This window comes from Gorilla gorilla, chromosome X, assembly GCF_029281585.2.
Source record: "Gorilla gorilla gorilla isolate KB3781 chromosome X, NHGRI_mGorGor1-v2.1_pri, whole genome shotgun sequence".
Classification (NCBI taxonomy): Eukaryota; Metazoa; Chordata; class Mammalia; order Primates; family Hominidae; genus Gorilla; species Gorilla gorilla.
Genome location: NC_073247.2, coordinates 86,334,537 through 86,406,625, shown reverse-complemented (window position 1 = coordinate 86,406,625; position 72,089 = coordinate 86,334,537). Strand labels below are relative to the sequence as shown.

At 38.9% G+C, this 72,089-nt stretch overlaps 1 protein-coding gene across 2 annotated transcripts; it reads left to right on the top strand.

Moving 5' to 3' along the window:
• Window positions 1-42,360: 42,360 nt before the first annotated feature.
• On the top strand, window positions 42,361-71,818 carry RLIM (ring finger protein, LIM domain interacting). Of its 2 annotated transcripts, XM_004064410.5 has the most exons (5): window positions 42,383-42,635; window positions 44,424-44,485; window positions 61,047-61,238; window positions 62,645-62,728; window positions 63,977-71,818. In XM_004064410.5, exons 3-5 carry the CDS (start codon window positions 61,070-61,072, stop codon window positions 65,596-65,598), a joined length of 1,875 nt encoding a protein of 624 aa, XP_004064458.1. In that variant the 5' UTR covers window positions 42,383-42,635; window positions 44,424-44,485; window positions 61,047-61,069; the 3' UTR covers window positions 65,599-71,818. The 2 variants fall into 2 exon arrangements, with proteins under 2 accessions (XP_004064457.1, XP_004064458.1); XM_004064409.5 differs by lacking the exon at window positions 44,424-44,485 and having other exon boundaries at window positions 42,361-42,635.
• Window positions 71,819-72,089: the final 271 nt, after the last annotated feature.

Here is a 72,089-nt window from a genome sequence, read left to right as displayed (position 1 = left end):
CTGGCTGGTATCAGGTCGGTACCTGCCTGGGACAGAGCTCGCAGAGGAAGGAGTAGGCTGCCATCTTTGCTGTTTTGCAGCGTTTACTGGAGATACCTCCAAGTGTGAGAGGGACAGAGACAACTAGGGTCTGGAGTGGACCCCCAGCAAACCACGGCAGCCCTACAGAAGAGTGGCTTGACTATTGAAACAAACAGACAAGCGGATGAAAAGAAAGCAACAACAACAACAATAACAAAAAGACCCCACAAAAACCACATTCAAAGGTCAGCAACCTCAAAGATCAAAGGTAGATAAGCCCACAAAGATGAGAAAGAATCCACACAAAAAGAACAGCATAATTTTGATACCAACACCTGGCAGAGATATGACAAAAAAAAAGAAAACTTCAGGCCAATATCCCTGATGAACATTGATGCAAAAATCCCCAATAAAATACTGGCAAACTAAATCCAGCAGCACATCAAAAAACTTACCCACCATGATCAAGTTGCCTTCATACCAGGAAGTGGTTCAACATATGCAAATCAATAAACATAATTGATTACAGAAACAGAACTAAAGACAAAAAACACACGATTGATTATCTCAAGAGATACAGAAAAGGCCTTTGATAAAATGTAACATCCCTTTATGTTAAAAACTCTCAATAAACTAGGTATTGAAGGAACATGCCTCAAAGTAATAAGAGCCATATATGGCAAACCCACAGCCAATATCGTACTGAATCGGGAAAAGCTGGAAGCATTCCACTTAAAAACAAGCGCAAGACAAGGATGCCCTCTTTTGCCACTCCTATTCAACATTGAGTTGGAAGTTCTGGTCAGGGCAATCAGGCAAGAGAAAGAAATAAAGGGTATTCCAATAGTTAGAGAGGAAGTCAAATTATCTCTGTTTGCAGATGACATGATCCTATATCTAGAAAACCCTATCATCTCAGCCCAAAAGCTTCTTAAGCTGATAAGCAACTTCAGCAAAGTCTCAGGATACAAAATCAATGTGCAGGCCGGGCGCAGTAGCTCATGCCTGTAATTCCAACACTTTGGGAGGCCAAAGCAGGCAGATCACCTGAGGTCAGGAGTTCGAGATCAGCCTGACTAACATGGTGAAACCTTGTCTCTACTAAAAATGCAAAAATTAGCCAGGCATGGTGGCCTGCGCCTGTAATCCCAGCTACTCGGGAGGCTCAGGCAGGAGAATTGCTTGAGCCCGGGAGGCAGAGGTTGGAGTGAGCTGAGATCACACCACTGCACTCCAGCCTGGGCAATGGAGCGAGCCTCCATCTCAAAAAAAAAAAAAAAGTATAAAAATTGCTAGCATTCCTATACACCAACAACAGGCAAATAGACAGCCAAATTATGAATGAACTCCCGTTCACAATTGCTACAAAAAGAATAAAATACCTAGGAATACAGTTAACAAGGGAAGTAAAGGACCTCTTCAAGGAGAACTACAAACCACTGCTCAGAGAAATCAGAAAGACACAAACAGATGGAAAAATATTCTATGCTCATGGATAGGAAAAATCAATATCATAGGCTGAGTGCAGTGGTTCACACCTGTAATCCCAGCACTTTGGGAGGCCGAGGTGGGTGGATCACCTGAGGTCAGGAGTTCTAGATCAGCCTGGCCAACATGGTGAAACCCCATCTCTACTAAAAATACAAAAAATTAGCCAAGCATGCTGGCAGGTGCCTGTAATCCCAGCTACTTGGGAGGCTGAGGCAGGAGAATAGCTTGAACCCAGGAGGTAGAGGTTGCAGTGAGCTGAGATTGTGCTATTGCACTCTGATCTGCACTCCAACCTGGGCAGCAAGAGTGAAACTCCATCACAAAAAAAAAAATAAAAAAGAATCAATGTCATAAAAATGGCTATACTGCCCAGAGTAATTTGTAGATTTCAATGCTATTCCCATTAAACTACCATTGACATTCTTCACAGAACTAGAAGAAACTATTTTGAAATTCATATGGGATCAAGAAGGAACCCATATAGCCAAGACAATCCTAAGCAAAAAAACAAAGCTGGAGGTATCACGCTACCTGACTTCAAACTACACTATAAGGCCACAGCAACTAAAACAGCATGTTACTGATACAAAAACAGACACATAGACCAATGGAACAGAATAGATAACTTAGAAATAAGACCACACACCTACAACCATATGATCTTCAACAAACCTGACAAAAACAAGCAATGAGGAAAGGATTTCCTATTTAATAAATGGTGCTGGGAGAACTGGCTAGCCATGTGCAGAAAATTGAAACTGGACCCCTTCCTTACACCTTATACAAAAATTAACTCAAGATGGATTAAAGACTTAAATGTAAAACCCAAAACTATGAAAACCCTAGAAGAAAATTTATGCAATACCATTCAGGACAGAGGAATAGGCAAAGATTTCATGACAAATACACCAAGAAGCAATCACAACAAAAGCAAAAATTGACCAGTGGGATGTAATTAAACTTAAGAACTTCTCAACTGCAAAAGAAACTATCATCAGAGTGAACAGACAACCTACAGAACGGGAGAAAACTTTTGCAATCTATCTATCTGCAAAAAGGTCTAATATCCAGAGCCTACAAGGAACTTAAATAAATTTAGAAGAAAACAAACAAACAACCCCATTAAAAAGTGGGCAAAGTGGGGGGATGGGCACAGTGATTCATGCCTGTAATCCCAGCACTTTGGGAGGCCGAGGCAGGCGGATCACCTGAGGTCAGGGGTTCAAGACCAGCCTGGCCAACATGGTGAAACCCCCTCTCTACTAAAAATACAAAAAATTAGCTGGGAGTGGTGGTGGGCACCTGTAATCCCAGCTATTCAGGAGGCTGAGGCAGGAGAATTGTTTGAACCTGAGAGGTGGAGGTTGCAGTGAGCCAAGATCATGCCATTGCACTCCAGCCTGGGTGACAAAAGCAAAACTCCATCTCAAAAAAAAAAAAAAGTGGGCAAAGGACATGAACAGACACTTCTCAAAAGAAGACATTCATGTGGCAAACAAACATATGTAAAAAAGCTCAGCATCACTGAACATTAGAGAAATGCAAATTGAAACCACAATGAGATACCATCTCATTCCAGTCAGAATGACGATTATTAAAAAGTCAAGAAGCAACAAATGCTGGCAAAGTTGTGGAGAAAAAGGAATGCATTTACACTGTTGGTGGGAGTGTAAATTAGTTCAATCATTGTGGAAGACAGTGTGGCAATTCCTCAAAGACCTGGAGGCAGAAATATAATACCATTTGACCCAGCATTCCCATTACTGGGTATGTACCCAAAGGAATGCAAATCATTATATTATAAAGATACATGCATTGTAGCACTGTTCACAATAGCAAAGACAGAGAACCAATCCAGTCAATGGTAGGCTGGATAAAGAAAATGCGGTACATATACACAATGGAATACTATGCAGCCATAAAAAGGAATGAGATCATATCCTTTGCAGCGACATGGATGGAACTGGAAGCCATTATCCTTAGCAAACTAATGCAGGAACAGAAAACCAAACACTGCATGTTCTCATTTATAACTGGGAGCTGAATGATGAGAACACATGGGCACATGAGAGGGAACAACACACACTGGAGCCAGTCGGGGGAGGAGGGGCAGGGAGAGCATCAGGAAGAATAGCTAATGGATGCTGGACTTCATACCTGGGTTATGAGTTGATTTGTGTGCAGCAAACCACCATGGCACACATTTACCTATGTAACCAACCTGCACATCCTGCACATGTACCCCAGAGCTTAAAATAAAAGAATAAAGAAGAATAAAAAAGAAAAATGCCATTTGCATACTGAAGAATCCATAAGAGTCTCTCAACAGAAGAATTGATCAAACAGAAGAAAGAATGAGTGAACTTGAAGGCAAGCTATTTGAAAATACACATCAGAGGAGATAAAACTAAAAAAAAAAAAAGAAACGAGGCATGCCTACAAGATTCCGAAAACAGCCATAAAAGGGCAAATCTAAGAGTTATTGGCCTTAAAGAAAAAGTAGAGAAAGAGATAGAAGTAGAAAGTTTATTCAAAGGGATAAAGCAGAAAACTTTCCAAACATAGAGGAAGATGTCAATACCCATGCACAAGAATATTATGGAACACGAAGCAGATTTAACCAAAAGAACATTACCTCAAGGCATTGAATAATCAAATTCCCAAAAGTCAAGGATAAAGAAAAGATCCTGAGAGTAGCAAGAGAGAAGAAACAAATAACATACAGGGGAACCAAAAAACATCTGGCAGCAGACTTTTCAGTGAGAAGCTTACAGGCCAGGAGAAAGTGGCGTGACGTATTTAAAGTCCTGAAGGAAAGACACTTTTACCGTAAAATCATATATCCAGTGAAAATGTCCTTCAAACATGAAGAATAAAGGTTTTCCCAGACAAGCAGAAGTTGAGGGATTTTGTCAAACCAGACCTGCCCTACAAGAAATGCTAAAGGGAGTAAATCAGAAAGAAAAAACATTAAGAAAAAATGAATAATCATCTGAAGGTAAAAAAAACTCACTGGTAGTAGTAAGTACACAGAAAAACAGAGACTATTATAACATTCTAACTGCGATGTATAAATTACTCTTATCCTAAGTAAAGATAAATGAAGAACCAGTCAAAAATTATAACTACGACAACTTTTCAAGACACAGAGAGTACAATAAGATATAAATAGAAACAACAAAAAGTTAAAAAGTGGGAGGATGAAGTCAAACCGTAGAGTTTTTATTAGTTTTCTGTTTGTTTATGCAAACAGCATTAAGTTGTTATCAGCTTAAAATAATGGATTATAAGAGAATATTTGCAAGCCTTATGGTAACCTCAAACAAAATATATATAAAGGATACCCAAAAAATTAAAAGCAAACAATTAAAACATACCATCAAAGAAAATCACCTTCACTAAAAGGAAAAGAGAAAGGAGAGAAAGAAGGAAGAGTAGACCATTAAACAACCAGAAAACAAATAACAAAATGGTAAGAGTAAGTCCTTAGTTATCAATAGTAACATTGAATATAAATGGACTAAACTCTCCAATCAAAATACATAGAGTGGCTGAATGGATATTTTAAAAAAATACAATCGATCTGTTGCCTATAAGAAACACACTTCACCTATAAAGGCACTCATAGATTGAAAATAAAGGGTTGGAAAGAGATATTCCATGCCAATGAAAACCAAAAAAGAGCAGGAGTCACTATGCTTATACGAGACAAAACAGATTTCAAGACAAAAGTATAAAGAGACAAAGAAGATCACTATATAATGGTAAAGGGGTCAATTCAGCAAGAAGATATAAGAATTATAAATATATATGCACCCAACAATGGAGTACCCAGATATATATAGGAAGTATCATTAGAGCTAAAGAGACAGATGGGCTCCAATACAATAATAGCTGAAGGTTTCAGCATTCCACTTTCAGCATTGGACAGATCTGTTAGGCAGAATATCAACAAAGAATCATCAGATGTAATCTGCACTACAGACCAAATGAATCTATAGATATTTACAGAACATTTCATCCAAAAGCTGTAGAATATACATTCTTCTCAGCACATGGCTCATTCTCAAGAATAGACCATATGTTAAGTCACAAAACAAGTCTTAAAACATTAAAAAAAATTGAAATAATATCAAGCATCTTCTCTAACTACAATGGAATACAACTAGAAATTAATAACAAAAGGAATTTTGGAAACCATATAATTATATAGAAATTAAATATGCTCCTGAAAGACCAGTGGGTCAGTGAAGAAATTAAGAAGGAAACTGAAAATTTCTTGAAACAAATGATAATGAAACACACATATCAAAACTGATGAGATACAGCAAAAGCAGTACTAAGAGGGAAATTTATACCTATAAGTACCTACATCAAAAAAGAGGAAAAACTTCAAATAAACAATTGAATGATGCATCTTAAAGAGCTAGAAAGGCAAGAGCAAACCAAACCTGCTATTAGTAGAAGGAAAAGTAATAATAAAGATCAGAGCAGAAATAGAAGACACTGAAATGAAGAAAATAACACAAAAGATCAATGAAACAAAAAGTTGGTTTTTTTGAAAAGGTAAACTGAGTGGGGGGCGAGGAGAGGGAGAGCATCAAGACAAATAACTAATGCATGCGGGGCTTAAAACCTAGGTGATAGATTGATAGGTGCACCAAATCACCATGGCACATGTATACCTGTGTAACAAACCTGCATGTTCTGCACATGTATCTCACAACTTAAAGTAAAATATATATATACATATATATATATGAAGGCATATTATGGAGAGAAAAAAAGGTAAACTAAATTGACAAACATTTAGCCAGACTAACTAACCAAGAGAGAAGACCCAAATAAATAAAATCAGAGATGAAAAAGGAGACATGACAACTGATACTGCAGAAATTCAAAGAATCATTGGTGGCTACTATGAGCAACTGTATGCCAATAAATTAGAAAATCTAGAAGAAATGGACAAAGCCCTAGACACATAAAGACTACCAAGATTGAACCATGAAGAAATCCAAAATCTGAAAGGACCAATAACAAATAACGAGATCAAAGCTATAATAAAGGCTGGCCCAGTGGCTCATGCCTGTAATCCCAGCACTTTGGGAGGCTGAGGTGGGCAGATCACTTGAGGTCAGGAGGTCAAGACCAGCCTGGCAAACATGGTGAAACCTCATCTCTACTAAAAATACAAAAATTAGCTGGGCATAGCGGCACATGCCTGTAATCTCAGCTACTAGGGAGGCTGAGGTGAGAGAATCACTTGAGCCCAGGGGGCAGAGGTTGCAGTGAGCTGAGATAACACCACTGCACTCCAGCCTGGGTGATAGAGCAAGACTCTGTCACAAAAAAATAAAAAATAAAAAATAAAAATAAAATAAAATAAAGCTGGGTGCAGTGGCTCACGCCTGTAACCCCAGCACTTTGGGAGGCCGAGGCGGGTGGATCACCTGAGGTCAGGAGCTTAAGACCAGCCTGGCCAACGTGGTGAAACCCCGTCTCTACTAAAAATACAAAAATTAGCTGGGCATGGTGGTGGGCGCCTGTAATCCCAGCTACTCGGGTGACTGAGGGAGGGGAATCATTTGAACCCGGGAGGCAAAGGATGCAGTGAGCCGAGATTGTGCCATTGCACTCCAGCCTGGGCAACAGGGCAAGACTCCATCTCAAAAAAAAAAAAAAAAGCTGTAACAAAAACTTTCCCAGTAAAGAAAAGCCCAGGCGCCAATAGCTTTACTGATGAATTTTACCAAACATTTAAAGAACTAATGCCAGTCCTACTCAAACTATTCCAAAAAATATAAAGGGGAATACCTCCAAACTTATTCTATGAGGCCAGTATTACCCTGATACCAAAACCAAACAGACACATTTAAAATAAAAAACTATAGGCCAATACATATTCTGATTAATATTGATGCAAAAATCCTCAACCAAATACTAGCAGACCAAATTCAACAAAGCATTAAAAAGATCATTCATCATGATCAAGAAGGATTTATTGCTGGGATGCAAGGATGCTTCAATATATACAAATCAAACACTGTGATACATCATATCAACAGAATGAAGGACAAAAACTATATGATTATTTCAATTGATACTGAAAAAACATTTGATAGAATTCAACATCCCTTTAGAAAAAAAATAACCTCAAAAATCAGGGTATAGGAGGAACATGCCTCAACGTAATAAAAGCCACATATGCCAGATGCATAGATAGTATCATATTGAATGGGGGGAAATTGAAAGCCTTTCCTCTAAGATCTGGAACACAACAAGGATGCCCACGTTGACCACTGTTATTCAACATACTACTGGAATTCCTAGCTAGAGCAATTAGACAAGAGAAAAATTTAAAGAGCATCCAAATTGGAGAGCAAGAAGTCAAAGTATCCTTGTTTGCTGATGATATGATCTTATATTTGGAAAAGCCTAAAGACTTCACCAGAACACTGTTAGAACTGTTTTAAAAATTTAGTAAAGTTGCAGGACACAAAATCAAGATACAAAAATCAGTAGCATTTCTATATGACAACAGCGAACAATCTGAAAAAGAAATAAAAAAAAAAGTAATCCCGGCCAGGCACAGTGGCTCAGGCCTGTAATCCCAGCACTTTGGGAGGCCGAGACGGTTGGATCACCTGAGGTCAGTAGTTTGAGACCAGCCTGACCAACATGGTGAAATCCCGTCTCTACTAAAAATACAAAAATTAGCCGGGCATAGTGGCACGTGCCTGTAGTCCCCGCTACTCAGGAGGCTGAGGCAGGAGAATCGCTTGAACCCGGGAGGCAGAAGTTGCAGTGAGCCAAGATCATGCCACTGTGCTCGAGCCTGGGTGACCCAGAGAGACTCCATTTCAAAAAAAAAAAAAGAAAGTAATCCCCAGCCCGGCACAGTGGTTCAAGCCTGTAATCCCAGCACTTTGGGAGACTGAGGCGGGCGGATCACAAGGTCAGGAGATCGAGACCGTCCTGGCTAACATGGTGAAACCCCGTCTCTACTAAAAATTCAAAAACTTAGCCATGCATGGTGGCAGGCGCCTGTAGTCCCAGCTACTCAGGAGGCTGAGGCAGGAGAATGGCATGAACCCGGGAGGTGGAGCTTGCAGTGAGCACAGATCATGCCACTGCACTCCAGCCTGGGTGACAGAGCAAGACTCCATCTCAAATAAAAAAAAAGTAATCCCCTTTACAGTAGCCATACATAAAATTAAATACCTAGAAATTAACTGAAGCAAAAAAATGAAAGATCTCTATAATAAAATCTATAAAACACTCATGAAAGAAATTGACAAGGACATAAAAAATGAAAAAATATCCCATGTTCCTGGATTGGAAGAATCAATATTGCTAAAATGTTCATACTATCCAAAGCAATTTACAAATTCAATGCAATCCCTATCAAAATACCAATGACATTCTTCACAGAAATAGAGAAAACAATTCTAAAATTTATATGGGACCACAAAAGACCCTGAATAGCCAAAGCTATCCTAAGCAAAAGAACAAAACTGCAGGAATCACATTACCTGATTTCAAATTATAGTTCAGAGCTATAGTCACCAAAACAACATGGGACTGGCATAAAAACAGGCACATAGACCAATGGAACAGAATAGAGAACCCAGAGACGTATCCACATACCTATAGTAAATTCATTTTTGACAAAGGTGTCAAGAACATACACTGGGGAACATACAGTCTCTTCAATAAATAGTGCTGGGAAAACTGGACATCCATGTGCAAAAGAATGAAACTAGACCACTATCTATCATCATATACAAAAATCAAATCAAAACTGATTGGGTGGTTAAATCTAAGACCTCAAACTATGAAACTACTACAAGAAAACATTGGGGAAATCTCCAGGACATTTGTCTGGGCAAAGATTTCTTGAGCAATACCCCACAAGCATAGACAACTAAAGCAAAAATGGACACATGGAATCGCATCAAGTTAAAAAGTTTCTAAACAGCAAAGGATACAATCAACAAAGGGAAGAGACAACCCACAGAAGGGGAGAAAATATTGCAGACTGCCCATCTGACAAAGGATTAACAACCAGAAAATATAAGGTGCTCAATCAACTCTATAGGAAAAAGTCCAATAATCTGACCAAAAAAATGGGCAAAAGATTTAAATAGACATGTCTCAAAAGAAAACATACAAATGGCAAACGATCATATGAAAAGGTGTGCGACATCACTGATCATCAGAGAAATGCAAATTAAAACTACAATGAGCTATCATCTCACCTCAGTTAAAATGAATTATATCTAAAAGACAGGCAATAACAAATGCTGGTGAGGATGTGGAGAAAAGGAAAGCCTCATATAGTGTTGATGAGAATGTAAATCAACACAACCACTATGGAGAACAGTTTAGAGGTTCTTCAAAAAAACTAAAAATAGAGCTGCCATATGGTCCAGCAATCCCACTGCTGGGTGTATACCCAAAAGAAAAGAAATCAGTGCATTGAAGAGACACCTGCTCTCCTATGTTTGTTGCACATTGTTTACAATAACTAAGATTTGGAAGCAACCTAAATGTCCATCAACAGATGAGTGAATAAAGAACATGTGGTACAAGTACATATACACAATGGAGTACCATTCAGCCATAAAAAAGAATGAGACCCTGTCTTTTGCAACAACATGGATGGAACTGGAGATCATTATGTTAAGTTAAATAAGCCAGGCACAGAAAGACAAACATTTCATGTTCTCACTTATTTGTGGGACTAAAAATCAAAACAATTTGCCTCATGGACATAAAGAGTAGAAGGCTAGTTATCAGAGTCTGGGAAGGATAGTAGGGGGCTGTGGGGGAGGAGTGGATGGTTAACAGCTACCAAAAAAAGTTAGAAAGAATAAATAAAACCTACTATTTGATAATACAATAGGGTGACTATAGTCAATAATAACTTAATTGTACATTTTTAAATAAATTGAATTGTTTGTAACTCAAATGATAAATGCCTACAGGGATGGATGTCTCATTCCCCATAATGTGCTTATTTCACATTGCATACTTGTATCAAAACATCTCATGTATCCCATAAATATATACACATACTATATACCTATAAAAAATAAAAATAAAATATAAAGACAGAGGTAAAAGTGAAGCATGGAAGAAGGAACTGATGCTTAGAACTCCATGAAGTCCCTGAGGTTAGAGACTGAATTTGTAAGCACAACAACCTGCCTACTTAAAGGGCTTGCTTAGCAGAGATCCACAACCCAGGAGTAGGAGCAGAGAATTTAATGAGTGGATAAAATGAGGATGGGCATTTTCATAAGAGAGCTGTAACACAGGACAGAGTGCAAGAGAACTGAGTCATTCCTATCTCCATGCACCCTTGAATACCTAGAGCTATGAAGCCCTGTCCACCACAGACAAATACTGCCATAATCTGTTTGCTGATTTGCAAGGCAATCTAAACTATGTTGCATTTATTCCATTTTAAGGAGTGAATAATCTTGCCAAAATTCATACGTACTATATTTAAGCAATTCAATGATAATCTTATAAAAATAGCATAATATCATCAAGGCCTTATAAGTTTACATTCTTCTATTTTCTCAAATATAAGATGATGTATTACTAAAAAAAAAAATAAAACTAACTACAAAGCTATCAAGACGGTGTGTTACTAGCGTAAGAATAAGCATGTAGGCCAGGTGCAGTGGCTCACACCTGTAATCCCAGCATTTTGGGATGCCAAGGCAGGAGGATTACTTGAGCCCAGGAGGTCAAGACCAGCCTGGGTCTTGCAGTGGCACATGTCTGTGGTCCCAGGTACTCGGGAGGCTGAGAAGGGAGGACTGCTTATGCTGAGAGGTCAAGGCTGCAGTGAGCTGACATCGTGCCACTTTGTGACCTTGAGTTTGACAATGGTTTCTTAGACATGACACCAAAGCACAAGCAACAATGCAAAATGAATAAACTGGACTTTATCAAAATTAAAAACTTTTCTGTTTTAAAGGACATCATTAAGACAATGAAAAAAACAACCCAGATAATGGGAGAAAATATTTGCAAATTACATATCTGATAAGGGACTATGTCCAGAATATACAAAGGACCTCTAATAACCCCACAATAAATAGGCAGGTAATCCAATTTAAAAACAGGCAAGTAATCTGAATAAATGATTCTCCAAAGAAGTATACAAATGACCAATAAGCACATGAAAGGGTGCTCAAGATCTTTAGTCACAGGGAACTGCTAATCAAAACCACAAAGAGATACTACTTCCCACCCACTAGGATTGCTATAATCAAAAAGACAAACAATAACAATTGTTATTGTTATTGTGAGGATGTGTATAAATTGGAAAACTAGAACCTTCATAAATTTCTGGTGGGAATATAAAATGATGCAGTCACTTTGAAAACAATTTGGCAGTTCCTCAAAAAGTTAAACATAGAAGTATATGAACTGGCAATTCCAGGAGAAATTAAAACATATCTCCACACAAAAATTTGTATACAACATTCATAGCAGCACTGTTCATAATAGTCAAAAAAGTGAAAACAACTCAATTGTCCATCAGCTGATGAGTGGATACATAATGGTATATATCTATGCAATGGAATATTGTTCAGCCATAAAAATGAATGAAGGGCTGTTACATGCTACAGTGGATGAACCTTGAACACATTGTGTTGAGTGAAAGAAGCCAGACACAAAAAAATACATATTGTAAGATTCCATTTATATTAAATGAGTAAGCAAATCCATGAAAACAGAAAGCAGATTAATGATTGCCTAGGACTGGGGAAAGAGATGGGAACAGGTAGTGATTGCTGGTGAGTATGGGGTTTCTTATTGGGGTGATGAAAGTGTTCTGGAATTAGTGGTGGTGGTTGCACATACTATGAATATAGTAAAAACCACTGAATGCTTTAAAATGGTAAATTTTATAGTATGTGGATTATATCTTAAGTTTTTAAAAACACACAATGAAATATCAATTGTGATAGGTTGAATAATGCTCCCCCTTCAAGATGTGTACATCCTAATCTCTGGAACCTGTGAATATGTTACCTTACATTGTAAAGGGGGTTTTCCAGGTGTGATTACATTTAAGGCTCTTGAGCTGGGGAGGTTATCCTGGATTTTCTGGATAGGCCCAATATATTCACCGGGGTCCTTTAAGAGGGAAGCAAGAGTACCAGAATCAAAAGGGGATGTGACAACAGAAACCATAGGTTGCAGTGATGTTATTTGAAGATGGAGGAAGAGGCTATGCATGAACCAGGGAATGTACGTGGCTTCTACAAGATGGAATAGTCAGCAAACAGTCTCCACTAAAGCCTTCAGAAGGAATGCAGTCCTGCCAACACCTTGATTTTAGCCCCCTAGGGGCTAAACGGAGTCCTAGCCAGACGGAGTCTGGCTCTGTCGCCCAGGCTGGAGTGCAGTGGCGCAATCTCAGCTCACTGCAACCTCCACCTCTCAAGTTCAAGCGATTCTCCTGCCTCAGCCTCCCTAGGAGCTGGGACTACCGGCGCGTGCCACTACACTTGGCTAATTTTTTGTATTTTTAGTAGAGACGGGTTTTCACCATGTTAGCCAGGATGATCTCAATCTCCTGACCTCGTGAACCACCCGTCTCGGCCTCCCAAAGTGCTGGGATTACAAGCGTGAGTGACCGCACCCGGCCTGATGTTTGGTTTTCTATTCCTGAGTTATTTCACTTAGAATAATAGTCTCCAATCTCATCCAGGTTGCTGTGAATGCTGCTAATTCATTTCTTTTTAAGGCTAAGTAGTATTCCATCATATATATATATATATACCACAGTTTCTTTATCCACTCGTTGATTGATGGGTATTTGGGTTGGTTCTTCGATTTTGCAATTTCAAATTGTACTACCATAAACGTGTGTGTGCAAGTATCTTTTTCGTATAATGACTTCTTTTCCTCTGGGTAGATACCCAGTAGTGGGATTGCTGGGTCAAATGGTAGTTCTACTTTTAGTTCTTTAAGGAATCTGCCCACTGTTTTCCATAGTGGCCGTACTAGTTTACATTCCCACCAGCAGTGTAGAAGTGTTCCCTGATCACCGCATCCATGCCAACATCTACTGTTTTTTTAATATTTTTATTATGGCCATTCTTGCAGGAGTAAGGTGGTATCACATTGTGGTTTTGATTTGCATTTCCCTGGTCATTAGTGATGTTGAGAATTTTTTCATATGTTTGTTGACCATTCATATATTTTCTTTTGAGAATTGTCTATTCATGTCCTTAGCCCACTTTTTGATGGGATTGTTTGTTTTTTCCTTACTGATTTGTTTGAGTTTGTTGTAGATTCTGGATATTAGTCCTTTGTCAGATGTATAGATTGTGAAGATTTTCTCCCACTCTGTGGGTTTTCTGTTTACTCTGATAACTGTTCCTTTTGCTGTGGAGGATCTCTTTAGTTTAATTAATATTTGTTTTTATTGCATTTGCTTTTGGGTTCTTGGTCATGAAATCCTTGCCTGAGCCAATGTCTAGAAGGGGTTTTCCAATGTTATCTTCTAGAATGTTTATAGTTTCAGGTCTTAAGTTTAAGTCCTTAATACATCTTGAGTTGATTTTTGTCTAAGGTGAGAGACGAGGATCCAGTTTCATTCTCTACATGTGACTGGCCAATTCTCCCAACACCATTTGTTGAAAAGGATGTCCTTTCTCCATTTGATATTTTTGTTCGCTTTGTCGAAGATCAGTTGGCTGCATTTGGGTTTATTTCTCATTTTTTAAATTCTGTTCCATTGGTATATGTGCCTATTTTTATACCAGTACCATGCTGTTTCAGTGACTATAGCCTTATAGTATACTTTGAAATCAGATAGTGTGATGCCTCCAGATTTGTTCTTTTTGCTTAGTCTTGCTTTGATCACGCAGGCTCTTTTTTCATTCCACATGAATTTTAGAATTGTTTTTTCTAATTCTGTGAAGAATGATGGTGGTATTTAATGGGGATTGCATTGAATTTGTAGATCACTTTTGGCAGTATGGTCATTTTCACAATATTGATTCTACCCATCCATGAGCATGGGATGTGTTTCCATTTGTTTGTGTCATCTATAATTTATTTCAGCAATGTTTTATAGTTTTCCTTGTGGAGGTCATTCGCCTCCTTGGTTAGGTATATTTCTAAGAATTTTTTTTTTTTGCGGCTATTCTAAAAGGGGCTGGGTTCTTGATTTGATTCTCTGCTTGGTTGCTGTTGATGTATAGAAGAGCTACCGATTTGTATACATTAGTCTTGTATCCGGAAACTTTGCTGAATTATTTTATCAGTTCCAGGAGCTTTCTGGAGGAGTCTTTAGGGTTTTCAAAGTAAACAATCATATCGTAAGCAAACAGTGACAGTCTGACTTCCTCTTTACCGATTTGGATGCCCTTTCTTTCTTTCTCTTGTCTGATTGCTCTGGCTAGGACTTCCAGTACTATGTTGAAGAGGAGTGGTGAGAGTAGGCATCCTAGTCTTGTTCCAGTTTTCAGAGGGAATGCTTTCTACTTTTCCCCATTCAGTATTACTTTGGGCCATGGGTTTGTCATAGATGGCTTTTATTACATTGAGGTATGTCCCTTGTATGCCAATTTTGCTGAGAGTTTTAATTATAAAGGATGCTGGATTTTGTCAAATGCTTTTTCTGCATCTGTTGAGATGATCGTGTGATTTTTGTTTTTAATTCTGCTTATATGGTGTATCACATTTATTGATTTGCCTATGTTGAACCATCCCTGCATAGCTGGTATGAAACCCATTTGATCATGGTGGATTATCCTTTTGATATATTGTTGGATTTGGTTAGCTAGTATTTTGTTAAGGATTTTAGCGTCTATGTTCATCAGGGATATCAGTCTGTACTTTTCTTTTTTGGCTATATCCTTTCCTGGTTTTGGAATTAAAGTGATGCTGGCTTCATAGAATAAATTAGCAAGGGTACCCTGTTTCTCTATCTTGTGGAATTGTGTCAAAATGATTGGTATCAATTCTTCTTTGAATGTCTCGTAGAATTCTGCTGTGAATCTGTCTGGTCCTGGAATTTTATTGTTGTTGGTAATTTTTAAATTACCATTTCAATCTCAGTGCTTGTTATTGGTCTGTTCAGGGTGTCTAATTCTTCCTGGTTTAAGCTAGGAGGGTTGTATTTCTTCCAGGAATTTATCCATCTCTTCTAGGTTTTCTAGTTTATGTGCATAAAGGTATTCATAGTAGCCTTGAATGATCTTTTGTGTTTCAGTGGTGTCAGTTGTAATATCTCCCATTTCATTTCTTAATGAGGTTATTTGGATTTTCTCTCTTCTTGGTTAATCTTGCTAATGGTCTATCAATTTTATTTATCTTTTCAGAGAACCAGCTTTTTGTTTCATTTATCTTCTGAATTGTTTTTTTTTGTTTGTTTGCTTGTTTGTTTGTTTCAATTTTATTTAGTTCTACTCTGATCTTGGTTTTTCCTTTCTTCTGCTGGGCTTGGGTTTGGTTTGTTCTTGTTTCTCTAGTTCCTTGAAGTGTGACCTTAGAATGTCAGTTTGTCCTCTTCCAGTCTTTTTGCTGTAGGCATTTAGGGCTATGAACTTTCCTCCTAGCACCACCTTAGCTGTATCCCAGAGGTTTTGATAGGTTGTGTCATAATTGTTATTCAGTTTGAATAATTTTTTAACTTCCATCTTGATTTTGTTTTTGACCCAATGATCATTCAGGAGCAGGTTATTTAATTTTCACGTATTTGCATGGTTTTGAAGGTTTGTTTTTTTTTTTTTTTTTAGTGGATTTCCAGTTTTATTCCACAGTGGTCTGAGAGAGTGCTTGATATAATTTCAATTTCCTTAAATTTATTGAGGCTCATTTTGTGGCCTATCATGTGGTCCATCTTGGAGAAAGTTGCATGTGCTGTTGAATAGAATGTGTATTCCACAGTGGTTGGATGAAATGTTCTGTATATACCTGTTAAGTCCATTTGTTCCAAGGTATAGTTTAAATTCATTGTTTCTTTGTTGACTTTCTCTCTTGATGACCTGTCTAGTGCTGCCAGCGGAGTATTGAAGTCCCCCACTATTATTGTGTCGCTGTCTGTCTCATTTCTTGGGCCTATTAGTAATTGTTTTATAAATTTGGGAGCTTCAGTGTTAGGTGCATATATGTTCAGGATTGTGATATTTTCTTGTTTGGCAAGGCCTTTTACCATTATATAATGTCCCTCTGTCTCTTTTCACTGCTGTTGTTTTAAAGTTTGTTTTGTCTGATATTGAAATACCTACGCCTGCTCACTTTTGGTGTCCATTTGCATGAAATGCCTTTTTCCATCCCTTTACTTTAAGTTTATGTGAGTCTTTATGTGTTGGGTGAGTCTTCTGAAGGCAGAAGATAGTTGGTTGGTGAGATTTTATCCATTCTGCAGTTCTGTATCTTTTAAATGGAGTATTTAGGCTACTTACATTCAATGTTAGTATTGAGATGTGAGGTACCATTCCATTCATCATGCTATCTGTTGCCTGTGTACCTTGGTTTTTTGGGGTTTTGTTTTTGCTTTTTAAATTGTATTTTTGTCTTATAGGTCCTGTGCGATTTATCCTTTAAAGAGGTTCTGTTTTGATGTGCTTCCAGGATTTCTTTCAAGATTTAGAGCTCCTTTTAGCAGTTCTTGTAGTGGTGGCTTGGTAGTGGCAAATTCTCTCAGCCATTGTTTGTCTGAAAAAGACTCTATGTTTCCTTCATATATGATGCTCAGTTTCACTGGATACAAAATTCTTGGCTGATAATTGTTTTGTTTGAGGAGGCTGAAGATAGGGTCCCTATTCCTTCTAGCTTGCAGGGTCTCTGCTGAGAAATCTGCTGTTAATCTGATAGGTTTTCCTTTATAGGCTACCTGGTGCTTTTGTCTCACAGCTCTTAAGATTCTGCCCTTTGTCTTGCCTTTAGATAACCTGATGACAATGTGCCTAGAGGTGTTCTTTGTGCTTCGTGTATTTGGATGTCTAGGTCTTTAGCAAGGCTAGGGAAGTTTTCCTCAATTATTCCCCCAAATATGTTTCCAAACTTTTAAATTTCTCTTCTTCCTCAGGAACACCGATTATTCTTAGGTTTGGTCGTTTAACACAATCCCAGACTTCTTGGAGGCTTTGTTCGTATTTTCTTATTCTTTTTTCTTTGTTTTTATTGGATTGGGTTAATTCAAAGACCTTGTCTTCGAGTTCTGAATTTCTTTCTTCTACTTGTTCACTTCTATTGCTGAGATTTTCCAGAGCATTTTGCATTTCTATAAGTGTGTCCAATGTTTCCTGAAGTTTTTATTGTTTTTTTCTTTATGCTTTCTATTTCCTTGAATATTTCTCCCTTCACTTCTTGTATTGTTTTTTGGATTTCCTTGCATTGGGCTTTGCCTTTCTTTGGTGCCTCCCTGATTAGCTTAATAACTAACCTCTTGAATTCTTTTTCAGGTAAATCAGGGATTTCTTCTTGGTTTGGATCCATTGCTGGTGAGCTAGTGTGATTTTGGGGGTTTGTTAAAGAGCCTTGCCTTGTCATATTACCAGAGTTGATTTTCTGGTTCTTTCTCATTTGGGTAGGCTCTGTCAGAGGGAAGGTCTGGGGCTGAAGGCTGTTGTTCAGATTCTTTTCTCCCATGGGCTGTTCCCTTGATGTAGTACTCTCCTCCTTTGCCTATGGATGTGACTTCCTGAGAGCCACGCTGAGGTGATTGTTACCTCTCTTCTGGGTCTAGCCACCCAGCAGGTCTACCAGACTCCAGGCTGGTACTGGGGGTTGTCTGCACAGAGTCCTGTGATGGGAACTGTCTATGGGTCTCTCAGCCATGGGTACCAGCGGCTGTTCCAGTGGAGGTGGCAATGGGGTGAAATGAGCTCTGTGAGGGTTCTTAGCTTTGATGGTTTAATGTTCTATTTTTGTGCTGGTTGACCTCCGGCTGGGGGGTGTCGCTTTCCAGAGAGCATCAGCTATGGCAGTATGGAGTGGAACCAGTGTTGAGTGGAGCCCTAGAACTCCCAAGAGTATATGCCCTTTGTCTTCAGCTACCAGGGTAGGTAGGGAAGGACCATCAGGTGAGTCCAGGGCTAGGCGTTTCTGAGCGCTGACTCTCCTTGGGCGTGTCTTGCTGCAGCTGCTGTTGGGGATGGGGGTGAGGTTCCCAGGTCAATGGCATTGTGTAGCTAGGAGGATTATGTGTACCTCTTCTGAGTCATACAGGTTGTCAGGGAAGTGGGGGAAAGCCAGCAGTCACAGGCCTCACCCAGCTCCCACGCAATCTGAAGGGCCTGTCTCACTCCCATCGTGCCCCCCCAACAGCACCGAGTCTGTTTCCAGGCAGTGGGTGAGCAGGGCTTAAGGACTTGCCCCAGGATACCCACCTACCAGCTGTGAAAGAAAGGGGCTTTGGTTCTTCCCCTGCCTGTGGAGTCTGCACACGGGATTCACTCCCTCCCGCGAGTTCTGGCCAGGAGGCTTCTCGCTCAGTTCAAATTGTTGCAAATTTCAGCTGGAGACTTCCTTCTCCCTGTGGCGTTTCTCCGCTCCTCTGGCCACCCTCCCGAAGGATCCCTGTGATTCCAGGCAGGAATGGTCTGCTTGGAGACCCGCAAGCTTTCAGGGCCTTTCCCACTGCTTCCTCTACCCTCACATTTCACTTGGCTCTCAAAATTGACTCAGCTCCAGGTAAGGTCAGAAACTTCTCCCACAAACTAGACCTTCAGTTTCTCCAGTAGGGTTGTATGTTCTGGAGCAGAGGATCTCCCATTCCCATTTCTGCAGTTTGGGCACTCACAGTATTTAGGGTGTCTCCCAGGTCCTGCAGGAGCAGTCTGCTTCTTTCATAGGGTCTGTGGGTCCTCTTGGGGTTCCTGGTTTGTTCTTGGAGTCATTCTAGAGCTAAAATTCATGATGCAAGCCTCTGCACACTGCTCTGTCCATCCAAGTTGGAGCTGCAATCTAGTCCTGCCTCCTGTCTGCCATGATGATCCCTGATTCTCTCATTTTGTACTTCTGATTTCCAGAAGTGTAAGATAATTTTTTTTTTTTTTTTGAGATGGAGTCTCGCTCTGTCGCCCAGGCTGGAGTGCAGTGGCGCAATCTCGGCTCACTGCAAGCTCCGCCTCCTGGGTTCACGCCATACTCCTGCCTCAGCCTCCTGATTAGCTAGGACTACAGGCGCCCGCCACAACGCCCAGCTAATTTTTTGTATTTTTTTTTAGTAGAGACAGGGTCTCACCGTATTAGCCAGGATGGTCTCGATCTCCTGACCTCATGATCCGCCCGCCTAGGCCTCCCAAAGTGCTGGGATTACAGGCGTGAGCTACCGCGCCCGGCCCCGATAAATTTTTGTTTTAAGTCACTAATCCCTATACAACAGTGGAAAACTAACACACCATTTTATATCCAATACATAAATAAATAGCTAAAACAAAAAATGATCATATTAAGTGCTGGTAAGGATGTGGAGCATCTAAAACTCTTACATGCTGCTAGTGGAAATGTGAACTGGTATAATCATTTTGGAAAACAGTTTGGTAGTTTCTTAGAAAGGTAAAACATATATCTACCATATGATCCAACCATTTCACTCCTAGATTTTTACCTAAGGGAACAAGAAGCATATGTTTATATAAAGACATATACATAAAGATTTATAGCAGCATTATTAATAATAGCCAGAAAGTAAAAACAATCCAAATGTCTGTTAACAGATTCATGGATTAACAAAATGTGATATATGTATATAATGGAATACTACTTACGAATAAAAAGGAACAGACTATTTTTACACACTGAAACAAAGATGAATCTCAAAGTAATTATGCTGAGCAAAACAAGCCAGGAAAACAGTACATAATGTTTGATTCCATTTATATAAAATTCTCAAAAATGTAAAATAATCTAAAATTTTGACAGTAGTTGCCTATGGACAGGGGATGTGGAGATGGGGGTTGGAAATTAAAGAGGGTTGTGAGGCAGGAATTAAACAACAGTATGAGGAAACTTTGGAGTGATGGATATATTCCTTATCTTGATTTAGAGATTTTATGGAAGTATACATATGTCAAAACTTTTTTTTCCAAAAAGCTCAACCTCAAGCATATGTCAAAACTTATCAAACTTTATATATATGTGTGTACATATGTATAAAATATGTATTATTTATACCCTCTCATGGGTATATAGCAGCTTAATTAATGCATATAAAATTGATTTGTACAATATGAAGAAAACAAAATTGACAAGGGATTAATAACTGGAATATACAAGAAGCTCAAACAACTCTATAGCCAAAAATAATAATAATAATACAATCTGAAATGCTCAAAGGATCTGAATAGCCATTTCTCAAAAGAAAACGTGCAAATGGCCAACAGATATATGAAAAAATGCTTAATGTCTCTAATAATCAGGGAAATACAAGTCAAAACCACAGTGAGATATCATCTCACCACGGTTAAAAATGGCTTTTATCAAAAAGACATGCGGTAGCAGATGCAGGTAAGGATGTGGAGGAAGGAAAACACTGGTACACTGTTGCTGGGAATATAAATTAGTACAGCTACTATGAAGAACAGTATGGGTGTTCCTCAAAAAAACTAAAAATAGAACTGCCATATTATCCAGCAATTCCACTACTGGTATATATCCAAAAGAAAGGAAATCAAATATATTGAAGAGACATCTGCACTCCCCTCTTTATTGCAGCACTATTCACAAGAGCTAAAATATGGAATCAAACTAAGTGTGCATAAACAGATGAATGGATAAAGAAAATGCGGTATATGTACACAATGGAATATCGTTTAGCCATAAAAAGATGAAATCCTGTCACTTGCAGCAACATAGATGGAACTGGAAGTCATTATGTTAAGTGAAATAAGCCAAGCACAGAAAGACAAATATTGCATGCTCTTATTCATATGTGGGGGGTAAAAAAGTGGATCTCGTGAAGATAGAGAGTAGATTGGTGGTTACCAGAAGTGGTTCCAGGTTTCTGGTTAACCTGGTGGTTCCTGGTTCCTCTGGTAACCACAGAGGTGAAGAGAAGTTGATTAATGGGTACAAATATACAGTTAGATAGAAGGAATAAGATCTAGTGTTCAATAGATCAGTAGAGTGACTATAGTTTACAATAATCTATTGTACATTTCAAAATAGCTAGAAGAGAATAATTCAGATGTTTTTAACATAAAGGAAAGACAAATATTTAAGGTGATGGCTCTCCCAAGTACACTGATTTTATGTTTACAAATTATATGAATATATTAAATTATCAAGTGTACCCTGTACTATTACAATGAATAAAAAATATTTTAAAATAAAAGCTAAGTTCCTAAGAAAAAATTACATACAAACATGGACAACACATGGATTAGAAAACTGAAAGTGAAAAGTAACTGCTTTGTGCTGCTGTAACAGAATACCTAAAACTGGGTAATTTATAAAGCACAGAGAATTCTTTCTTACAGTTCTGGATGCTATGAAGTCCAAGGTCAATGGGCCCCCATCTGGTGAGGGCCTTCTTGCTGCATCATCCCATGGCAGAAGGTGGAAGAGAAAGAGAGCATGCTTATGCAAGAGAGAAGAGAGAGAACAAGCAGAAGAGGAGGACAAACTTGCTTTTTTAACAAACTCACTCTTGCAATATGAGCTCACTCTCACGATAACATGAATCCATTCACAAGGATAGAGCCTTCATGTCCTAATCACTTCTAAACAGTCCCACCTACCAACACTGCTGCACTGGGAATTAAGTTTCCAACACATGAACTTTGGGGACACATTTAAACCATAACAGTAATACTATAACTTTAATAAGAGATGGAGAAAAAAAAAATTTGTGAGCTGGGAGTGCAGAGTGAATTGGGGGAAGAACTTTTTAAACAAGATCGCAAAAGTGAAATCATAAGGCAAATCTTTGATTCATTTGAATATGTTAAAATTAAGGATTTCTGTCCAACAGAGAACATTACTAGGAAGATGATAAAATTGAAGAAAATGGGCGCAGTGGCTCATGCCTGTAATCCCAGCACTTTGGGAGGCCGAGGCAGGCTGATCATGAGATCAGAAATTTGAGACTAGCCTGGCAAACATGGTGAAACTCCATCTCTACTAAAGATACAAAAAAAAAAAAAAAAGAAAGAAAGAAAAATTAGCCGGGTACAGTAGCATGTGCCTGTAATCCCAGCTACTTGGGAGGCTGAGGCAGGAGAACCGTGTGAACCCAGGAGGTAGAGGTTGCAGTGAGCTGAGATTGTGCCATTGCACTCCAGGCTGGGCGACAGGGCAAAACACTGTCTCAAAAAAAAAAATTGAAGAAAATATTTTCAATGTCTAAAACTGACAAAGAATTGATACCTAAAATATATAAGAACTCTGGCAAATTAACAATAGCAAAAACTCAGCAACTTCAGTAGGAAAAATGGGCAAATTATATCGATAGGCAATTTACATAAAAGCAAACACAAAAGACTGGTAAGCATATATAGAGATGTTCAACTCATCCCTAATCACAGAAATGTAAATTTTTAAGAAACAATGAAATATAACTTTGTATCTATTAAGCTGACAAAATTTTTTTTTTATTTTTACAGAACCAAGGTCAGAAGAGATAAATTGACAAAATTTAGAAAGCAGGGGCCAAGTGCTGGTGGAGACTGGAAATATAGGAACTCTCATGCAGGTGAAAGTGTAGATTTGTACTATTATTCCAGAGAACTAACTGAAAGCAGACAGTTAAACTTGAGTCATGCCCCATGCCCCATGCCCCAGCAATTTTGTTCCTGAGTCGGTATCCCAGAGAAATTCTCCCATGAATTCAGGTACAGGTATGTTCACTGCAGCATGGTTTGTGGTGGTGGAAAGTTGGAGATGCTGGGAGAGTGGATGCATATTGTGGAGTACCATGCAGCAGAAGAAAGCAATGAGCTAGATTGGACATATGAACACAGCAACATGGATGAAGCTTTTAAACACAGTACTGGGGAGAAATGAGAAATACAACACAATGCCATTTACATACACTGAAAAATATGCATCCAAGATACTTAGTTTGCAAGAGTACCTAAAAATTAAAAGATATACATTAAACACATTAGAATAGCTGTATATGGAGTGAGAAAAGGAAATAGCTATTGAACATGGGGATGGAAAGGAATAACTAAACAAGGGATGGGCATAGCTCAGACCAATAATAATGCAAAAATAAAATACCAGAATATAAAATAATTCATCCAGCCAGGCGCGGTGGTTCATGCCTGTAATCCCAGCACTTTGGGAGGCTGAGGCGGGTGGATCACAAGGTCAGGAGTTCAGAACTGCCTGAACCCAGGAGGCAGAGGTTGCAGTAAGCCAAGATCGTGCCACTGCACTCCAGCCTGGGCGACAGAGTGAGACTCCGTCTCAAAAAAAAAAATTCATCCAGAAGGCAATAAAAGTAGCCAATGTATAGATTTCAAGAACTACAAAAGCCAAATGTCTAACTCTTCAAAAAGGTCATAGGATAAGGAACAAAGAGTGGCTATGTTAGTGGCTTAGCCTAGAAGCTGAGCTGCTAAAGAAAATATCTAGAACTAACATCCTAGAAAGAGCTAACACTGCCAAATTTCAGAGTGAAGATTCCTTTCTTTTTCATGATTTATCTATCTTTGCCACTTCTGTGTTTAGATATAGAAACTATTTTGAATCTAGAGTCATATATTTGTGGAGCTGGGACTACAGTCCCTGCCTCTTGAGCCCATGAGTTTTGGAACTTAGATGTAAGAAAGAATTTTACACTGGGCCAAATAATTGAGGGAGTTTGCATCTCTGAAATCTTAAAAAGCAGAAAACACTGTAAGTTTTCCAGGTCAATTTAAAAGCTCTGGTCCATATGACATTTCCATGTCTCTAGCAATCCTGACCATCATTTACCTGACATCCCTTAAATGATCATTTTGTGTCTACTCCACTAAGTGCAATATGCAGAATGAGAAATAATATAATTCCTTTTACTTTGAAGTTTTATGTAGATCAGAAAATAAAAGTAAGGAAGTATTCTTCCTTCATGGGTAATTTATCATTTTTATTTAGAAGTAAGGAACAATAATAAACATGGCAAGGTGCTTGGGTAGATGCTCAGATGCTCAGTGGTCATTTCTAGACAATCCCTTATTCAAGGATCTAGTCTCTATAGTTGGCCACACGTTTTAAGATGGGCTACATTTGGAAAACTCACTTATATAGTACTCAGCTTAACACTAGCAGGCACTGAAAAAGACCATCTTTCTTGATTCAAATATTCATTCATCTAACAAATGAATATATATTTAGTGCCTAATATGCAAGGGTGAGATGGAGGATAAAGTCAATAGATTAGAGGCTCTGAGTATATTCCATAAAGGCACAGTCTTCACCAATAGCATAGGAAATTCACAGGACAAGGGTATAAGTGGAGCCACCAGCTTTTGGACCAGGAAAGTTATTTTTTAGTAACTGTATTGCTTAGAAATCCTAGAATTCTCACTTACTCTTGTGCTAGTCCGCACATTTCCTTCATAACTAGGGTAGCCCCTGCATCTCCCTAGAAAATGCAAAGTATAGGATTTTTAGCAGATAGCATTCCCAATGTAAGATCTGATGTGGTTGAGGGGCCTCAAAGTAGGTTAGGGTTTTTAAGAGTTTTAATTATTTACAAACAACACTTTCTGGTTAATTTGATAAAGGAATAAATTTGAGTCACAAAAGACCTCACTAGTGCTCTATGCCATTAAATCTTTGCTGATATTGGGGGTCCTGCTGCCAGGATTTTGGTGTGGAAGATTAACAGGGTTTGCTGATGAGCAAAGGGAATACTAAGCCAAGGTTTGCTGCACAGCGCTTTGGATTTTAATGGTGACATTTTATACCTCAACAGCTCAATAAATATGTAAGAAGATAGTGGCATTAGCGTGTCCCCAGATACAGCCTCCAATGGGTTAACATAATGAGGCAGTATAAATTCACAGTTGGTCAATCTGCCCAGATTTCTAAACTCCCCACTTTATTGTGTGGAAATTTCCTACAGGAGATTTCAGAATCAATAATTCTCTATCAGAGGCTTTAAGGAAGCAAAAGAAGCCCTACCCAGTTACCTGCTGTGTCTCTGAGGGGAGGCCAGAGTCATGATTAAGCCCCAACCCAACTCCTCAGCTCAGCTGCAGCTATAATTAAGGATAAGCCATAATCTGCCTTTAAAATATCTTCCACTTTTCATGCCTTCCTTTCACAACCATAACTATTTAAAAAAATCAAATCATCAAGGGCTCAAATTGAGTCTTTATCCTGTCCTCCTATTTCAGTTATCAAATGTGTAAATCTTTGAGCTCTGCTGTCTGATTCTGAAGAGCCTGTTCAAGTGCTTTTTAATAATTTAGTGATTAGAGGGATTTTAACATTCATTCTCCCTTGGGCACCTGCTGATATTCTGAAGTACAAACTTTGCACTCCAATCTCAGTTTTGATCAGCGTATAGAGTTCTGGAGTTGACAAATGAAATGTGACTAAAGACCTGCTAACCTGTCCTGCTTGCCAGACTCCCAAAGGAAAAAGGTTCTTGTTACTTCAGCTGATTTGACACTGACTGTGACAAGGAGCCCAGAGTAGGCAGAGACAGCACATAGCCCAGTTGCAGTGGTATGGGACTTTTTGTTTAAACATTTTCAGTAGAGTGCCCAGACAGGCTAATTAGTAGAACCACAAAAAAGGTGGACCCAATCTCACCCAAAGGAGACAATCCAAGAAAATAATTGCTTCGGCTGAAATGGACAAACTTGATTGGTATGACCCCAAATATTTAATGATTATTCTGTACCCTCAGCCTTGGCAAGTACAGAGCACTGTTCCTTTCCCAACATATGGCAAAAGGCCCATGGCACTTTTCAAAACCCTGCCTTTCATTTTTTTTCTCATTACTGATGAGAAAGCGGTTGGTATATTTAAATATGCATGCCCACATAGGTACATAGGCTTATACGTATGCATATGCACGAATGCAGTTAGTCAACATTTATTGAATGCAGAACACTATGTGGCAGGAAGTACCAGGGGAAATTAAAAAAAAACACCTAATCTCTGCCCACATGATAGTTATGGTCTGATGGACAATTTGTGATGCATAGGAAGATGAACAAAAATTGATTACTCTAGAGACAAAAGCCTCTCTGTCTTTTGTAACACTTCTTTTTTTCTCGTGAGTACAAAAGTAATGCATGTTTCTTACAAAAACTTTGGAAAATAATCACCTGCAATGCCAGTGCCCAGAAATATATACTGTATTAACGTTTAAGCATACATCCTTCAGACTTGTTTTTTCTATGTTCATAAAACGTCTTTAAAACGAAATTGGACTCATACTATTTTACAAACTGACTTTTTCATTTGACAATGTGTCATAAACATTTTCCATGTCATTAAACTTATAAAGTATTTAATGATACTATAATATTTAATCATAAAATATGTGATAATTTATCAACAAATGCTGTAATACACAACAATGTGAATATACTTAATACTACCAAACTGTTCACTTAAAAATGGTTAAGGTGGTTTTTAAAAACTTTGAAAAACAGAGCTGGGCGCATTGTGGCTCATACCTGTAATCCCAGCACTTTGGGAAGCCGAGGAGGGAGGATAGCTTGAGCCTAGGAGTTCCAGACCAGCCTGAGCAACAGAGAGAGACTCTGTCTCCACAAAAAAATTAAAAAATTAGCCTGGCATGGTTGTGGGTGACTGTTGTCCCAGCTACTTGGGAGGCTGAGGTGCGAGGATTGCTTCAGCCCGGGAGGTCGAGGCTGCAATGAGCCATGTTAGCACCACTGCACTCCAGCCTGGGCAACAGAAGAAGACTCCATCTCATACACATACACACACACACACACACACACACACACACACAAACACGTAATTATTGAAGAATGTTAGGGTGTTGCAGCTTTTTGCTATTATAAATAGCTCCACAATGAAAACTCCTTTAGTGTTATTTTTGTGCATGTGCATATCCCTGATTCTTTCTTTAGGAAAAATTCCTAAAATTGGAACTGCTAAGCTAAAGGTATGAACAAAACTAGAAATGGCTTTTTAAATTTTTATTGACCTCCGTACAAACACAAAAAATATAAATGTTTTTATTGCTTATGATTATAAAAATAATTCATGCTTGTAATTTTTTCAGAAAATGGCAAAAAATATTCAGAAAAATGAATGTTACCTTTAACCCCATGATTCAGAGATAAACAAATTTTGGTGAATATCTGTTCAGACTTTTTTCTCTTCATATGTATTATTATACATACTTAAAATAGGAGCATACTATATTTGGTAATCTATATTGTCATATTACAACATATCATAAATATCTTTCCATATCGATAAATAATCAATAAATATAGGCAGGCTTAGTCATATTTCATTTCTGTAATACATTTCACTATACAATTGTGCCATAAGTTATGTAAACAATACTGAACTTTTGAATATTTAGATTGTTTCTGGTTTTGCATTATTATTAACAACGTTTTGATGAGCAGTCTTATCTACACAGCTTTGTGCATTTATGTGATTATTTTTCAAGATAAGTTCCCAAATGTAGAATTCCTAAGTAAAAGGGCATACACATTTATTTTATTTTATTTGTATTGATATATAATATTTGTACATTTTGACATGCACATTTTTAAGGTTTTTGGAATACGATGCCAAATTTTACTTCAAAATGGGTGAACCACTGTACATTTTCAAAAATTGGAGGAGTTTTTTTTTTTGTATACTTTAAGTTCTAGGGTACATGTGCACAATGTGCAGGTTTGTTACATAGGTGTACATGTACCATGTTGGTTGGTTGCACCCATTAACTGGTCATTAACATTAGGTATTTTTCCTAATGCTATCCCTCCCCCAGCCCCCCATCCCACGACAGACCCCAGTGTGTGATGTTCCCCACCCTGTATCCAAATGTTCTCATTGTTCAATTCCCACCTATGAGTGAGAACATGCGGTGTTTAGTTTTCTGTCCTTGTGATAGTTTGCTCAGAAGGGTGGTTTCCAGCTTCATCCATGTCCCTGCGAAGGACATGAACTCATCTTTTTATGGCTGCATAGTATTCCCATGGTGTATATGTGCCACATTTTCTTAATCCAGTCTATCATTGATGGACATTTGGGTTGGTTCCAAGTCTTTGCTATTGTGAATAGTGCCACAATAAACACATGTGTGCATGTGTCTTTATAGTAGCATGATTTATAATCCTTTAGGTATATACCCAGTAATGGGACCGCTAGGTCAAAAATGGTATTTCTAGCTCTAGATCCTTGAGGAATCGCCACACTGTCTTCCACAATGGTTGAACTAGTTTACACTCCCACCAACAGTGTAAAAGCATTACTATTTCTCCACATCCTCTCCAGCATCTGTTGTTTCCTGACTTTTTAATGATCGCCATTCTAACTGGTGTGATATGGTATCTCATTGTGGTTTTGATTTACATTTCTCTGATGACCAATGATGAGCATTTTTTCATGTGTCTCTTGGCTGCATAAATGTCTTCTTTTGAGAAGTGTCTGTTCATATCCTTCACCCACTTTTTGATGGGGTTGTTTGTTTTTTTCTTGTAAATTTGTTTCAGTTCCTTGTAGATTCTGGATATTAGCCCTTTGTCAGATGAGTAGATTGCAAAAATTTTCTCCCATTCTGTAGGTTGCCTGTTCACTCTGATGGTAGTTTCTTTTGCTGTGCAGAAGCTCTTTAGTTTAATTAGATCCCACTTGTCTATTTTGGCTTTTGTTGCCATTGCTTTTGGTGTTTTAGACATGAAGTCCTTGCCCATGCCTATGTCCTGAATGGAACTGCCTAGGTTTTCTTCTAGGGTTTTTATGGTTTTAGGTCTAACATTTAAGTCTTTAATCCATCTTGAATTAATTGTTGTATAAGTCGTAAGGAAGGGATCCAGTTTTGGCTTTCTCCATATGGCTAGCCAGTTTTCCCAGCACCATTTATTAACTAGGGACTCCTTTCCCCATTTCTTGTTTTTTTTCAGGTTTGTCAAAGATCAGATGGTTGTAGATGTGTGGTGTTATTTCTGAGGTCTCTGTTCTGTCCCATTGATCTATATCTCTGTTTTGGTACCAGTACCATGCTGTTTTGGTTGCTGTAGCCTTGTATAATAGTTTGAAGTCAGGTAGTGTGACGCCTCCAGCTTTGTTCTTTTTGCTTAGGACTGACTTGGCAATGCGGGCTCTTTTTTGGTTCCATATGAACTTTAAAGTAGTTGTTTCCAATTCTGTGAAGAAAGTCATTGGTAGCTTGATGGGGATGGCATTGAATCTATAAATTACCTTGGGTGGCATGGCCATTTTCACGATATTGATTCTTCCTATCCATGAGCATGGAATTTTCTTCCATTTGTTTGTGTCAGGAGGAGGTTTTTTTAAAAGAGACATAGTCTGGCTCTGTCACTCAGGCTGGAGTGCAGTGGCACGATCATAGCTCACTGCAGCCTTGAACTCCTGGGCTCAAGCAGTCCTCCTGCCTCAGCCTCTGAAATAGCTAAGACTACAGGCATACACCATCAAGACCAACAAAGTTGTTTAAAAAAAAATTGTAGAGACAGAGAGTCTCGCCTTTTTGCCTAGGCTGGTCTGTAACTCCCAGGTTCAAGTGATCCTCCTACCTAGGCTCCCAAAGTGCTGAAATTATAGGTATCAGCCACGCACCCAGGACATTTTTTACATAACATGGCTTTATCCGTATGGATACTATTTTTGGACTTTTGTTGTTCAACGTTAATTAATTGCCTCAACATCACTGATTAAAAAGTAATCTATTATTCAGTTGATTTGAAATGCCATCTTTATCAGATATGTACTTGGAATATTTGTGTATGATTTGAGTTTCTATCCCCACCCCACTATCTATTCATTCCTGTATCTAGCACTACTTCTTTGACATTCTCTTAAAATAATAATAGTATATCATGTTTGCTCCCAATTAAGTTCTTCTCTAGGCACTCAAGTTCACAGAACTAACCTTGCCTACAATGTGTAACTGCCTAGAGTGTGATTTGTTATCAAGCACTCCCACCAAAAAATGTCTTCCCTGCCAAACTGCTATGGCTCCCAGAAGGCCTCCCTTTAGGTTATACCAAAGTTCCCAAACAGGTTGCACATTCAAATTACTATTTTTTTAAATACAGATGTCTTGACTCCACCCCAGACCTACTGAATCAGACTTGCTCTGGTACCAGTGATTTGGAGCTTTAGAGGTCATTGGTTTCAAGAACAAAAGGCAGCAAGTATCTCAAGCATGCAAGAGTTAAAACCCATATGTATTACCTGGAGTCTCCTCCAATCTTCTCTCCTAAACTGGAAATTGGTTTATCCAATCTGTGCTAATGAACACTTTTGACTAGGCCACTAAGGAGGCTTAAACCCTAAGAGGAAAAACTATAGAACTAGCTTACTTTGGAAGGGAATGAAGAAACATAATGTAGTAACTTCTGGACAGGAATGAGTTCCAGGCCAGTAAAGTCAATCCAAAAGAGTTTTCCTTGCTTGTTATTCAGCACGTCTTCGGTAATATTCAGATGAACATGCTGTAATTTTCCTCTGTTGCCCAGGCTGGAGTGCAATGGTGCGATCTCGGCTCACTGCAAGCTCCACCTCCTGGGTTCACACCATTCTCCTGTCTCCGCTTCCCGAGTAGCTGGGACTACAGGCGCCCGCCACCATGCCCGGCTAATTTTTTGTATTTTTAGTAGAGACAGGGTTTCACCATGTTAGTCAGGATGGTCTCGATCTCCTGCCGCGTGATCCATCCATCTCGGCCTCACAAAGTGCCGGGATTACAGGCGACAGCCACCGCGCTCAGGCCAAACATTCTGTATTTTAATAATTATTTATTGATTTTTTGACTATCATCCATTTATGGCAAGTGATACTGGTTTTCCATTTGTAATAGTGATATAAAATATCACTTTAATTAATATATTTACATTTTAATAGGTAAGTCCTTTTCTAAAAATCAAGAACAAGATATAACAGAAGTCTTAAACGTAGCTAAGAATAATTAAAGTTGGGTAAACACTGACAATGAGATTCCTGGGGTAGATGCTTGAAAGTCTAGTTGGGGGAGGGATGCTGAAAAGACAACCAAAATAGGTTTTGTCTATCTGACAAATTTGTTTAGGGTCAGAGCTAATATTAACTATATTGGTGTCTCTTAGGTCCCCCACCTCGTTTTGTATTGGCTTATAATGCATTTGTTCAGTGGGCAGTATGTCAAGCAGTACAATTTCAATTCCACATGAATGGAAAATGACCAATCTATCTATGCTGCTGCCTAAGTCTGATGTTCTATTTATGACTCTAGGCTTCTTGCTGAATCAAGTTCTAGACCAAAGAAAAGAGTAGGAGATTTAGTTATGTGCCTTACTATGATGATATTTTTATTACTGTGTATCTTTTTGTAGCAGATTTTGTTTAAAAAAATTGAACAGTAATCCAGGACTGTGGCATTCTGAGTCAGAGAAACTCCTCACTCTTTGCTCTTTGAAAAATAGACTGAATTCTATCTAAAAAGAAGACTTTTTAGGTGTTCAAAGTCAGGCAGATTCAAGCAATAATCCTTCCTTCAAAAGTGCAAGTGTGCCTTCCAGTATGGGAGTAACTGAGAGACCATGATGGAGAAGATAGTGCATTGAGTGAAAAGGAGCATGAAGTATTTCTTTTTCTCTGTTCAGTGATCAGACCAATGCAGGTCAGCCACTATAAATATGAAAGGGCTATAAGGGAGATAGGCACTTAACATTTGAGAAACAAATGCATCTGTTGGCCCAGTGCTCTGTGGGGAATACAAAAGCATCTAAAATAAAAATACTCAATTCCACTGTCTCTTCTGGGTCATGTGGGTGTGTCTCTTTACTAAGCCATTTGCAGTTCTTTTTCTGTCTAAGGTGTGCTATTTTCCTGAGAGGCTGGTTTGTAGAAGTAGATAAAGTACTTAAACACATGGTCTGAACTCTAAAGTCAGACAGACTCAGTTTGAATCCCTGGGTCTTCCACTTACTAGCTGTATTACATTGCTAAAGTTACTTTAAACTTTAATTTTCCCAGCTGTAATATGGGTATAATAATACTTATGCCACAGGTTTATCGCGAGCCTTAAGTAAGATACTTAGTACAGAGGCTGACACATTTTAAATGTACAATAAATACTATTTTTATTAACTACTTATTACCATTTATGTAGGTAGTAAGGTGTATTTTTAAATAGCATATTTTATCCTTGAACTAAGAGTTGTAGAAGATTGATAGCCATTTTCTCACAGCTGGATTATTTAGAGTGCTTGAAAATATGTAGTGCAGCACTGACAGTGCTTTCCTGAAGTCAGACACTGCATCCTTTTTCTAAATATTTCCAAGTGCTCTTGTTTTGCCAAAAAGAAAAAAGTAATGAACCTAGCCAAATAAATAGGTGACTTTGGCCGATTTCTGCCATAAGGAGAGAGAGAGGAAGAGGGGCAAGAGGTGGAAGGGAGAAAGGAAGAAGGAGAGAGAACTTATATTTGAAAAGACTATGCCAGCCGGGAGTGGTGGCTCATACCTGTAATCCCAGCACTTTGGGAGGCCAAGGCGGGAGGATCACCTGAAGTCAGGAGTTCGAGACCAGACTGGCCAACACAGTGAAACCCCATCTCTACTAAAAATAGAAAAATTAGCGGGGTGTGGTGGTGGGCAAGCAAGACTCTGTCTCAAAAAAAAAAAAAAACCAAAGCAATCAAACAAACAAAAAACCATGCCCATTCAAGATCATTAGTATAAGGTATACAGATAGAACTTCTGAGGAAAGAAATTGCCAGCAGAGCCACTTCATCTATTAAATAATCTTTAAGAAAACATTTTTTGGATTTATGATTCACTTGAGACCTGGTTAGGAGCTAGGAGACCTGGGTTGTTACATGCAGCATGCACTTAGAGTCCAAACCTATCTCCTTTATTTACTAGTCGTGTGATCGCAGATAAATTTTGTTTTTTCCTGTTGTTTCTCACTGCTTTAGGCTTCATTTTCCTCACCTATAAAATGTTCATAACATCTTACAAGGTTTATTGGTGAGAAGTAAATGAGATAGTGTGCCTATTTCTGGCACATAGTAGGGCCATGATAAATGGTAGCTATTATTGATTTAAGTATATCCATCTTCCAAACACTTCTCTGCAGATAGCCTGCATCTGAATTTTCTGGGGAGTTTATTTAAAATGAAGATGCCTGAATTCCACCCAAAAATGTCTAAATCAGAATCCTAGAATGGGGCCTGGAATCTATATTTTAATTAAGCACCAGATGAGTTCTTGGGGGAGAGGAAGTTTTTTGGAAGCTGGCACTTTTCAGTCAAAGTGCTGAGAAGGAGAAGCTGTCTACCAAGGGACTAAGAAAGCTGGAGAATGTATTAGTATTGAATGCACTGTTCCAGAGGGCTCAGTGGAAATTGTTGAGAGGGTAAGGAACAATGTAAGTGGAGATGAAAGTGGAAGCTGACCGCTATGAAAATGGAAGTTTAGGTGGGTGTGGGACCAGATGGACTTGAGGTTTTTATGGTGACTGAGGAGAATCAAGATAAGAAGCAGGGATGGAGTCATCTTGTCTTTGGCAAAGAGAAACTTGGTGTGCAGTTGTTTGGTGTCAGAGGCAGTGCATAATCAACCTAGTCTACTGTAAACCTTTTATTCTTCACAATTTAAATAATTAAATGGCAAGGAACCTATTTATTAAAATGGATTACAAATTGGAGATAAAGTGAGTATATATTATCTAAATCCAAGCCTTTTGTCTTCTCCCTATTATACTCCTCTTAATTTGTTCTAGAAAGCTTACTTTCTAGTTGCTTTGGCATGAGTTGGAAAACTACCCTGTGCTTTCTAAACCAGTGCATCTGAAACATTTATGTTTGGATATGTAAGGCACTTGATATTGCTTCACTGGGCAAGTTACTTTTATATTCCCAGAAAGCACAGAATGTAAAGAGAAGCCTTTCACTACCGCTTTAAGAGCTGGAGGAAAAAAAGACATGACAGTAAATCTGCTTCGAGTTCCCCAATACTAACATAATTAACCAGGTATGGCTACATATTTTATTTCTACTATATTTGAATATTTGCGATAACATTTCCTATTTCTAGAATATACTTTAATGGGAAATAACCTCAGTTAATTAAGTTACAGGGCATTTGTGGGAGGAATAATATGCATCGTAATATACCTTTTCAAAGAGATACATTGAGCTCTAGAGAAACTAGAATGTTTTCAATAACAATGCCAATATAAACAAGACATTGTGCTGCTAGAAACAAAGGCAACTGTAATCTTTTCTACTACCATAAAATGAATATATACGATGCTGTTTTAAGGCTTTGGGGTTCAAAATACCTTCTACAGATGTTAAGGAATAAAAGGGCTTTATTCTTAAGATTTTCATGCTATATTCTTTAAACATTGATTTATTTTTAAGATCTCTGACATTCAACAAGTACAAACCTCCTAAAGTGACTTCCTAAAGAGTGATACCTGGGCCCCTGCAATGAAAGCAACACATCAACTTTAGCTTTCACATACGTTTACAAAATGACTAGATGAAATTACATCCTACTAGGATGCCACTGTTCTCCTGGTTTGTGAGCATGTTCAGGGCAGGCATCACAACTCCAGAGCCTAGCACAGAGTATTGGGACAAAATAAGTACCTATTGAATGGGTGACTTAACTGAATGAATAAATTAATAAATCACTGATTATCTTTCACTTGTCTCTTTCCATCTTGCTATTCCCCTCCTCAGAGCAAACTGAAGCAAACGCTTAGAATCCATTCATATCTTGAATTTTATTGTGAACTCCTAAAGGTGCAAACTTTGGCAAAATGGAAGCACTAAGAGAAAGACATTGGTTTTCTTGTTAAATTGTTTTCCCAGTGATTCTTATTCAAAAGATTTAAAAAGCTCCCTAGCCATTAGAGGCAATACTTAAACTAAATAAATATTTTGCGGGTGTCTTTAAAAAAAGTCGAGTTGGCCGGGCGCAGTGGCTCATGCCTGTAATCCCAGAACTTTGGGAGGCCGAGGCAGGTGGATCATCTGAGGTCAGGAGTTCGAGACCAGCCTGGCCAACATGGCGAAACCCCGTCTCTACTCAAAATACAAAAATTAGCCGGGCGTAGTGGCATGCACCTGTAATCCCAGCTACTCAGGAAGCTAAAGCAGGAGAATGGCTTGAACCTGGGAGGCGGAGGTTGTGGTGAGCCGAGATCGTGCCAATGCACTCCAGCCTGGGTGATAGAGCAAGACTCCATCTAAAAAAAAAAAAAAAGTCGAGTTTCTTAAAGAAGTATTGTAATCTTAAAACAGTGACCGTATTGACTATAAAGTAAAACAGTTTCAAACACATAGCAGCCAAGAAGATCTTTTTTTATTTTAAAAAACAATCGAATCAGATCATATGGGTTTTCTTTTAAAAACCCTTCAACAACTTCTCATTGCTCTTAGGATAAGATCCAAAATGTCTAATATGAACTACAAGCTAATTCGTTGATTCACTGAAGAAATAATGATTGAGTGCCTTTTAGGTATTTTAGGCTGGGAAAATACTGCTGAGAGGGGGTGGGGCAAAGCCTCAGTTCTCACGGAGCTTACGCTGGCCAGAAGTGGGGGCGGGCCAGCAGAAACACTGATAGACTATAAACATATAAATAAAATCAACAAACAAAATCAACAAATAACAAGACAAATTCCTTTCTGATGAGTGCTATAGAGAAAATAAAATAGAATATTTGCTAGAGAAACTAAGCTATTCTTTCAGTTCCCCAGTTTCCCTTCTCTCATCCCATGGAATTTGTACAAGTTATTCCCTCTCCCAGGGTTCATCTCTCATCTTCCTCTCATCCAGAACCGTCATTCCGTCTTCAGATCTCAGCTAAAAATGGCAGCTTCTTCTGGTTAAATGTTCCTTTTATATACTTGCCATTGTACCCTTATGTCTCCTTCGTAATGTTCATTACATTTAAAAGTATCTGTTCAATGTCTTTCTTGCCATAGGGAAGGGTCTTCTAGTGTATGGTGTACGGATGGTGGTATGTCCCCAGCGACCAGAAGGTAGCAGATTATCAATACATTTTGTTAAAATGAACAGAAGGAAGATTGGGAAGATATTTTCTTTTTTTTCCTGTTAAGGGACACTTGACTAAGAATGGGTAAAAATCATTTGAAGGTCACACATACATAAAAAGAATATGGGGTTGGGTGCTGTGGCTCACGCCTGTAATCCCAACAATTTGGGAGGTCGAGGCGGGCGATCACCTGAGGTCAGGAGTTGGAGACCAGCCTGGCCAACATGGCGAAACCCCGTATCTACTAAAAACACAAAAATTATCCAGGAGTGGTGGGTGCCTGTAATCCCAGCTACTCAGGAAGCTGAGGCAGGAGAATCGCTTGAACCTGGGAAGCACAGTTGCAGTTAGCTCAGATTGCACCATTGCACCTCAGCCTGGGCGAAAGAGCGAGACTCCGTCTCAAAACAAACAAACAAACAAACCAAACAACATGGGAGGGAAATGCAATTAGGCTAAATAGAAACCAAACAAGTGTTTAGTAGTTGCTTTGGTAGGTTCTAGAGTGGCACTGAATGCTACCATGAGATAAATTGTTTTGAGAAGTACTTTCCTTGATATTGTAAGTAAAGTAGCTCCATGCTTATAAAAGAACACGAATGAATATGTGGAAAAGGAAAAGAAAGAAAATATATTTGAAGCATGGAAAGAATAAGTGGTAAGGGAGATATGTATTCTTCAAATTCAGGCAGATTTTTCTTTCAAAATAAAAAAGGTTCTACCCCTTTCCAATACCAAGTAATAATGCACATTGTAAAATGTTGAAGACAATACTGAAAGGGGTAAAGAACATAAAAATGGTCCTTGAGCGGTGGCTTATGCCTGTAATCCCAGCACTTTGGGAGGCCGAGGCAGGTGGATCACCTGAGGTCAGGAGTTCAAGACCAGCCTGGCCAACATGGTGAAACCCCCATCTCTACTAAAAATACAAAAATTAGTCGGGCATGGTGGCGGGCGCCTGTAATCCCAGCTACTCAGGAGGCTAAGGCATGAGAATCGCTTGAACCCGGGAGGCAGAGGTTGCAGTGAGTCGAGATCATGCCACTGCCCTCCAGCCTGGGTGACAGAGTGAGACTCCATCTCAAAAAAAAAAGAACATAAAAATGACTAATAATCCCATTGCACTTTATTTGCATGCATGCTCATCTAGGCTTTTTTCTAGGCATATTTATACATATCTTTTAAATAAAAATGGAGTCACACAAGCTCTATTGTAAATCGCTTTTTTCATTAAAAACATAACCTGAGGCCGGACACGGTGGCTCATGCCTGGAATCCCAGCACTTTGGGAGGCAGAGGTGGGTGGATCACTCGAGGTCAAAAGCTGGAGATCAGCCAGGCCAACATGGTGAAACCTCGTCTCTACTCAAAATACAAAAATTAGCTGGGCGTGGTGGCACGAGCCTGTAGTCCCAGCTACTCAGGAGGCTGAGGCAGGAGAATCGCTTGAAACCAGGAGGTGGAGGTTGTAGTTAGCCGAGATTGTGCCACTGCACTCCAGCCTGGGTGATACAGTGAGACTCCGTCTCAAAAAAAAAAAAAAGTAACCTGAACCTATTTCCAGCTCTAGGTACTTATTTTTAATGCTACATGGTAGTCTATTATGTGGTTATACTATAACTAATTATTGTTGGATTGTTATTTTTTCTGATTTGTCAATATTTCGATCTTATAAACCACACTGTAATTAGCATCTTTGCACATTCATTACATACATATTTGCAAATTTGTCCACTTCTTTCCTTAAAATAAATTTCTGTACCTGGACATGTTTGTCAAATACTATGAATATGAGTCTTTCGAAACACATTACCAAATTGCCTTAAGAAAACTGGGAGTGGTGGCTCATGCCTGTAATCCCAGCACTTTGGGAGGCTGAGGTGGGCGGATCACAAGGTCAAGAGATCGAGACCATCCTATCCAACATGGCGAAAATCTGTCTCTAATAAAACTACAAAAATTAGCTGGGTGTGGTGCGCACGCCTGTGATCCCAGCTACTCGGGGGCCTGAGGCAGGAGAATCGCTTGCACCCAGGAGGTGGAGGTTGCGGTGAGCCGACATTGCGCCACTGCACTCCAGCCTGGTGACAGAGTGAGACTCTGTCTCAAAAAAAAAAAAAAAGAAAAGAAAACTGATATCAATTTGTCCCACTGGCAATACAAATGTGCCCATTTCATAGGATCTTCATCAACAATTAATATTATCGATTTTTTATCCTTGACATTCTAACAGGCAAAAAAAGGAACTTTTTAAAAAAATTTTTAGTTCATAAAAGTTTTTTGTTTTGTTTTTTTGAGACAGAGTTTCACTCTTGTTGCCCAGGCTGGAGTGCAATGGCGCGATCTCGGCTCACTGCAACCTCTGCCTCCCGGGTTCAAGCGATTCTCCTGCCTCAGCCTCCCGAGTAGCTGGGATTATAGGTGCCCGCCACCACGCCCAACTGATTTTTTTCTGAAGTTTTAGTAGATACGGGGTTTCACCATGTTGGCCAGGCTGGTCTCAAACTCCTGACCTCAGGCAATCCACCCGCCTCAGCCTCCCAAAGTGCTGGGATTACAGGCGTGAGCCACCGAACCCAGCTATTGTTTTTTAATTATTATGGATACATAATAGTTGTACTTCATTGTTTTTATTTTTGATTAATTACTAGTGAGGCTGAATATATTTTCAAATACAAGGTTATTTACTAACAAGAAAAAAAGAATATATTGTCATATGCTTATCAGCCACGTGTTTTATCCTTTTATGAATTATCCATTCATGTTCCTTGCACATTTTGAAATGGAGGTATTTATCTTTTTTTTTTTTTTTTTTTTTTTTTTTGAGATGCAGTCTTGCTGTTGCCCAGGCTGGAGTGCAGTGGCATGATCTCGGCTCACTCCAACCTCTGCCTCCTGGGTTCAATCAATTCCTTTTCCTCAGCCTCCCAAGTAGCTGGGACTACAGGAGTGAGTGCGCCACCACACCCAGCTAATTTTTGTATTTTTTTTAGTAGAGACGGGGTTTCACCATATTGGCCAGGCTGGTCTTGATCTCCTGACCTTGTGATCCGCCTGCCTTGGCCTCCCAAAGTGCTGGGATTACAGGTGTGAGCCACTGCGCCTGGCCGGTATTTATCTTTTTAAAAATCAATGTTTAACAACTCTTTATAGGCTGATATTAGCCATATGTGTTTATCACATATGTAACATTTTTGCTAGTGTTTCGTCTTTTTATTAAGTAAAGATATTACCCCTTGGCTCTAATATATCATTATGAAATGATTTTTTTCAATTTATCATTTGTCTTTTAACTTTGCTAACCTTGTATTTTGACATTTAGAAGGTTTACTTTTATTTATGAAGTTGTACTTATTAGTCTTTCCCATTATGGATTTTGTGTTGTATTTCGAAAGTGCTTCTGCATCCCCAAGGCTATAGAAATATTAACCTAGGCCTGGACAGTGGCTCACGCCTGTAATCCCAACACTTTGGGAGGCCCAGGCAGGCGGATCATGAAGTCAGGAGTTGGAGACCAGGCTGCCCAACATGGTGAAACCTCGTCTCTACTAAAAATACAAAAATTAGCCAGGCGTGGTGGTGCATGCCTGTAATCCCAGCTACTGGGGAGGCTGAGGTAGGAGAATCGCTTGAACCCAGGAGACGGAGGTTGCAGTGAGCTGAGATCATGCCACTGCACTCCAGCCTGGGCAACAAAGCAAGACTCCATCAAAAAAAAAAAAAAAAAAAGAAAGAAGGAAGGAAGGAAGGAAGAAAGGACAAAAATAGTAACCTGTATTTTCTTCCACTTCTTTTGTGATTTTATATTTTACATTAAGCCACATAAGCCTCAAGAATACGTTAAGGAGTGGCTAATGTTATTGCCATAATCAGAATATCAGGCTTAATGGCAATTGCAGGCTACTGAAGAATTCCTTTTACACGTTCTAGGTAATCGTTCTAGTACATGATTATGTAAAATAAGACAAAAACCTGAGTAGAGACACAGCGCCTAAATCATGTATCCCTCTGCCAAAAATGACAATATCAATGAGTCTTCTAGGGAGTTAGGCAGGTAAGTATGAGGGATATTGTTTTAACTGCTTGGAGTGAAATACTTATATTCCAGGCTGATATAACATCCATCATGGTGAGGGGGTAATTCTCCCAAAGTATTTTGAGGGCTTACTATGTGGTCGCTGGGGACACACAGTGAACAAAACAGAGAGGTTTACTGCTCAGAAAGGGTGAAGTAAACAAACAAATAACATACTTTCAGATTAAGTGTTTTACAAGAAAAGTAAGCAGGTAAGGAGATGGGAGAAGTCGTGATTACTTTTTTCTTTTTTTTTTTTTCCTCAGACCTTTTTCCGCCTTCAGGAAGAAGTTATTTTAGGTAGGGTGGTCAGGGAAGGCTTCTCTAGGAAGTTAATAATTGTGAGGCTTGGATGATGAAAGCAAAGATATGAAAGTAAAATATTCCAGCAAAGGTAAAGTAGTTGAGGTAGGAAGAAGTTAGCTTTGTTGGAAAAACCGTAACAAAGCCAGCATAGCTGGCATGCTATTGGAAAACAGAAAAATTGGGAAAAGGAAAATAATCTAAAAACTTGGGTAAGGTTTTCCTTTAACTGTGACAATGGGAGTGGCATGCTGTGTGGCGAGTTCCCTCAATTCTTTCAGGCATTACTACCTAAGAAAGGCCTTCTTTAACTGCCCTTTTACAAATCCCAACGTTATCAGATTTTCCCACCCTTTTACAATCACCGCCCTTTTTCGAATACTTTGGAGTTAATGCCTCAAAGTTATCAGTCTTTTAAACATCACGAATCCGTTTGTTTGTCCCTACAAGGAACTCTTCTGTCCCCCTTCCTTGATTTTTCTCCTTGGCATTTATCACTAACATGATATACATTTATGTTTGATTTTTTCTAAATTATTGTCCCTGGCCCCTATAAAGACTCAAGAGAACTGGGATTTTGATCTGTTTTTTTTCTTTCTTTTTTTTTTTGAGACACAGCCTTGCTCTGTCACCCAGCCTAGAGTGCAGTGGCGAGATCCTGGCTCACTGCAATCTTCGCCTCCTGGGTTCAGCTATTCTCCTGCCTCAGCCTCCCGATTAGCAGAGATTACAGGCGCCCGCCACCACGCCCGGCTAATTTTCGTATTTTTAGTAAAGACTGGGTTTCGCCATTTTGGCCAGGCTGGTCTCGAACTCCTGACCTCAGGTGATCCGCCCACTTCGGCTTCCCAAAGTGCTGGGATTACAGGCGTGAGCCACCGAAAGCGGCCTGTTTTCTTTCTTAATTTTGGTCTATTTTAATTTCCTAAGCAGCTACAATGGCGCTTGACATGCAGTTGGCACTGTGTAAATACATGTTGAATAAAACGCAGGCTACTTTTTGAACTGGTCTGGACGGATTGTGTGAACTGATGTGATGTCAGGTTAGACTAATATCACATTTGTCTCTCTCTGAAAATGTCTTCAAGCAGTCAGACCGTGACGTCCTTCAGTTTTCAAAATGGGAAAGCGAAGGTTCCCACAATTCTCAGAACGCAAATTTCTCGCCACAATTCAAAATGGCGGAGGAGGGTGGGGCCTGTCACATGGTGGGCGTCATAACAGCTTTCCTTTTCCAAACCGCCGCCCGCCTTGCCGCGTCGTCTGCCGTCCCCCTCCTCCTCCCGCGGAGCCTTTTCGAGGAATCGACTGGGATTGGCTAATAGGCTGGGAGTGGGGCTGCGGTGCCGGGACGCGGCATCATCACTTCCTGTTGTGGGCAGTCGTTTCCTGTCGCTGCTTGGTAACAATGGGGAAGATAATGGCTGCCTGAGCAACGTCTCCGAGCAGGCGCTGGGCTAGAGGCGGGTCTCAACCAGCTACTCTTTGGAGGCGGGCTTGAGAGCGGCGGCCAGGGAGGTGCGGAGCAGCCTCGGCGGCGGCGGCCGAACCAACCGAGTCGGATCCTGACCCTAAAACCTAGTAAGTGAAGACTTGGGAATCCTGTGAGAAATGATGTAGAGCGAGAGGAAGACAGCGGAGCCGCGGCTGCCGCGTTCTCTCAAAATGGCCCGGGTGACGCGTCGTGGCAGAGGCTCAGCGCCGCCTCCGGACCCCAGGCCCGTTGCTGCGGGGGGCTCCGTGGCGTAGTCGCCGCTGCCATTTTAGTTGAGTGATATAGTCGATAGGCTCTTTGAAGGGGAAGGAGGTGGGTAGTACTTCCTCTCGGTGGCCGCGCGAGCTGCAGCCCAGGCCCTCCAGAGCCTTAGGAAATCGGGGGAGGCAGTTTTTGAGTTTTGGCCTCAGGCGTCAGAATCTTAGAACGTCTCAGGCTTTTTCTTCTCTGTTCTCTGGAGGCTTCCCTGACCTCCCCGCGTTTTCCATGGCGGGCTTGGGTTTGGGAAAAGGGAAGTAAAAAATCAAGCTGCCCCAAGAGAGATGCTGGGAACTCTTGGGCCTTTAGATTTCCCCAGATTTGCAAAACCTCATTTTGAGCCCTTCTGCAGGGTATTACCAATTAGGCGCCCCCTGGGGCCGCGATGACATCTTCCCTGAGGATCTGAGGCAAATGTGGTTTACTCCCTTGCTCGAATAACCCTGGCATATCCTTTGCCAGGTATCACTGGAAGGATCCCCCCGCAAAAGAGAGGGAAAAGCCGTTAGGTGTTTGTTGTGTTCTCCTGGGTAAGGGATGGAATTGGGCCAAATTTTCAAGTTAATTTGTGTTTAATCCACCAACAACTCAATCCCTCCCCCATTAAAAAAAAAAAAAAGCCTAGGGGGTCTCTGCTTCTGCAGACGGTACCTGCCACGCACGCCATAGCTTAGTAACTAGTATTAACCGGTTGGGCTTCTGCTTCCTGAATACTCGGTCCCTTTTTCTCTTATGCTGATTAATTTCAAGATGGAGGAGACAGCCACGTTCCTTCCCTAGACAGTTTCACCATACTTATTCCACAGGTTAGTCTGGGAATCTGAGGCCTAGCAGTCTTGTTATTGAGGTCATTTTTTTTTTCATTTTGGGGCAAGAGGAAGCAGTTGTATCAGATTGTCATCTACCATTTGCAAGACCCCACAATGATTTTTTGCCAGAAGTAAGGAGCCCGCATTTCCTGAATCAGAATTAACCGCAGTGCTTTGGACTGATTGAAAGGGGGAAGAAATAATAAACCTACTGCTACTAATCATTTCTTTCATTCTTCGTGATTATAGACAAAGTAACTACTTATCACCCCATTAAGTACATTGTATCTTCCCTGGAGGACTGGCACAATTATAACCCCTCCCCCCCCCATGACTTTTCTAAACTGTAAAAATATAGCTTAGGTAGCTAGAAAGACCAATCCACTTTTTAAAACTTGATTTTAGGACACACTCCACTTACTGAAAAATGTTACAAAGATTTTTTTAGTCCATGATGTTCTGATGAATTTTAATACTTTAGTTCCTACCTTAGGCTAGTGTAATGTGCCAAATAAGTCCTTGAAAGTGACTATCAGAATCTGAAAATAATTACTGGTCTGATAAGGAAAGGCTTATTTTAAGCAAGCTTATAGTAAAACGTAAATTGTCTCTCAGTTTTAGAAGACATCTTTTATCTAACTCCTGGTCCCCTCTGACCTTCTTGCTCTCCCCAAATGCCCTAATACTAATATTGAATTAGGTTGGGTTATGGTGTGTCTGTTTTTTTTTTTTTTTAGGTTGTGTCTAATTCAAAAAAAATGTGTATCTTTTTAAAGAGGAAGAATAATGGATTCTTTTTTTTTCTAGAGCAGAGTGAAGAAAACTAAAATCCAGTTTATTGTATATCAATACTATGTCATAACAGTCAGGTAATTTATTTTTTGTTGCGTCTCCTGATGATTTATGTGTAGAATGCATGTTTACAAATATTTATTGTTCTATTTTGCAGGCCCTGTAATTGGATGGGCTCATTGATAGATGTTAGATGGTGTTGGGTATTCTTCATGATAAGAATGGGTACTTTTCACTGGGAATTAAAAGGGTAATGTTTCTGGATACCTGGAACTCACCAGTGCTTTATCTGTGAATTTGACTCTTTAAAATAATGTCTGAAGTTTACCAATACCTGTATAGAACAACAACAAAAAAAAATGTGTTGTCTTATATCATTGTTGGAATGGCATGAGTATAAGTAAAATAACATTTAAATGTTCATTGGATAACTAAATGAAATATCAGAATAGCTTACGAGAGTATAATTTTACGTTACTTTGTGTGTGGTGGTTGATTTTTTTCCTTTAAGATTCAAAAATTCATAATTGATACATGATACTTTTAATTGATATTGACTCCTTTCATTATTATTATCATCATCATTAGGGTAACCACATAATTTATTGCCTAACCAAGACACTTTTAAGAACAAAAGGAACATTAATAATTCCTGGACAACAGGTGCAAACCTTGATTGTCCCCGACAAACTGGGATGGATACTTAGCCTAAATTCATAACCAACTTCTGCTGAAGGCCTGTGGTGCTAGGCCATGTGCTTTACATGCATTATTTTATAATCCTCACAACAGAGCCTCATGAGAATGTTAACTTTTATAGAGGAAACCAAAAACCCAAAGAGGTTAAGTATAGTTTGTCCTCAGTTAAATAGCTAAGTGGTGGAGCCCTCATTTTATCCCAGGCCTGTCTGACGTTATACTTCTGGGTTTGATTGCTGTCTAATTAGATAGGAAATGCAATGAAAATGAAAGGTTGTAGTAAAAAGTCTGTAGGTTATGTTGCATCAGAAACTTTTGTTAATACTTAAAGGTTATCCAGCAATCCCCCCTTTTCGTCTGTTACGTTCCTGTTTCAGCTATTATGCATGTTTACAAATATTTATTGTTCTATTTCACAGGCCCTGTAATTGGATGGGCTCATTGATAGATGTTAAATAGATAGCTCCTTGTATATCATTTTATAAACTTAATTTAAAATCAGAAATGATTTTAAGAAATAGCTTAATAATTAAATGATCTGGAAATACTAGGCTGGTTGGATATCTTTGAGGTTAGTGAACATGTAGTGAGCCTTAATATAGTAGTAGGTCAAATGAGGCATCTGCATTTATGGAATTATATTATATGTACATTAATTTTTCCATGGCCATGGTGGATTAGAAATAGAGCAAATCACCAGCCAGCCTCCTGTTCTCTTCATTTACCATAGAGTGGATGACAAATTAGAGAATAAAAAGTCTTCTGTCAAACCCAAACCAATGAGGTCCTAGAATTTTGTGCCACTGCCTAGAACTGGACAAGTTTTTCTTTAACACAAAGATTTCTAAAACCTATGGCCCATTGATTTCAGAAAGTATCTAGTTTACATAATAAATTGAAGTTCTGATGTCCAATATAAGAAAGTAATAACACTTCTGTATCTATTTTTCTTTCTTTTTTTTTCTCAGCCTCAAACATGAAAGTTTCCCAGATAATCCGGCAATTCATTTCTCTTTTTATCAATTGAGGTATTTTTATTTATTTATTTTTTATTTTTTTATTTTTTTGAGACGGAGTCTCACTCTGTCACCCAGGCTGGAATGCAGTGGTGCACTCTCGCTCACTGCAACCTCCACCTCCTGGTTTCAAGCAATTCTCTTACCTCAGCCTCCCAAGTAGCTGGGAGTACAGGCGCTCTCCACCACGCCCGGCTAATTTTTGTATTTTTAGTAAAGATGGGGTTTCACCATATTGGCCAGGCTGGTCTCGAATTCCTGACCTTGTGATCTGCCCGCCTTGGCCTCCCAAAGTGCTGGGATTTCAGACGTGAGCCACCGCGCCCGGCCAATTGAGGTATTTTTTAAATATACCTCAATTGGGGGAATATATTTATGAACTTGTGGTTTTTCTCCTGACATATATAGTTGGTATTTTTGCTCTAGATTTTCTTATATTTTAATGTTCCAACACAAGGGTGTTTTTTTTTTTTTTGATTTTTTTTTTTTGTTTGTTTGTTTGTTTTTGGTTAGGAGGGCAGGACTAGTTTTGCTCTGTCGCCCAGGCTGGAGTGCAGTGGCACGATCTTGGCTCACTGCAACCTCCGCCTCCTGGGTTCAAGCGGTTCTCCTGCCTCAGCCTCCCGAGTAGCTGGGATTACAGGCACGTGCCACCGCGCCTGGCTAACTTTTGTATTTTTACTAGAGATGGAGTTTCACCATGTTGGCCAAGCTGGTCTTGAACCCCTGACCTCAGGTGATCTGCCCGCCTTGGCCTCCCAAAGTGCAGGGATTGCAGGCCTGAGCCACCGCGCCCGGCCACCAACCCAAGAGTTTAATTTCATTAGTCACAGTAGCACCTACATATTTGTGAGACAAATAATCTGTAGGCAGAGAGCACTTGGTGCATTATATAGATCCGTGGATTTCTTGCAGTAATTTTGCAACTACAGGTTGGTTTGCTTTTATAACATTTGAGAGTCTAATGGCGTTTCCATGATGATGAACATGTTACTTCCTGGGAGAAAGGAAGTATTTGTGTTTGATGTTTAAAATTTTTTTCTGGAATGACAAAAGGTCCCTTCTGATCTCCCATTGACTATAGGAGGAAAAGTGTTAACTACAACTTGTTTTTTATTGACCAATGTTCCCTTTAGTGCTGATTATAACTAAGGAGACCATATGAATTATCTAAACTGGGACACTTTTGAGAGTGAAAAGGAGAGCCATATTACTGATTACTTCAGTACAAGTGTAAACCATTACTCTTCTGGACAAACCAAAGATATATTGTCACCCTCTTCATGTTATTTTTATGTAGGTATACTAGTTCAGGAAGGACAATTGTCAGCATGGTTGGTCTTAAATACAAAATTACTTCCTCAAATAACTGATTGGTATAGATAATACTTTCTTTTTTAGTTAAGTGATTTTAATTTTTTTTTTTTTTTTGAGACGGAGTCTCGCTCTGTCGCCCAGGCTGGAGTGCAGTGGCGCAATCTCGGCTCACTGCAAGCTCTGCCTCCCGGGTTCATGCCATTCTCCTGCTTCAGCCTCCCGAGTAGCTGGGACTACAGGCGCCCACCACTACGCCTGGCTAATTTTTTTCTATTTTTAGTAGAGACGGGGTTTCACTGTGTTAGCCAGGATGGTCTTGATCTCTTGACCTTGTGATCTGCCCGTCTCGGCCTCCCAAAGTGCTGGGATTACAGGCGTGAGCCACCGCACCCGGCTAAGTGATTTTAATTTTAAAAATTGGCTTCAATCTTTAAAAACCTGATTTTTGATGGAAAAATCTTAGGTCCTTAAAATAGTGCCTTAGTTACTGATGAACACCAACATTGTCAGTTATCAGTGATTTTTACCTTAGTAACTTAAACACATGCACTCCTTGGGTTTTTGAGTCATTTTCTTTTTGACTTCTTAGGAATAATGAGAGAAGCAAGTCAAAATGAGTTTATGGATAAGACCAAATTATAATTTAGTGGCATAGCTTGATAATAAAAGAACATAAAACGGGTAATTGAAGATTAAATTCACTGTCTAGATTAAAGTATTTGACTGAGATGAAATGTCATAATGGTTTCCTTTTTTAACTAACTTGATCCTGTAGATCAACCGCATTTGGCATGGTCTTCAGTCCTTTGATTTACTGAAGTTCTTAACACTCTTTCAGTTTTAACTGTTTTAGAGCGTTTTAGTAAAAGTTGTTTGAGCTGCAAGTTGGTGCGTACATGAGGAACATTCCTGAGTCCTTTTAGTTTTTCTCTGCTGTCCTTTTCAACTGGTAAAGATAGAAGAATGTAAGTGGAGGCTAAGCTAACTGCCATTCAGATATTTTATAATCTTTTATTGCTGTAGTAGCATGAGCAGTGGGGGATACCTTGGTAGCATTTTCTGATAGGCCACTCTTGGAAATTATCAACAAATTTTTTAGTTGGTGAGAGGTATCATGCAATAAGGAAAGTCAGTGAGACATTAACCCTGCCTGTTCTTTTTTTTTTTTTAAGAATGCTTTATATTTCTTTTCAAAAAGATAACTGCGTGAGTGGAGATAGAAGTACATTGAGTGAAATGGTAGTGAGAAAAGCAGAGCTTATAAGCTTATGTCCTAGTTATTTGTGCTGTTTCCTAAACTTAATATTTCTTAATATCGTAATGTGGTGTAGGTTATATCTTACCTACAGTTACAGATTCATAGAACTGGAAAGTACCTTGCAGATGGTTTAATCCAATACTCTAATATTGATGGAGACTCTCTGGCACAAGAGGTTAAATGAATTGGCCAAATCCACATAACCAAGTTACAGCCAAGACTGGATTTCAGTACCTCTTTTTTCCTTTCACAGAGCTGAGTTTCACCCTGCTACCCATGTGTAGAATAAAAAAAGATACCTGGTTGTTATCAAATATTTTTCTGTTACAAATACCATAACATTTTAATTAAACATTCTATATATGAAGAATCCCCAACACTTTTGGTGCCTACATACGTGATGATATGATGGTACTTTTTGTTTTCTGGCCTTAAATTCAGCAGTTCTTTGTGATTTAACTTTTAAAAAACTGAATAAAGTATTTTTCATTTTGGTGATGGCATTTAACATTTTCTTCATTGACACAGATCACGTCACTAGTTCTTAAAGGACTCCTTTATGAGGTTCTTGTTTGTTTTTTGTGTGTGTTTTTGGTGTGTGGTTTTTTGTTTGTTTGTTTGTTTTGAGACGGAGTCTTGCTCTGTCACCCAGGCTGGAGTGCAATGGCACGATCTCTGCTCACTGCAACCTCCACCTCCCAGGTTCAAGCAATTCTCCCACCTCAGCCTCCTGAGTAGCTGGGATTACAGGCACCTGCCATCATGCCTGGCAAATTTTTGCATTTTTGTAGAGACAGTTTCACCATGTTGGCCAGACTGCTCTTGAACTCCTGACCTCAGGTGATCCACCCACATCGGCCTCCCAAAGTGTTGGGATTACAGGCATGAGCCACTGTGCTCAGCCTCCTTTATGAGATTCTTGATGAAGCTCTGTTGCAAACAAAATGGATTGCCCTTCTCTTGTCAGTGTGACACATTTTTGTGTTCATACCCATCATTTTTTAAAAATTGGCATGTCCTGCTTTAGAACTTTATTATAGAATTTGGAGCTTGAATGAACACATATGCACAAGGTGAAATATTGAACATGATTTAGTAGTTAGTTGATGTTAGGTTACCTTAATTCCTCCCTCCCACCCACCCCACTTTTTTTTAAAAAAGAGGTAATTTCTTCCATATGACTTTTTAAATTTTGATATGGAGTCTCTGTCACCCAGACTGGAGTGCTGTGACGTGATCTGAGTTCACTGCAGCCTCTGCCCCCAAACTCAAGCAATCCTCCCACCTCAGCCACATCAGCTCCCAAGTAGCTAGGACCACAGATGCGCGTTACCATGCCCAGCTAAGTTTTTGTGTCTTTGGTAGAAACGGTTTCACCATGTTGCCCAGGCTGGTTTCGAACTCCCGGGCTCAAGCGATCCGCCGACCTCGACCTCCCAAAGTGCTAGGATTACAGATGTGGGCCACCACACTCGGCCAGCACCATGCCCAGCCAAGATGACTCACTTTTTAAAATTGGTTTTTACACAAGCATTTCACTTGGTGTTTCAGAATTTAGTTTTGTAAGGTCTGTTTTATTAACAGTATTTTTGGATGCCTTAAGTCTCCTTAATTGGGTACTATAATGTAGTGTGTCCATCAAATATAACATGCCTGTGTTTATACTTAGCACCAGGTCTCCTGACCTGTTAGTACTGAACAATATGTTTTAAATAACTTTTTGCCTTAACATTATAAAAATAAAATTTTTTAAAAGTTTGGTGTGCATGGATTAGAAGAATTAAATGAGATACTACATTTAGCAGTAATCAGAAACAGTCATTTGTATAATTTATATTAATATATAATAATGACTAGAAGAAGTTGAGATTATTAACAATACTTTAAAATTCTCAAAGTGAATAAAATCTGTTTTAAATAAATCTCAGGGTTGGTGTTCTTGCTGGCCTTTCCTCCCCAGAATTAAACTTACCGGATACAGTCCCATTCATTGACCAGATGAGTAGCTCTTTGAAACGATTGGGCAAAATTTCTCATTTGGTTTCTTGTTTCCAGGGATGGATTTGGATATATTGGCACACAGTACTCTAAAAGAAATCAGGTTAATAAAATATGCTGTTTATCTAAGGAGCAACTGTATTTTTAAAAATTACTAAAAGTTGACTTATTTAAAAATAAGTCCATCTAGGTTTGTGCTGCTTACAAAAGGTGTTTTGTCATTTTGGAATTTTTCATACAGGGAGTGAACATGCTATAAAAAGCTCATAGATTGAATAGTTTAGTCATACCTATTGGGATTGAAGGAAGGAATGTGTTTTAAAGTATAGAGTCTTGGGATATGTTGGGAGGCAGTTGTCTTAGTGAAAAGTTGACTGGATTTGGAATGCAAAGACCTGGATTTAATTACTGGCCCTTTCCCACTTACTAGTCACATGGTTTTTGGTAAATCACTTTCTTTCTCTGTGCTTCTGTTTGTCACCTGTAGAGGTGGTGATTCCTAATTCATGGGATTATTGTGAAGATTAAATGAAATACAGGTGCAAGGGCTATGTAAATACAGGGTGATGAGTATTGCTTATAGCCAGAGAGAGACCTAAGTGACTTCAAAACAGTTATACTTCATTGTTTAAATTACTGTATGTTTCACTGGTAATCTTTTCATAGAAAAACAGCTGATGCTCATCATATGCTGAAGTCAGAATTTCTGACTTATCTGAGATAACTAAAGAAATGGATTTATGACCTTCTCTTTTACGATGATATTGAAAGATCCCAGCGGTGTATAAGGATTCTCTTTTTCCTCTTGCTACTTAAGCTAGAAATGTACCACAATGTTATTCACTGCAAAGTAGAATCTGGAGACCTGTTTTGTTAATGTTATTCTTCACTAATATTTTCACACCCAAAATGGAGATAGAGCTGTATTTGATCATTTGGAGTATGGTTTTCTGGTATTTTTGGCATGCCTAAACTTTAAAATGTTTGTTTGCACTTAGTCAACAATAGTGGCAGATTATATCTACCTGGGGCAGAATTTGTGGTTTTTAGATTTATTCCATTTCTTTCTTTTATGCCGCTTAGATAGTGAAGGTCTGCTTAAAACAAGACCAGGCTCATTGGGTGTGTGAGAGTAAAATTAGTTTACAAGGCATTTGAGAGCATTGCCTTGATTTCCATTTTCTTTGCAAATGTAATTATGTCTAGTCCAGGGGACCTCTGCAGGTATTGTAGCCATAGCTTACTCTTTGAATTCCCTTATAAGGGAGGGAGTGCCTTGCCAGTGCTGAAATCTCTTGACCCCCAATTCCAGCCCAGGGGAAATGCTAAGTTAAGGCAGAAAGGATGGAGGCTTTGAAATAAGTGTGTTGCAGGAGTATCATGGGGAAAATATTTTCCTTGATTGTCTCTGGCATATATATGGAAGGGTAGGGGGCAAGGGGACAGCAGCATATTATTATTATTGAAGAGGTAGTGATTTGGATTTGTTCACATGTTGCTTTATGAGTGTGTCTCATTAAAATTTTGAATTAAGTAAAATTTAGAATTCCCTCTTTCATGAAATGGAATCCAAGCTCATCAAGCAGGAGCTGTTTAGGATTCAAAAATCTCTGAAATCAGTGTCAGGAAAATTTTGAATGGAGGTAAAATGTTTTGTCTCTAGTTTCCATGTAGGAAATGGTAGAAATTCTAAAAGGTCAAGAATGAATCTTGAAGATTCATGAGCATAGGAAAGACTTATCTATCCCATGAGTATTGAACATTGTAGAGTATTGAACCGTATTGTTTTATTTTTGGAAAACATAAAGGGGATGCAAATAGTGGGTTTGTAGAGCATGAAAAATATATTGGGGACATTTGAAACTCTCCCTATTTGGGATTTCTCTATCTTACAAAGAAATACTTTAAAGCTGTGCTGCCCAATATGGTAGCCATTAACCACTATGTGACTGTTAGACACTTGAAATAAGACTAGTGAAACTGAAATTTTAAGTTTTTTTTTATTTTAAGCTTAAAAAACTGAAGTAGTGTAAAATGTTTTTCCACTAAACACAACTGTATTGTTTTGCTGAACTACATTCCATTTTATCTGTTGAAAATTTAGCATCCAACTTGTGATAGGCTGTAAGTGTAAAACACACACCAGGTTTCAAAAACAGTATTTTTTAATGTAAAACATCTAAATTTTTTTTTATGTTGATATGTTGAAATGATTTTTTTTTTTTTTGAGACAGAGTCTACTCTGTCGCCCAGGCTGGAGTGCAGTGGCTTGATCTCAGCTTACTGCAACCTCCGCCTCCCGGGTTCAAGCAATTCTCCTGCCTCAACCTCCTGACTAGGAGTAGCTGGGACTATGGGCGCCTGCTACCACGTCCGGCTAATTTTTGTATTTTTAGTAGAGACGGGGTTTCACTATATTGGCCAGGCTGGTCTCAGAACTCCTGACCTTGTGATCCGCCCGCCTCGGCCTCCCAAAGTGCTGGGATTACAGGCGTGAGCCACCGCGGTCAGTCTGCTGAAATGATTTTTTTTGATTATGTTGAGTCAATAAGATACATTACTAAGATTAATTTCACATGTTTTTACTCTTAATGCAGCTGCTTGGCATTTTGAAAAATTACATATATGGTTCAAATTGTATCTCTTTTGGACTGTGCTGTTTCAGACAGATTACTAAGGGAAATGAACTCAGTGTTCACATTGGATTTCTTTCAGTCATTTAAATATCCGCAATGTGCAAGGCATTGTGCTAGTGGCATTTGGCAGAAGTTTTAAAGGGACTGTAATTCTGGTTCGTTCCCTAAAAGAAATCTATTTGGGAAGAGAAGACACATACACTTCAAAAATATAATACATTATGGAAGGCAGGAAGTGCCACTCTAGTAGCATAGACAAGTGCTATATGCAGAGATGGATGGAAAAATTGCTAGCTGAGATAGTAATAGCTCCTTAGGAGGGAAGATCTCGTTGGATCTTTAAGGGTAGGTGAAATAGGGAGAAGCTAAGAGGGGGCCGAGGGGAATAGCAGTACATTGTGACGGTGGTAAAGCACAAGGTATGTTGGGGGAGGGGAGTATGGGGTAGAGGCAACCTAAGTGGATTGGTGTTGCCAAGAAAATGTTGTAATTTTGTGTCACTGGAGTATGTAGCTTACTATGACCCTAAGCCCAGAATAGAAGACCAAGAGACTTCACTACCCTTAATAGCATTTTAGTCCAAATGGTCTTTTGGAATCAGTCTCTTCTGGCTCTCACCTAATAAGGAATCCTCTTTTTAATATCCAGCTTATGCTTGATTATCTCAGGAGACAGGAAGTTTGCTTGCTTCAGGAGACGGGTAGCATCTCTATTTTTTTGACAATTTTGTTAGATTGTTTTACTAAAAGGAAGAATTATTTGCTTCTGCATGTCTTTAACTATTGACCTTAATTTAACCCTATGGTTGTGCTCTCTTTCATGTTATTCCTCTCTAAATATTTGAAGATGGTAATTGTGTCCATTTTTAGTCTTTCTCCAGGCTAGCTACCTCCAGGTAATTCATCCATTTCTTTTATGATGCTCCCAGGCTTCTCACTCGTGTTTCACTTACTCTACATGTAGTCTGCTTTTGTTTTTGAGACAGGATCTCCCAGGCTGGAGTGCAGTGATGCAGTCTTGGCTCACAGCAACCTCTGCCTCCCAGGTTCAAGCGATTCTCCTGCCTCAACCTCCCGAGTAGCTGGGACTACAGGCATGTGCCACCACGCCCAGATAATTTTTTTGTATTTTTTTTAGTAGAGACAGGGTTTTGCCATGTTAGTCAGGCTAGTCTCAAACTTCTGACCTCAAATGATCCGCCCGACTCGGCATCCCAAAGTGCTGGGATTACAGGTGTGAGCCACCGTGTCCGGCCTTCTACTTGTACTCTGAACAGCAGGTTTCAGTGGGGCTGTTACCTGCTTTTATTTGAACACCATGGTCTATGAAAGCAACTTGTGATTCTCGTAGGTTTCATAGCCAGGTCAAACAGGCTTTTTATTGAGCTTGTGTTGGCCAAAAACTTGACGTATCTTTCATGTGAACTGCCAAGACAGGTTCTTCCCCGACTGTGTACTTTTACTATGGGTTATTTTAGCTTGATAGCCCTTCATAAAGTGTCCGAGGTAGGATATTTACCATTGTTTTTATTTCAGCCCATCCTGGGAATCCACTGATAATTCAGAATAATATTTATTATATACATCCTCTGTGCTAACTCACAGCTTCGAGTTGTTTATGGATTTGTTTACCATGTCTTGGGTGGATTCATCCAACTGGTTCATTTAAAAATGCTAACGTTTACAGGGCTGTTTGCAAGTTAACATTGCTTTGTAATCTTTGAGGGTGGTGTTCAACAACTGTGAATCTGTTTAACTGTATTGTCATCAAGCTCCTTACTACTCAGAGTATGATTCTAGGTTCAGCATCAACATCGCCTGGAGGCTTAATAAAAATGCAGAATCTCAGGCCCTACCCCAATCTACTGAATCAGAATCTGTATTTTAACAAGATTTCCAGATAATTCTTATTACACTGGTCTATATTTCTTCTTAATAGGAAGAAAAACCTCAGATCCTGTGCAGAAATCAAGTCAGTAAGTCAGCAGTGTTATCCTGATGTCCCTATCAAAGAGGTTCTCAACCCTGACTTTCAAAATAGAATTACCTGTGGAATTTTAAAAATATCCATGTCTGACCAACCCCAGAGAAAGCTCCCCAAGTAATTCTAATGTGCAAGCCAAGGTTTAGAACCATCCCTATGTGAAGCAAATAAGGTTAAATAAGGTTAATCTTTTTGGGGGGGTTTTGTATTTTTTTAAGTTCACCAGCAGTGAACTCCACTTCTTGTGAACATACTGTCTTCTACATGTTTGCAGTTTATCTGATAATGTATTTGCAGAATTTTCCCCTAGATGTATTGTCAGATTTTACTGCTCTGTAGTTTGTAGATCTCACTTTTTTTGAAGATTGGATCATTTAGCATCTCTCCTGTTCTCTATGACATCTCAAAAAGATTGTCATTAGAAATTACGCATTCTTGGCTTTTGATTTTCTTTGAAAAGTTGTTTTTTCCACTCTTTCCAGTTAGAAGATGATTCTCATTGTTGAATAAAATAGAAACAAAATGGAAGTTGAGTGACTCTTCCGTCTTCTGTTAATATACCTGATACACCCCCCTCCATACTCAGTACAAGACCCCTTTCTTGCTTCACATTGTTTTAAATCTTTCCCATATTTTTGTAAGTTTCTGTTCCTTCTGGGCTTTTACCTCCCTGATAACTTTTTTTTTTCCTTTGAGACGGAGTTTCATTCTTGTCGCCCAGGCTGGAGTGCAGTGGCACTATCTTGGCTCACTGCAACCCCCATCTCCCAGGTTCAAGTGATTCTCCTGCCTCAGCCTCCCTCCCAAGTAGCTGGGATTACACGCATGGGCCACCACGCCAAGCTCTTTTTTTTTTTTTTTTAAAGTAGAGATGGGGTTTCACCATGTTGACCAGGCTGGCCTCAAACTCCTGACCTTAGGTGATCCACCTGCCTCCGCCTCCCAGAGTGCTGGGATTACAGGTGTGAGCCACTGCACCCAGCCCCCGAAACTATTGTTAAAGAGTTTGTGCCACTGCTGTGAATGTCTTTGGCATGTGAGTTTTCTCTTTTCTTTGGTTCATGTCCTTCAAATGTCAGAACTTAACCAGATATCTTTGCCTTCTTTGGAAGATTTATATTTTTCAAGCCTTTTAACCCTGCAGTTGTTTTCAGAACAATTTACCTATCCTACACAAGTGAATTTTGTCTTAACTTTCATGCATTAGCGTTCAAACTACTAACTGCTTTATTAAGAACATTAGTTAAATGTTCTTAGCAAATTTGAGAAATTATGGCTGACTTTTTTTTCCTTTGTGCTTTTCTATATTTTTAAAAATCGGCTGCCTTTACCACTTCTGATACCAAGTTGTATTACTTGAGATTCATGTGGGAAAACTTGGCTTCCTTTTCAGGGTTTTGTTTTGTTTTGTTTTGTTTTGTATTTTTTTAGTGCCTGTTTTTTGTGCGTGTTTTATTTAAGCTGGTGATTTCTAGTGTCAAAGTTTCAAGTATTATAAAGTAACCATTTGTCAGAAGTTTATATAGTATAATCTTACTACAATTAAGCAATCTCAGTTATGAGATTAAGAAACTCCAAAAATATTATGATCTCCGCCCCACCACCACATTTCTTGACATACTCATCTTAATTAAACAAGATAGGATAGTTCTAAAAATAATGATCTAAGGAAAACAGTGGAGATCTAGGTATGCCTGTGTCTAGACTAAAATTTATTTAGGCTTAGCAAGCAGACAGGGTTTGACAAGATAGGCTTCTTTGTGTTTTTATATCTGGAATAAGACGTGACTTATTTTTCTCTCTAGGATTGAATTGTGAACATTCCGGCACTTCAGGTGTTGTGTGTGGGTGTATGTGGGATTAAGTCATAGTACCAATATAGACTACCCTTTTTCCATAAATTTTTTTGTATTGTCCTAGTCTGTTCAGGCTGCTGTAATAGAATATCATAAACTGGGTGGCTTATAAACAACAAAAATATATCTTTCACAGTTCTGGAGACTAGAAAATCCAAGATCAGGGTGCCAGCAGGTTTGATATATGTTGAGGGCCCAATTCCTCATAGGCAGCTGTCTTCTCACTTTAACCTCACATGGCAAAAGGATTTGCAAAGGAACTCTCTGGGGACTGTTTTATAAAAGCATTAATCTCATTCATGAGGGCCCCATCCTTATGACCAAAGGCCCTACCTCCTAATATATTCACCTTGGGATTTAGGATTTCAACATGTGAATTTGAGGGGGACAAACATTCGGTCAGTAGCACATATGTTCATGGAATTTAGTTGTGTTTGTGGGGAACATAAGGGGAATCTGGGGAAGTAAGGGAAAGAATTAGAAGATGAACATTTTTGTTTGTAGTCTCCCTGTATTTTAGATTGTTGACTACCATTGTTTTTTATTAGTGTGCAGTTCATTGATGAGTATGTGTGGAATGTCTGCCAATATTCTGGTTTCCTTAAACTCGTACAAATAGTGAATGACAAGAATTTTTGGCTAAGTTTATGTATTACCTAGAACAGGAGTTGGCATACTTTTTCTTTAAAAGGCCAGATAGTATAATATTTTAGGCTTTGCAGATCAAAAAGCAAAATTGAGCATATTGTCACACAAAAGAGAGAAACCAAATTCTCACAGTTTTTCCTGATAAAACTCAAAATGTAATAACAATAATTGAGTACAGTGTTTTGTGAGATAGGTTTACTAATGAGAAGAATGATACTCTTTTGAGGGTAACATTTTGCTTAATTGGGATTCATAGCTAGTATTCCTTATTAGTCATTTGCAAATGTCTATTGCTGACTTAAATATTTAATCTTTGAAAATATCTTTTCATACATATAGGTATTGCTATCTTAAGCAATCCACAAGTGTATGATTTTAGTGAAGCATATTCATCTTTTAGAAGAAGGTATCTATAGAATTTTGTTAGATTTTTATCTTTTTTTTTTTTTTTTTGAAACAGAGTCTCACTCTGTCGCACAGGCAGGAGTGCAGTGGCGCGATCTCTGCTCACTGCAAGCTCCGCCTCCCAGGTTCATGCCATTCTCCTGCCTCGGCCTCCCGAGTAGCTGGGACTACAGGCGCCCGCCACCACACCCAGCTAATTTTTTTGTGTTTTGAGTACAGGCGGGGTTTCACTGTGTTAGCCAGTATGGTCTCGATGTCCTGACCTCGTGATCTGCCCACCTCGGCCTCCCAAAGTGCTGGGATTACAGGCGTGAGCCACCGCACCTGGCAATTTTTTATCTTTTAATTTAATTTAATTTTTTATGAAGATGGGGTCTCACTATGTTGCCCAAGCTGGTCTTGAACTTCTGGGCTCAAGTGATCCTCCCACCTTGGCCTCCCAAAGTGCTGAGATTACAGGTGTGAGCCACCACACCCAGCCAGATGACTTTAATATTTGCCTTTTGGCATATTACCACTGCAGAGATGTCACTTCTAGTTGAGGGTTAGATGGAAGCTCCTCAGTTGCACAGTTAAATGGATTTTGAAATAAGGAAATTTATTTTGTGCTTACATTGGGGTCTGCAAAACAGTTCTGGAACTGTAGTTTGAGCTCAGAAAATGTATGTGCTACAAATTTGTGTGGGAATGGAGCTCTCATTACTTTGTCAGGACATGAAGTATATAAAACAGCTTGACATTACATGTGATACCAATGTTGTTGTTGAAATGGCTTTACCACAGTATAAGTTTCATATATAAGTATTTTTTGCTTTGTTGTTTTAGGATGGATTCATTAAGAAACATTATCAAGTCTGCAGGAAACACTAATTTTCCAAGCTATTTATTGTTTGATAATAGTAATTGAGAGCAGTTCTCGCAGAAAAAAAATCCATCTTTGCCTTGAGTACAACAAATCACAATAAAACTTTACCAATATTAGCCCATCAAATGTTGTATTGTAGAGCAAGACAAAATTTCTGACAAAAATTCATGGAACTTGAGCTTAAACCAGAGTTCATAAGAGAGAAGTTTATCATTAGTGCTACTGGTTCAGTAATATGATTGAAATTTTCTTCAGATCACTTGCTGATGAGTAATAAAATATATAACCATAAATGTTAAATACCTTACATTTTCATAAACTTTGTAAATTTGTCCAACTAGGTCTTTTTCCATTCCATATATATTTTTACCATTGCAGTAGTAACATATCTTATTATGAGATTCTGCTTCAGGTTTTGCTGAATTAGAGTTTTCTCAACTTTGAAAATATTCTCACCTATGATTATTTCATGTAGACTACACATAGGGGCTACTTCTGCAGTTCAAACTCCTTGAATAATCAACACTTGGCTCTTTGAATAAACAATAACTTAAGTAGTATCAGTTACATTTGTCAACAAATCAAGAGCCAAAGAGAAAACCACTCCATCATTTACCTTATTTTTCAGTTGATTAGTGACATTGCTTTTCAATATTCCCAACTTTTTGGACCACTATACTTACCAAAAGTCCAATATTATGTTTATTTTCTCTGGACACATTTCTTCAGCTTCTGCACTCAAACATAATTTCACTAACTCACCATCAATAAACTGCTTTCCTCGTTTAGCCAATAAATGAGCCACTGGGAAATTTACTTTGATTGAAACCTCATTTTTATTTTTGTGAAGAAATATTTTGTGATGAGATTTCACTTTAAATTTTCTAACTTTTTGAACTGTAGTTTTCCTGTGAATTGGGAATATTGTCACTAGTGTTTAATAGTGTCAGTATATATTGTATTTAGTATATAGTATTTTTTGCATAATCATGCATTCTTTGCCATCTAATCTGATTTTTGAAAAACCCATCCTCTGCTGCACCTTTAAACGTGACATTCAGAGTCCACTTTTCTCTTTGTTTGAGATGATGAGTGTGTATTCAGTTTTTTTTGATGTCCAGTGTGAAGGCACTTGAAATGCTGTCGTCATAGCTACATCACTGCAACTTAGAGTGCACAGAGCAGCAGTCCAAAGCAATGGGAGTGCCACATACAGTCTGTCACAACTGCTCAACTCTGCCATTATAGCACAGAAGCAGCCATAGATAACATGTAAATGAATGTGTATGGCTGCATTCCAATAAAACTTTATGAACACTAAAATGTGAATTTCATTGCATTTTCATATGTCACAAGATAGTCTCTAAAAACCATTCTTAGATTGCAAGGAGAATAAAAATATGCAGCACGAGGCTGGGTGCGGTGGCTCATGCCTGTAATCCCAGCACTTTGGGAGGCTGAGGAGGGCAGGTCACTTGAGCTCAGGAGGTTGAGACCAGATTGGGCCAACATGGTGAAATCCTGTCTCTACTAAAAATACAAAAATTAGCTGGGCGTGGTGGCAGGTGCCTGTCGTCCCAGCTACTTCGGGAGGCTGAGGCAGAGAATCACTTGAACCCAGGAGGTGGAGGTTGCAGTAAGCTGAGATCGCACCACTACACTCTAGCCTGGTTGAGAGAGCAAGACTCCATCTCAAAAAACAAAAAATACCACAGTATGGCTGGATTTGGCCCAAGGGCTTTAGTTCGCCAACCCTGTCTGGTTCAAGGGCTGTAGTTTGCCAACCCTTGACCTACTCTTAATATAACAGTGCTTTTCAGGAGTTTTTGTTAGGAAATTTCATTTGAGGTCTGAAAATCCATCTCTAGACCTACGTTCTGGATTTTCACATAATTAAAACTTGTATAGAATACATAGTGACCTTTATTTTCAAGATTAGTCTCTTTTCTCTTTTCAGGTATTTTCCACTTGTTCATCAATATGGAAAACTCAGATTCCAATGACAAAGGAAGTGGTGATCAGTCTGCAGCACAACGCAGAAGTCAGATGGACCGATTGGATCGGGAAGAAGCTTTCTATCAATTTGTAAATAACCTGAGTGAAGAAGATTATAGGCTTATGAGAGATAACAATTTGCTAGGCACCCCAGGTATGCTTACATATATTTAAGGATTTATAAGTGTAAATTGCTGGTTTAAAAAAAAAATGCTTGAACCTGTTTTAAAAATCCATTTCTTTAGCCCTTATGAAATATTATTTAACATAGGGGATATGGAATGACATTTATTGCCGTATTTATTACCTGATTATATTTACTGATGTTTGGAATTACACTATATCAGAGAGATTTTTAACTTATGAATTATGAATTTTTAGCGAACTGAATTGAAAAGAATGGAGCTAAATCTTTTTTTTCTTAGTTAGCTTTATCTAACTTACTAGATAAGAATCCGAGCGTGGAATAGCTAATGGGAACTTAGTTTTTAGAAAAGACTTATTCTTTTATCTCTGATTTTCTGAATATGTCCCAGTTGTAATCCTCCAGAGCTAGCCTTGGGTAACATAGCAATTAGAAGTTTGTGCTTAATTATCTTTTACCCCACTAAGTCCCATTTGATCCTAGTTAAAACTCAGTATCTGTCTTCCTCTTCATTTCTGTTTAATTCTACTTTGAGTAATTGCTTAGATTTTAAAAGGTAAGGTTTTAGCATGACTTTTAAGAGAGGGAGTGTGTTTTTAGCCAACAATACCAGGCTTGAATCAGAATGCTTTAGGTGGAGTTCTGGCCCTGCTGTTTGGTGTGGCTCCTGGCAAGCCAGTCTGTCACTCAGTCTGTTTCTTAATTTTAAAATGCAGATAATATCTTTCTCTCAAAGCTGCAATTCTTAAAAATTACTTACTTATTTATTTTTGAGACAGGGTCTCATGTTGCCCAGGCTGGACTCAAGGGATTCTTCTGCCTGAGTCTCCCAACGAGCTGGCACTGCAGATGTGGTACCACTGTGCGCCCAGCTTAGAATTGCCTTTGCCTTTTTTTTTTTTTTTTTTTAAGCAGAGTCTTGCACTTTCGCCCAGGCTGGAGTGCAGTGGTGCAGTCTCTGCTCACTGCAACCTCTGCCTCCCGGGCTCAAGCGATTCTCTTGCCTCAGTCTCCTAAGCAGCTGGGATTACAGGCACCTACCACCATGCCTGGCTAATTTTTGTATTTTTAGTAGAGATGGGGTTTCATAATGTTGGCCAGGCTGCTCGAACTCCTGACCTCCGGTGATCCACCCGCCTCGGCCTCCCAAAGTGCTGGGAGTACAGGCGTGAGCCAAAGTTAGATGTCATATGCAAAAGAACTTTGTAAATTGCTTTTAATATGTTTCCAAAGAAGTGAATTTTTCCCAGGTCCTACCTACTCCTTGGTTTTTCTTTTTGGTTTGAAAAAGTTTTCTCTTTTAAAAATATGATTTTTTTTCTAATCATCTTGTGTCAGATTACTGTGAGTCACTGATAAAGTATTTGATTGTCATACCCCTAATGTCATCTTTGCCCTGTGATGTTAAATTTCAGGTGAAAGTACTGAGGAAGAGTTGCTGAGAAGACTACAGCAAATTAAAGAAGGCCCACCACCGCAAAACTCAGATGAAAATAGAGGTATGTTTTGGTTTTGGTGGGGAGGTGGATAGACGATGGGATGATAGGAACTTTGTAATAGTAAATGTCAGCCAAAGATTATCCAGATTTGGCACAAATTAATTTGGTGCTAAGTAACTGCTCATAAAAAGAAAACTGACATTTTCTTGATACTTAGTGAGAATGTCAGCATTTTTTTTCTACCTCACCTTTGGGATGTTTATGTTAATTGGAACACAGTGAGAAATGGCCCATTTAAATGTGATTTTGTTTGTTTGTTTGTTTTTCAGCACCATTGAAATTTATTCCTACTTAATTCCTTCTTTATAAACATGTGACTTCTTCACCAGCAAAAAGAAATGTCTAAACCCAGTGGTTCCTAATGAGATATAATTTTGCCCCATGTGGGACATTAGCAACGTCTGGAGACATTTGTGTAGAGGGCAGGAATGCTGCCAAACATCCTGACATGCCATAATGCACAACACAGCCCCCATGACACAGAATTAACTGGCTTAAAATGTCAGTAGTACCACTGTTGAGAAATCCTGCTCTAACCTCAGGTCTGGTGTTTCCCTCCCAGTGTCAAGTAGGGATTTTGATTGTGCAACCTGAGAGGCTACGATAATAATTTGGTTCTTGAACATGCCATTATATGTGCTATGCAAAGTTCAGACTACTTATTTGATCTGATCTTTAACTTCATGTCCATTGAAAACCTTGGTAACATTAAGAAATATTCAAATGCTTTTAAACCTATAAATCTTGTTTGTATTTTTCTTATGGCTACAATAAATAGTCCCGTATTTTAAAACAACCTCAAATGTTATCAAAGGCACAGTATGTAGACTAATAAAAATTTGACAGAAATGTAGCTTGAACTAAATGTGACTGTTCGTTAAACACTGTTTCCTTACCTAGTTTGATTACATTAGTATTTTGGCAGAGGACTGAAAAAACGTCTTCTGACCATCCCACAGTGGTATGCTTGGCTCTGTATATGATAAAATACTGAAAATAGACTTCCTCCAGATTCCCTTTAAAAATCAAATAATTCTCTAAATTTCTCTAGTATAGCTTGCTCTTTTCAAATGGAATTAGAATTTTCTTGCCTTATAAATTTATGCAGTATAGTTTGTAAAAATCTGTAATTAAGAAATGTGTTCCGAATTTTTAAGTTATTTAATGCAGAGTTTCAGAGCACTTATATGATTGTCCTCATTTTAGTAGTTCCTTTTTCTCCCTCTCCCCCTCCTTTGTTTTGAACAGGAGGAGACTCTTCAGATGATGTGTCTAATGGTGACTCTATAATAGACTGGCTTAACTCTGTCAGACAAACTGGAAATACAACAAGAAGTGGGCAAAGAGGAAACCAATCTTGGAGAGCAGTGAGTCGGACTAATCCAAACAGTGGTGATTTCAGATTCAGTTTAGAGATAAATGTTAACCGTAATAATGGGAGCCAAAATTCAGAGAATGAAAATGAGCCATCTGCAAGACGTTCTAGTGGAGAAAATGTGGAAAACAACAGCCAAAGGCAAGTGGAAAACCCACGATCTGAGTCAACATCTGCAAGGCCATCTAGATCAGAACGAAATTCAACTGAAGCGTTAACAGAGGTCCCACCTACCAGAGGTCAGAGGAGGGCAAGAAGCAGGAGCCCAGACCATCGGAGAACCAGAGCAAGAGCTGAAAGAAGTAGGTCACCTCTGCATCCAATGAGTGAAATTCCACGAAGATCTCATCATAGTATCTCATCTCAGACTTTTGAACATCCTTTGGTAAATGAGACGGAGGGAAGTTCTAGAACCCGGCACCATGTGACATTGAGGCAGCAAATATCTGGGCCTGAGTTGCTAAGTAGAGGTCTTTTTGCAGCTTCTGGAACAAGAAATGCTTCTCAAGGAGCAGGTTCTTCAGACACAGCTGCCAGTGGTGAATCTACAGGATCAGGACAGAGACCTCCAACCATAGTCCTTGATCTTCAAGTAAGAAGAGTTCGTCCTGGAGAATATCGGCAGAGAGATAGCATAGCCAGCAGAACTCGGTCTAGGTCTCAGACACCAAACAACACTGTCACCTACGAAAGTGAACGAGGAGGTTTTAGGCGTACATTTTCACGTTCTGAGCGGGCAGGTGTGAGAACCTATGTCAGTACCATCAGAATTCCCATTCGTAGAATCTTAAATACTGGTTTAAGTGAGACTACATCTGTTGCAATTCAGACCATGTTAAGGCAGATAATGACAGGTTTTGGTGAGTTAAGCTATTTTATGTACAGTGATAGCGACTCAGAGCCTACTGGCTCAGTCTCAAATCGAAATATGGAAAGGGCAGAGTCACGGAGTGGAAGAGGAGGTTCTGGTGGTGGTAGTAGTTCTGGTTCCAGTTCGAGTTCCAGTTCCAGTTCAAGTTCCAGTTCAAGTTCAAGTTCCAGTTCCAGTCCTAGTTCCAGTTCCGGTGGTGAAAGTTCAGAAACTAGCTCAGATTTATTTGAAGGCAGTAATGAAGGAAGCTCATCATCAGGCTCATCAGGTGCCAGGCGAGAGGGTCGACATAGGGCCCCAGTCACATTTGATGAAAGTGGCTCTTTGCCCTTCCTTAGCCTGGCTCAGTTTTTCCTCTTAAATGAGGATGATGATGACCAACCTAGAGGACTCACCAAAGAACAGATTGACAACTTGGCAATGAGAAGTTTTGGTGAAAATGATGCATTAAAAACCTGTAGTGTTTGCATTACAGAATATACAGAAGGCAACAAACTTCGTAAACTACCTTGTTCCCATGAGTACCATGTCCACTGCATCGATCGCTGGTTATCTGAGAATTCTACCTGTCCTATTTGTCGCAGAGCAGTCTTAGCTTCTGGTAACAGAGAAAGTGTTGTGTAATTAAGATCTGAACTCTCAGCTATGTAGCTGATACAGTGATGGGCAAACAGGAATCACTTGCTTTTATGTCCACTTTTTGAGTGGTACTTAAATGTAAAGTAACAATCTGAATTGAGTCATTGCTTTCTGAAGGAATCATTGTCCTTTCTCCAGTTTTTGTTCCAGAATAAAAGGAAATATTTTAAAAGCCACGTTTTAGGACATAAAAATCTGATTTCCGTACCAGTTAAATTGGTAGCATCACTGTTACTGATAATTTATCATATACACTTGTCAATTTTTCCTTTGTTATCTTAAAAGATCTGCCTTAGCAATGGCTCCTTTTTCATGTTGATCTTTAAATTTTCCCACGCCATAAGAGAGAGGAGCAAAGGAAATTACCAGTTTAGACTAAGTTACAGTATGTGTTTCATAAGTGATTAAAGCTATATCATTCCCAGTTATTAGTTAACACAAATTCAGCCACATTCTGAGTATTCTTTGTTCACCTTTCAGACTTGGTGATACTGGACATGTCAGTGTAAATAACACTAAGGTTAGGATCTTCTAAGTGTATAACTGTCTCCTAAGCCCATCACTGTGGCACACTGTAGAGTGAGCTTATAGTTTAATTGAGATATTTATCTTGTGGAAATATTAAAAAGCATATGCTTGTGTAAGTGAAAAAAAATCACATTCATTTGTTTAAAAATGTAAAGCTATTTTGTAGAGGCTCAGTACTTTTCCAATGCACTGTTGTATTAATGCATTAAAAATTGTAAAGTACCATGCTTAGAACTGAGAAAACTGCTTTTTGTGAGCCAACATAGTAACAAACACACCAAACAAAGTACAAAGCTGCTTTTGTAAGTGTGTAGATGTCAAGAGCAGAACATATCTATAATATTTAATGTGTGAACAGCTACTGTGACATGCAAAGGAAAGGACAGTGCAGAATTAAACCGTGTTGAAGACCAGTGGAAATTGTATAATTTAACTTGGATTTAGGCAGGAAGTGAAATATGGGAGGAGTAAAGAAAACTGAAGAATTTAAAGTTTTCCTGAAGACAGTAATAATGCAGACACAAACTGGTTTCATATGGTGAGAGCAGCTGCAGCAGCAGCTTGACCTGGTATTCTACCTGAGTAGATGAAGCAGAAGATCAGCAAGTTTGGCAGAGTTTTGGTTTAAGAAAAACCACTACTACCTAGCACAAGTTAAATTGATGTTTCTACAAGTCTGCTCCTCAAAAATGAAAAGATGGAGGAAAGAGACTATAAAACCACTTTTAGCATATGAATTGCAGTTGGTACACATGTGTGTGTTAATAGGAAAGTCTCAAATTTGTGTTGTTTTTGAGATTTGTCATTTAAGGTACCAGTGCACACTTGATAATATTTCATTACTATCTCTAACACAGACCTAACATCTCGAATTTAAAGACCAGTTGAAGATTAAGGGATTTTTATCCTTTGTTGAAAGTCATGTTGGGTTATTTGAAATCAAATTTTAATTGTGCTGCCCATATATGAAAATGAGACTGCTGACTCGCTGTCTATGGACATGCACTTTATGTTGGTTTCTTAGTAGTAAGAGTAACTTCATGATAACCCCAGTCCTCTTGCCTAATTTCTTATTTGAGACTAGCTGGGGTTAGGATTAGAATGACTATGGAGCAGATATTTGTTGTTCTGGGAAAAGCTTTAACAGGCCAAAATAGGGATTGAACTTGTCCTTGGCCTTTATCAAAGCAAGCTAGCTACCCAGACATAGTCAAATACTCTACAAAATAAACAAGTCTGCTTTAGGAATTGTCTGGGTACCTTCACTGTTACCAACTTAGCTGTAAAGATTATTTCAAAGCTCACTCTTTCATGATTTCTTCTGGCTTTCAATCCTAAGTATCAAGGAAATTAACTTGTAAATATGGTAGTTGTTTACTAAGGATATGTACTGCTCTTGCAAGGAAATAATGTCCAAACAAAGCTTCACTTATTTTTTTTAATATAAGCAGATTTCACTGTTTATGGCGCTTATGTAATACATTTTATCTTTTTAAAAATTTGTCCGTGTAAAAGTCAGGATTCCTTTATATTTGTGAGCCTCCTTTTCTCCTTTCCTAAGGATGTAATCTACAGTTTTCAGATCTGCAGGGTAGTCTTGATTGGCTAAAAACAAATCAATTTTCTTCTTGGCATAAAGTGTTTCATTATTATAGGGGTGTTCATTTTAAATAGTTTAAAAACAATTGCAGCACATTCTAAGCATAAGAGAAAGTTATTGACAACAGGTACCTTCCTAATCTCCCAAGACGTACTTACTCATTTGTGAAGTATTAAAGTAAGAGGTAACTCAAGCAGAATGCTGGCTATGAATGTAGATATTGAAGCTATTCATAAACACTGGAAATAGAATTTTAAGCTTTTAGCCTTCAGTGGAATGCACATATTGGACATGTGCATGTGAACACCTTTTTCAGTAGCACTCACGGATTTCCATTCGATTGTATAGAATGAATACAAGTGTTTTAGTGGAATTTGCTACTTAATTTTTAATCTTGCGATGTCCGTGATTATTACATGCTTACTAGTGTTGTGGACATTGAAGACAAGGTCATTCGTAGGTGTCAGATTACAATGGAGAACAAAAATCATTTTCCCCCCACCCACATCCAAACACCATTCTCGAGGGAGCATTTCTTGCAAAACACCTTACATTTCATTTTCTGTCTTTGCACTTTTTCTTAAGTACAGAAAAGTTGTCTTTAAGACCTAGTTTGAACTTCATGCAGTAAGAGGAACAAGGATAAACAATGTTGGGAGTTCACATTGTTCAGAGCATAAGGAAAAGTACCAAAACCCAAATTTTCTTGAATATTTCAGATGTTTTTAAAAACTCACTTTCTAGTCTGAAACATTTAAATTGTTTTAACTCTGAGCAGCTGACAAAGTTGAGGTTTTTTTGTTTTGTTTTGTTTTTTGAGACAGTGTCTTACTTGGTCGCCCAGGATGAAGTGCAATGGAGCGATCTCGGCTCACTGCAACCTCTGCCTCGTGGGTTCAAGCAATTCTCCTGCCTCAGCCTCTCGAGTAGCTGGGGTTACAGGCGCATGCCACCACACCTGGCTAGTTTTTATATTTTTAGTAGAGATGGGGACTTCACCGTGTTGGCCAGGCTGGTCTTGAACTCCTGACCTCAAGTGATGTGCCTGCCTCGGCCTCCGAAAATGCTGGGATTACAGGCGTGAGCCACCATGTCCGGCCAAAGTTGAGGTTTATTAGTACTATTAGAAACAAAATTGAGCAAGTTAAGTTAAAAGTTTGCAGACTTCGTATCAACACTATAGAAGATGAGCCACCTTGTTAATTTGGAATATTTGCTCTGAAAAGAACATGTTAGTTACACCTTAATGGTGTTAATGGAGGTGGGGATTGAGAAAAGTGTTCACATTAGTGTTGGAATGTAGGTAATTGTACAGTTTATAAGAAGACCTTTAGCACCAGGAAATAAAATATGTGTGTGTACACACACACACACACAGTTTTTAAAAACGATTATTGGAATTCATCCAAACCTTAAGATTAGGAAACTGATTGGCTGTAAGTGTTGCCTCAAGTAATGTGTCCCCCCCCATAACATGTCTTTTCTGTGCCAAGTATCCTCTCCTAGTGTCAGTGTCTCAAATTATATTTATGAAGGGTTATCACATAATATGCTTTGTATTTAACTACCTGCTTCCCAGGCGTCCATGACATGAAATGGGTGAAGCATCAGCCATGACTTTCAGTCAGTTCCCAAAATACCCAAATGATAGGGAGGTAAAGATTGCAAAATTCCTCTTAAAAGGCCTTTTTTACAGCTTGCTAAAATACAGTGGCACCTTGTGGTTGTTAATATTTTTTATTTTAAAGATGGAGAATGTTTTTATTCCCCTTTTCTCCTTTGTTCTTTTGCGAACAAAAAAATTTGTAATCTGCCTTATTTGAATTTTTTTTTAAGTTTTACCTTACAGGCTTCCCTGTCACATGTTTTACCATATTAAGTACATAGAAGCCATGTTTGCAGGGCACTTTTATTCTCCTAGTCTTATAAGACTATGCTGATTGTTACTTTCTGAAGTATTCTGTACCTTAGTATGCAAGATTGTTAAGGCACATGTTAAAGTGTCAGGTGTGTTTTTTTCCCCTTAATTCTTCAGTATGTTTATATTCAATAACAGTATTGTAATTCATTGAGTTAACTAGTAAATTGTGTGCTTTTGAAAAAACATGAAAAATGTAAATTGACAGCATACTTCATTTGGAAAAAAGTAAAAGATCCGAGGAACTAGTATGTCACTTATTTATTTTTATTTTATTTTATTTTTTACTTTTTGAGACAGGGTCTTGCTCTGTCACACAGGCTGGAGTGCAGTGGCATGGTCACAGCTCACTGCAGCCTTGACTTCTGGGCTCAGGTGATTCTCCCACCTCAGCCTTCCAAGTAGCTGGGACTACAGGCATGCACCACATTGCCTGGCTAATTTTTTGTGGAGATGGGGTTTCGCCATGTTGTCCAGGCTGTTCTTGAACTCCTGGGCTCAGGCAATTTGCCTGCCTCATTCTCCCAAAGTGCTGGGATTATAGGCGTGAGCCACTGCGCCCAGCCTTACTTATTTTTAAATCAGATTTTTTTAATCAACTAAAACAGCTATGAGTTAAGTACCTGCCCTGCAAAAATTTTTAGAAAAATTTTTAGGATTATGAAATTAAGAATTATTTTCCTTAACTGGAACAGTTCTAAAATTTATCTGATACTTCTCTAACAAGTGAGTTATCTCATTTAACCCCAGTTTGTATCTTAAAGGCTGCAGCATAGAATTGAGCTGTTTAACAGTGTTAGAACTGTCAAGTGATAATCACAGAACAGTTTGTATCGGTTTTATAATTCTCATGTCTTTATCAGATCTGAAGGAAATAGGCATACCCTCCAACATTGTAAAAATTAGATATTTATTTTTATTAGGATTTGTTTATTAAAGTTCCACAAGCTGCTTTATGGTCAGTTGGGCTGAGTAGTAGATATCTTAAAGACATGCAGTGAAAGTGAACCCTGTCATATCATGGTGCCTCTTTCAAGGTTCCTCTGTAAGTTCCTCATCTTGCAGAATTATTTCAATACCAAGGTATGGTTGAACCAGCTGTCCAGCCTTAACTCTATTTAGTGCCCCATTACTAATGTTCTTTTAACTGGTTTGTATGTGTTTTAACTGTCCAGTGTTTGGATTTTACCTCTTTATAGCTCCATTTGTCCCTGGTGCTGCTTTTAAGGATGTAGGGCCATGTGATCAGGTATCGAGTTGAGTAGGTACGCAGTTGGCCTGGTGATGTATCTGTGCCTGTTTTATCTTCTCCCAGGAAGAGCTGCTTTGGTATAGTTGTTTACTTGGATTCATACAAAGAACAGGGCAGCAGTCTTGGAAAGCTTTCTGAAGCTTATAAGAACCTGAAGGGGTTTGGAGGGGGAACAGTAACAAAGGCTGCCTTTATGTCTTTGGTCACAAAGCACATAGATGTATGTTCTGTAAAGACTAAAGTGATTGTTACACCAGGGCTTCCTGACCTTCGGGAGAGACTCAAAAAAGCAGAGAGGAGCACAAAGTGAAGTTAATTTGGTTGGCTTGCTTTATCTGGTTTCTCATTTTCTTTCAATTTAAACCTGAACATAACACCCTTCTCCAATATCTATCCAGCAGACTCCTGGTTGGGAAGCCCTGTATTAAATTTTGAGAATGTACACAGTTTTCTTTTGTACAGTGCTTTACACCTGCTAAAAGTTAACTTGTTTAAAGCAAAACAAGACCTTGAAAGGTCAATCATATTAAAGCTGGTTTGATTATTAATAGTTATCTTTTAGGAAGAAGCTTTTTTCCCTATGTAAGATGTCATACTGCAGATTTAAAATATAGACTATCAATAAAATGCATGAAGTGATCATTTGTGCTTGATCATCTCTCCTTGGGTTTTTCTTTAAAAAGGGGAATCTGCTATAAAGGTTCTGTTGCTTCAAACCAATGTCAAATAGACTTGATTTTTAGAGTCAAATGGAATTACAGTGCAACCTTGATTTTTATTCCCCTCACTGCTATGAGTGTGGGCAGGTACTGGTTTATATGTTATAACTTCCGTTTTATCTGTGTTGTGTAGTTGAATGGCTTAATCGTTGAGTGGTAAAATAAAAGATTATATTCCAATACAAGAATCCTGGAAAGATTTATGTGAGTGACGTTTTAAGTAGGCGCATCTTTGCTGTTTCTTGTATTCTCGCCATTGCTCTGACCACTCCCTTGCTTGCCCTGTATATATACAAAAACTTGTAGGTGTGCACGTGTGCTTGTACTTCTGTCTTGCATTTCTATCTTAATCTCTTAAACATATTGCTTAAGCCACTAAGATGTCCTTGTTTCAAGTAAATCGTCACATTGTGACACCTGGTGTATTTTATTATAGTTTCATTTCCTCTGGTGCCTGCA

Coding starts and splice junctions, on each gene's coding strand:
- RLIM (XM_004064409.5), top strand. CDS start 61,070: ATGGAAAACTCAGATTCCAATGACAAAGGAAGTGGTGATCAGTCTGCA. Junction 61,239..62,644: donor CAATTTGCTAGGCACCCCAG/GTATGCTTACAT, acceptor GTTAAATTTCAG/GTGAAAGTACTGAGGAAGAG. Junction 62,729..63,976: donor AAACTCAGATGAAAATAGAG/GTATGTTTTGGT, acceptor TGTTTTGAACAG/GAGGAGACTCTTCAGATGAT.